Below are 72,089 nucleotides of genomic sequence, written 5' to 3' on the forward strand. Positions count from 1 at the left end.
ACTGTAGGGATCCTTTTTGTTCTATTGACGGTGTCTTTTGCTGTACAGAAGCTTTTCAGCTTAATATAGTCCCACTTACTCATTTTTGCTGTTGTTTTCCTTGCCCGGGGAGATATGTTCAAGAAGAGGTCACTCATGTTTATGTCTAAGAGGTTTTTGCGTATGTTTTCTTCCAAGAGTTTAATGGTTTCGTGACTTACATTCAGGTCTTTGATCCATTTTGAGTTTACTTTTGTATATGGGGTTAGACAATGGTCCAGTTTCATTCTCCTACATGTAGCTGTCCAGTTTTGCCAGCACCACCTATTGAAGAGACTGTCATTTCCCCATTGTATGTCCATGGCTCCTTTATCAAATATTAATTGACCATATATGTCTGGGTTAATGTCTGGATTCTCTAGTCTGTTCCATTGATCTGTGGCTCTGCTCTTGTGCCAGTACCAAATTGTCTTGATTACTATGGCTTTATAGTAGAGCTTGAAGTTGGAGAGTGAGATCTCCCCTACTTTATTCTTCTTTCTCAGGATTGCTTTGGCTATTCGGTGTCTTTGGTGTTTCCATATGAATTTTTGATTTATTTGTTGCAGTTCATTGAAGAATGTTGCTGGTAGTTTCATAGGGATTGCATCAAATCTGTATATTGCTTTGGGCAGGATAGCCATTTAGACGATATTAATTCTTCCTAGCCACCAGCACGGGATTAGTTTCCATCTGTTATTGTCCCCTTTAATTTCTCTTAAGAGTGACTTGTAGTTTTCAGAGTATAATCTTTCACTTCTTTGGTTAGTTTTATACCTAGGTATTTTATTTTTTTTATGCAATTATGAATGGAGTTGTTTTCCTGATTTCTCTTTCTGTTGGTTCATTGTTAGTATATAGGAAAGCCACAGATTTCTGTGTGTTGATTTTGTATCCTGCAACTTTGCTGTATTCCGATATCAGTTCTAGTAGTTTTGGGGTGGAGTCTTTAGGGTTTTTTATGTACAGTATCATGTCATCTGCAAATAGTGACAGTTTAACTTCTTCTTTACCAATCTGGAATCCTTGTATTTCTTTCTTTTGTCTGATTGCCGTGGCTAAGACCTCCAGTACTATGTTAAATAACAGTGGAGAGAGTGGGCATCCCTGTCTAGTTCCCGATCTCAGAGGAAATGCTTTTAGCTTCTCGCTGTTCAATATAATGTTGGCTGTGGGTTTAACATAGATGGCCTTTATTATATTGAGGTACTTGCCCTCTATTCCCATTTTGCTGAGAGTTTTTATCATGAATGGATGTTGAACTTTGTCAAATGCTTTTTCAGCAACTATGGAGATGATCATGTGGTTTTTGTCTTTCTTTTTTTTGATGTGGCCGATGATGTTGATGGACTTTCAAATGTTGTACCATCCTTGCATCCCTGGGATGAATCCCACTTGGTCATGGTGTATGATCCTTTTGATGTATTTTTGAATTCGATTTGCTAATATTTTGTTGAGTATTTTTGCATCTACGTTCATCAGGGATATTGGTCTGTAGTTTTCCTTTTTGGTGGGGTCTTTGCCTGGTTTTGGTATTAGGGTGATGTTAGCTTCATAGAATGAGTTTGGGAGTATCCCCTCCTCCTCTATTTTTTGGAAAACTTTAAGGAGAATGGGTATTATGTCTTCCCTGTATGTCTGATAAAATTCCGAGGTAAATCCATCAGGCCCGGGGGTTTTGTTCTTTGGTAGTTTTTTGATTACCACTTCAATTTCGTTGCTGGTAATTGGTCTGTTTAGATTTTCTGTTTCTTCCTGGGTCAAACTTGGAAGGTTCTATTTTTCTAGGAATTTGTCCATTTCTCCTAGGTTTTCCAGCTTATTAGCATATAGGTTTTCATAGTATTCTCTAATAATTCTTTGTATTTCTGTGGGGTCCGTCGTGATTTTTCCTTTCTCGTTTCTGATACTGTTGATTTATGTTGACTCTCTTTTCTTCTTAATAAGTCTGGCTAGAGGCTTATCTATTTTGTTTATTTTCTCGAAGAACCAGCTCTTGGTTTCATTGATTTTTGCTATTGTTTTATTCTTCTCAATTTTATTTATTTTTTCTCTGATCTTTATTATGTCCCTCCTTCTGCTGACCTTAGGCCTCATCTGTTCTTCTTTTTCCAATTTCGGTAATTGTGACATTAGACCATTCATTTGGGATTGCTCTTCCTTCTTCAAATATGTTTGGATTGCTATATACTTTCCTCTTAAGACTGCTTTGCTGTGTCCCACAGAAGTTGGGGCTTAGTGTTGTTGTTGTCATTTGTTTCCATATATTGCTGGAACTCCATTTTGATTTGGTCATTGATCCATTGATTATTTAGGAGCGTGTTGTTAATCCTCCATGTGTTTGTGCACCTCTTTGCTTTCTTTGTACAGTTTTTTTCTGGTTTTATGCCTTTGTGGTCTGAAAAGTTGGTTGGCAGGATTTCAATCTTTTGGAATTTTCTGAGGCTCTTTTTGTGGCATAGTATGTGGTCTATTCCGGAGAATGTTCCATGTGCACTTGAGAAGAATGTATATCCTGTTGCTTTTGGATGTAGAGTTCTATAGATGTCTATTATGTCCATCTGCTCTACTGTTTTGTTCAGTGCTTCCATGTCCTTACTTATTTTCTGCCCGGTGGATCTATCCTTTGGGGTGAGTGGTGTGTTGCAGTCTCCTAGAATGAATGCATTGCAGTCTATATCCCCCTTTAGTTCTGTTAGTATTTGTTTCACATATGCTGGTGCTCCTGTGTTGGGTGCATATATTTTTAGAATGGTTATATCCTCTTGTTTGACTTAGCCCTTTATCATTATGTAGTGTCCTTCTTTATGTCGTTACTTTTTTGTTTTGAAGTCTATTTTGTCTGATATTAGTACTGCAGCCCCTGCTTTCTTCTCACTGTTGTTTGATTGAAATATGTTTTTCCTTCCCTTGACTTTTAGTCTGTACATGTCTTTGGGTTTGAGGTGAGTTTCCTGTAAGCAGCATATAGATGGGTCTTGCTTTTTTATCCATTCTGTTACTCTGTGTCTTTTGATTGGTGCATTCAACCCATTAACATTTAGGGTGACTATTGAAAGATAGGTACTTATTGCCATTGCAGGCTTTAAATTCGTGTTTACCAAAGGTTCAAGGTTTGCCTCTTTAGTATCTTACTGCCTAACTTAGCTCGCTTATTGAGCTGTTATATACACTGTCTGGAGATTCTTTTCTTCTCTCCCTTCTTGTTCCTCCTCCTCGATTCTTCATATGTTGGGTGTTTTGTAATGTGCTCTTCCTAGGAGTGCTCCCATCTAGAGCAGTCCCTTTAAGATGTTCTGTAAAGGTGATTTGTGGAAAGCAAATTCCCTCAGCTTTTGTTTGTCTGGGAATTGTTTAATCCCACCGTCATATTTGAATGATAGTCATTCTGGATACAGTATCCTTGGTTCAAGGCCCTTCTGTTTCATTGTATTAAATATATCATGCCATTCTCTTCTGGCCTGTAGGGTTTCTGTTGAGAAATCTGATGTTAGCCTGATGGGTTTCCCTTTATAGGTGACCTTTTTCTCTCTAGCTGCCTTTAACACTCTTTCCTTGTCCTTGATCTTTGCCATTTTAATTATTATGTGTCTTGGTGTTGTCCTTCTTGGATCCTTTCTGTTGGGGGTTCTGTGTATTTCCGTGGTCTGTTCGATAATTTCCTCCCCCAGTTTGGGGAAGTTTTCAGCAATTATTTCTTCTAAGATACTTTCCATCTCTTTTCCTCTCTCTTCTTCTTCTGGGACCCCTATAATACGGATATTGTTCCTTTTGGATTGGTCACACAGTTCTCTTAATATTGTTTCATTCCTGGAGATCCTTTTTTCTTTCTCTATGTCAGCTTCTATGCGTTCCTGTTCTCTGATTTCAATTCCATCAATGGCCTCTTGCATTCTATCCATTCTGCTTATAAACCCTTCCAGAGTTTGTTTCATTTCTGCGATCTCCTTTCTGGCATCTGTGATCTCCCTCCGGACTTCATCCCATTTCTCTTGCGTATTTCTCTGCATCTCTGTCAGCATGTTTATGATTCTTATTTTGAATTCTTTTTCAGGAAGACTGGTTGAGTCTGTCTCCTTCTCTGGTGTTGTCTCTGTGATCTTTGTCTGCCTGTAGCTTTGCCTTTTCATGGTGATAGGAATAGTTTGCAGAGCTGGGACGAGTGGCGGCTGGAAGGACTTCCTTTCTTGTTGGTTTGTGGCCCTCCTCTCCTGGGAGAACAGCGACCTCTAGTGGCTTGTGCTGTGCAGCTGCACGCAGACAGGGTTTGTGCTTCCTGCCCAGCTGCTATGGATTTAATCTCCGCTGTTGCTGTGGGCGTGGCCTGGCTCGGGCAGCTACTCCAAAGTGGTGGAGTCGCCTTGGAGCAGGAGCGGCTGGGAGGGTATTTATCTCCGTAAGGGTTCTCCCTGCTCCCTGCAGCCTAGGGGTTAGGGTGCCCCGAGATCCCCGTATTCCCTACCTCTTGATTAAGTGTCCCGCCCTGCCCCTTTAAGACTTCCAAAAATCACCCGCCAAAACAAAACAATGACCACCAAAAATAAAAAAGAAAAAAATTTTTAAATAAAAAAAAAAAATTTTTTTAATTTAAAAAAAAAGGTGGTCGCTCGTTTTTCTTTATTCTCCGGTGCCAGCCTCAGGCCTCTGCTCACTGGTCTTGCTACCCTGTTTTCCTAGTATTGTGCTCCCTATCCCTTTAAGACTTCCAAAAAGCGCTCGCCAAAACAAAACAGCAGAAATGCAAAAAAAAAAAAAAAGAAAAAAATGATCGCGCTCTTTTCTTATGTCCTCCAACACCCAGCCTCCAGTGCCCGCTCACTGTTCTTGCTGCCCTGTTTTCCTAGTATCGAGGGCCCTGCACTCTGGCCCGGGTGGCTGGGGCTGGTTGTTCGGCAGCCCTGTGCTCCATCTCCCTTCCGCTCTGCCTATTCTTCTCCAGCCGGGAGTTGGGATGAGGGGCGCTCGGCTCCCGCCGGGCCGGGGCTTGTATCTTACCCCCTTCGCGAGTTGCTGGGTTCTCTCAGGTGCGGATGTGGTCTGGATATTGTCCTGTGTCCTCTGGTCTTTATTCTAGGAAGGGTTGTCTTTGTTAAATTTTTATAGATATATGTTGTTTTGGGAGGAGATTACCGCTGCTCTACTCACGCTGCCATCTTCTGCCCCTCCCCCCCTGTAGGATCTCTTTTCCTCAAGATAGTGGAAAGTGTTATTGAGGAGAGACAGAGGGTTATCAAGGAGAGATAGAGGGTTATCAAGGAGAGATAGAGGGTTATCGAGGAGAGACAGAGTCTTTGACAGGACAGAGACACACTTCGGCATTGCTTGGTGGAAATGGGCGATGACCTATGAGATTCCGTTAATAAAGAGAGATAGTTATTGAGAAGATGGGTCATGCTCCTGGAAGATACGTTAGAAGCCATGGAGGAGGCAGCCGGAGAATCGTCATTGCAGGATGCTGTGGGGGTGGAAGAGGAAAGAGCAGTGCCTTCAGTCCTGGAGATGGTAGAGGAGAGTTTGGGAGTGGTGCCGAGGGCTGATCTGTTGCCAAGGCCACCACCCAATGCACCAGTCTCTTCTGCATTAAAGGTCCACCCAGTTGTAATCAAGAAAATAAAAATGCAAAAGCCAGATGCTATTAAGGGGGAGGAGCTTCCCCCTCCACAGGCTCTGGAGAACTCCATGCTCTGGCATTATACCCAGGATGAGCTGTTGGACACTACCATCCAGTATAAGAGGAAGCCATCAGAACCTCTGCCTACATGGCTGCTTTTGCCTACAGGTGTCTCCGGGATATAGGGGTGGACAACATTGCTATGTCGGGTTCTGAAATGGCTAGAGTGGCTTCCTGAGGACTCACCATTCCCTCTGGCAGTGGTTGCAAAGTGCCCATCACACCTCAGGGAATCAGGTGCTTCTGGATTGACTAACAGCAGCCATCAGGGCAGTGTGGCCTAATCAGGGAAAGTTATTACATTTACCCACTAGCTGGAAAATGGATGCAGAGCTCCAGCAGGTACGATGGGAGCTGGGAAGAAAAATATAATCTATAATATGGACCCTCAGGGCCCCAGTGAGGAGTAGCTCACCACAAGAATGACAAATCTGGTGCTGCATACAGCTTCCCCATCTCTCTTTGGGTCTCTAGTGACTATTCTTGCTCCCAACATAGGGCAACCTCTAAGTGAGGCTACTCGTACTTTAGCATATCTGGGGGAGGTTGAAACAATAAGAGCACAGAAGGAAGTATGGGCTATGACTGAAAGGAGAGGTGAAAAAGGCCCGGTGAAGGTCTCAAGGACCCAGATGTGGGTTGATTTGATAAAGGCCAGGGAACTGAAAGAAAAACTTGATGGGCAGCCTAATAGGATCTTCTTAGAACTGTGGCATCAATTAAAGCCAGAGTGGCAGTTCCAGTCACTAAGGTCTAGGACACAGAAGCTGGAGTCAAGGACCCATGTCTGGCCCACGTCCCTGCAAGACTTCCTGGGGGACAGTGCTCAGGCTCTGCATGGGGCCTCACCCCACAGGATGATGATTGGGCATCACGGTTCAACTGGGAGGGTTAAAGTCCCCACCTTGGGGAACATGGTAGTGACCGGAGGCCAAATGTAGAATTAGCAATTCACTGGTAATAAATGTACAACATGTCCTGGCACTGGTGGTCACAGGATCTGAATGTTCTCTGATTTATGGTCGCCCTGAGCATTTTCCTGGGCCCCCTGATGTGAAAGATAGCTATGGGTGTAAGGCAATTAGAGAGAAGAAAGCCAAAATTCCACTAGGGATAGGGCATTTTCCCCCAAAGGAGGATACTGTGTACATTTCTCCCATCCCTGTATTTATTCTAGGATTAGATATCCTGCAGGTCCTCTTTTTACAGACCACTGAAGGTGAGTACAGACTGAGGGTACATGTGGTAAAGGCAGTTTTGATGGGACATGCTAAGCACCCACCTGTAGCTCTGCCTGCACCTCAGTGAGTGACAAATACCAAGCACTATAAATTGCCTGAGGGGCAGAAGGAAAATGGAGAAACTCTACAGGAGTTGGAGAAGATGGGCATCATAAAGCCCTCTCATAGTCCTTTTAATTCCCCAGTGTGACCAGTTAAAAGCCAGATGGCTCCTGGTGTATGACTGAAGACTACAGGGAATTAAATAAAGTCACATCCCCTTTGCATGCTGCTGTCCCCTCCATAGAAGCCACTCTGGACACACTCAGCCATGAGCTGGGAATGTACCATTATATTGTAGACATTTCTAATGCTTTCTTCTCTATTTACATAGCACAGGAAATTCCAGAACAGTTTGCCTTCCAGGGGGAAGGCCAGAAGTGGACATTTCCTGTCCTTCCAGAGAGATACCTCCACAGTCCCACCATTTGTCACAGACTTATGGCTCAGGACTTGGAAACATGGAAGACACACAAATGGTGCAGCTGTATCACTACATTAAAGGTATCATACTTACATCTGATTCTCTTACAGATTTAGAAGGGACAGTTCATAGACTGCTGCAATGTCTGCAGGAGAAAGGATGGGCTGTGAACAGCACCAAGGTTCAGGGACCTGGTTTCTCAGTGATTTCCTTGGGGGTTGTCTGGTCAGGTAAAACTAAAGTTATCCCAGAAACAGTCATAGACAAGGTCCAGGCTTTCCCTACCCCTCCTGCTGTGGCAGTCTTAGAAGAGTTTTTTGATCTTTTGGGCTACTGAAGAGTGTTTATCCCACACTTGGCACAAAATCTGAAGCCCTTATACCTGCTGGAATAAAATGGCATCAGGTGGGACTGGGTAGGGACATGTGCAGCTGCTTTTACTGCCACTAGGCAAGCAGTCAAGATCATACAGGTCTTGAGTGTAATGGACTTATCAAGGCCCTTTGAGCTAGATGTTCATGTAACCAAAGATGTCTACGGATGGGGCCTTTGGCTGCTGCTTGAATGGACATGCCAACCTTTTGGATTCTGGTCATACTACAGAAAGGAGCAGAGGTATGGTACACCTCAACAGAGAAGCAACTGGCTACTGTGTACCATACCTTGCTGGCTATGGAACCCATCACCAGAACAGATCTGAACAAGGTAATAACTACCTATCCCATTGCAGGGTGGATGCGAGATTGGGCCCAAAGGCCACATAGTGGTGTGACACACATACGTACACTGGCCAAATGGGCTGCATATTTACAGCAGCATAGCACTCTACTAGTCCCTTAAGCAGAGAATTCCAGTGCTTAATGGAGCCAGTGCTGTATACCAGTGGAAAGCAGTAAGAACTGGCTTTTGAGCCATTAGTAGCTGAGAGTCCTTATCAGGAAGGAAAAGCCCCTATACCTGAAGTTGTTTGGTATACAGATGGCTCTAGTTGTGGGCAGCCACCAAAGTAGAGAGCTGTGGCTTTCCACCCTAAGACTGAGACAATATGGGTGGAGGATGGAGAGCGGAAGAGTAGCAAATGGGCTGAGTTGTGGGCAGTATGTTCTGTGATAAACCAGAAGCCCTCCCCTGTAATTTTCTGCACTGACAGTTGGGCCATCTACTGGGACTTGACCCTGTGGCTATGACATGGTACCATGCCAACTGGATGGTTGGTCACTGGCCTCTTTGGGGCAAGAGTTGTGGCAAGATCTATGGACCTCTGGTCAGACTAAGACCATTACCGTATATCATGTGATTAGCCATTTGCCTTTGGCATCCCCAGGGAATGATGAAGCAGACACTTTGTCCGATGTGTGTTGGCTAGAAGAAAAGCCTGCCTCTGATGTAGTCCAATGGTTATGTCAGCATTTGTTGCACATGGGGCAAAAGACAATGTGGGTTGTATCCGTCAGTAGGGATTGCCTTTGACCTTTGAAGAAGTCATTAAAGCCCGGAAGGTGTGGCTTTTGTGCTCTAAAAGGGACTTACACTGAGTACTGCAGCAACATAAGACAATAGTAAGGGGGCCAATAACCCTTGTCAGGTGGCAAATAAACTATATTAGGTCTCTGCACATATAAGGATATCAGTATGCCATGACTTGTGTGGACACAGCTATTGGCTTGTTGGTTGCTTTTCCTGCATGTCATGTAGATCAGCAAATCACCAAAAGGGGTCTAGAGTGTCTCTTTGCAGCCTATGCCCAGCCACAGTGATTGAGAGCAATCAAGGCACCCACCTTACGGGACATGCATTTCAAGAATGGGTGTACCAATTAGTAATAAAGTGGAAGTTTCATGTTCCATATCACCCTACCAGGACAGGTATGATAGAGAGGTACAATGGTTTGTTGAAATCTGGTCTGAAGTCAGACACCAATATTCTACCGGGATCATTAGTTCTTTTGTGGACAGTGTTACGGCGTTTGAATGAGGTGCCCTGAAAAGGAGCCTTGAGCCCTGTGGACATGCTAACACACATTGCTGCCTCTCCTGTACAACTGTATGTGCAAACCACTGAGGAGTTATTGAAACCAGAATATGACCATCAAAGCAACATCCTGCTGCCAGCCCCTACTGCATTAAACCCTGGAGACTCTGTTGAGTGGATGTGGCCCTGGACATTTTGACACATGCACCAGTGATGGCTGTCCCTTCTGGCACCTTGGGGAAAAGGTCTGGAAACTGGCCTCCTGTGTATTCCTGGAGTAACACCAGAGTGGCCTCCCAAAGATCACAGTAGTGTACCCAAAACATCCAGGATGTAAGAGGATCTTATGGGGAAGTTTTGTTTTATCTTTATGGCCAGTTCACATACCTTCCATAGCCCTATATATTGACCGATATTTAACTCCCACAGGGAGAAGGATAAAAGTCTGGTGTACTAGACCAGGATGAGATCCCATTCCTGCCCCTGTCCTATCATCACAGGACCACTCTCTTGCATGCATTCTACCAATGGACAAGACTTGCCTATGCTGGTGTCATTAAAATGTGTATCTTATTGTCCTTAAGGTTATTTTCTTCTATACTTCCTGAGGCCTGGACATGCCCTCTGGCTGCAACTAGCTGGGTCATGATTGCTCTGAACTCCCTACCTGTTCAGTTACTTCCTGCCTGTGGAATGGGCGAGCTGTGGACTTATTCTACATAGGACCTTAAACCTAGCTGAATCCTCCCACTGGAAGATTCTGGTTAGAGTGCTCCAGTTTTCTCACAGAAGGGCCATTGTGGAACATGGGGAACAAATAGATTGTAAGGTGAGATTTTTGGAGGGGTGAGCTGTGGGTAAAACTGCAATAATTCCAGCATCTCTTTCCTGGCTTTAGTGCCTCCCTACACAATAGGTGTTTCCAAAGGGTGGAGAGAAGTAATACATCTCCATATCAATAGGTAATTATACGAGGTAGCAAGGGCTTATCTGGACTGGAAAGGTTGGGTGGGGGCCTCTTTTTCTGCAACCAGGTCATGAGAGACACCGGGGAACAGAAGTGGATGACTGCTTGAAAGTAATAAATGGGTTTCTCCCACTTTATTTCTCCTCTTGACTGATTTCGGTTTCAGAGCAATTTGGCCTTGGGTTTTCCCCCCAAGGATTACACTCTGCCATGAGCAATACTTATGCAAACATAAAATGATAAACTTAGTATGTTATTACAATTTTTTCTATGTCTAAATTTAGAGGATGAGACAGAAAATTACATAGTATTTTAAAATACAACAATCCTAACACTAAAAGAAGACAACTGATAGTGGATAAAATTAATATATTAAGAAAAAGCTATGTCAATATGATATTCTAAAATATGTTTTTCAACATATACATATACTAATGAAAGAATCTACGTAATTTTTTTATTGAGGGATGATTTAGCAGAGAATTGCTCTCTCCCTCTCTTTGACTTTTTCAACACAGTATCAGTTTCTTTTAATATTTCTTGAAGTAACTGTGTGGTCATATGCAGTTATAAGACATTGCTTATAGAAGTCAGGTGTGGCTTTTACCCTGCTGTAAAATTTACTCCCAATGGTAAATTCTTTCAAAACTGAAATACAATATAACATCGTTATTGATATTGATACAGTCCAAATACAAAACATATCACCACAAAGATTCCTCTTGTTACCCTTATATTGCCACCATCATCTTTCTTTCCCCTAAATTTATCCCTAACCCCCGGCAATTACTTATTTGTTCTCCCAACTAATCTTTTCCTTTAGATAAGATCTAAACTCTTATCCTTTCAAGAATATTATTCAAACAGAACCATGTGGTGTGCAACCTCTATGGATTAATTTTCTCCACACAGTATAATTCCCAGGAAATTCATTCAACTTGTGTGTATCAGTGGTTAAATATATATTAAAAGTCTTTATTTTTCTTTTTGCTAAGTAGTATTACCTCATTTACATGTAGCAGAGTTTATTTAATCATTCACCCATTGGGCTGCTTCCAAGTTTTGGCTATTGTGAAGCTGCTAGGAACACAAGTGTTAATATAGGTTTCCATTTCTCTGGAATAAATACCAAGGAGTGTAATTGCTGGGTCATGTGGCAATTACATACTTAATTTTACAAGAAACTGCAACATTTTATTTTTTAATTACATATATTACTTTAGAATAAAAACCTTTAAAAGTGTAGAAGCTCTCAACAATTGTTTTTTAACTGGCAAAATTCCATGTTTCCAGAGCTCTGAGGCAATGCCACTCTTATATTCTCTTGAAGATTTTTGCAAAAGAGAAAGCAGAATAAAGTAGAAGATACAGTGAAATTGAAATGTGGTTTTGACATTTACTCCATTTTAACCTCCAGCAATTAACCCATTTCTCTGCCTTGCCCTTTCATAACATAGTTCTTCAAAAATATCTATACTTTATGTCTTCATATTTTCCAAATATATTTTGAATCCAATCCATTTATGGTTTCATCATAACCATACTCCATTACCTTTGTTCTTTTCAAGATCATGACCTCTGCATTGCTAAATCCATTGGTCAGTCATCACTCTTTCATCTATATATATATCAATTTACTGAAAATAAAAAGGGGGATGAGTTTGAGATTTAGCATTCTTGCTTTCAGTTTATTTCTTCACCATGGACTTTTAGAAGCAATGTTCACACAGTAAATAACTGATTATGAGTGCTTTTTATATGAGGAACTGACAACCACCGATTTAAAAACAATTTGTCTTGAAATGCAGTCAAACACTAGGAAAATGTGTGTGTAGATGTGAAAAAATACAGCTTGCATACCTTGGTGCCAATCTATCTCTAAGCCTTGGGAGACTACAGACTGGTATATATTTTGGTGCAGATTCAAATATACTGTTGTGTATTTTGTTCCTGGAGTTGGGATTTATTATTTACATGGCCTGATGATCTTCCTTTTATTAGTTGAGGACTTTTTTTTTTCTGTTGTATTTTTCTTGACTTAAAAAAATTGAGTTAAAGAGTGCCACAAGCCGGATTTTCACAGTGCCCTTCTAAAACTGAATGGGGTTACCTGAGATTTTTATTAAATTCATGCTGTGTTCCTTCTTCCCCCCCCTACACCTTCTATATAAGTGTCAGTACCTTTTAGAATTCAGTCAGTTTGGTGAATTGCCTGATGTGAGAAAGCTGAGGATTATTTACCCCATGAGCACACATTCAATACATGGAAAATGGAAAGTGTTGTCAGGACAAATTGATACCTTTGTGGAGTAAACTTAACATCTATAAGCAGCAAATAGGCAATTTTCTAAAGGCTGTGAACCAAGTAAACTTCATTGAAATACAGCTTAATAAATGCTTCAAGATGCTACAAAAACTGCAAGAAAAATTATGTATCAAAATTGTAATGAGTAAAATGAACCAAAGTGATCACTTGTACTTACCATTTGCTCATTAGAAACAAAAGGACTATTGAAATTATGAGCACAATGAGCAATCTAACTTTGTTTTGAAATTCTTATAAAAACTGCACATTTTAAACATAAATCTCAATTATTGCTATTGTCATTATGACATAATAACCACTTTAAAATAGTGAAGATTTTCCTGGGTACTATAACATGGCAAATATAAATTCAAAGAAATGTTTATGTGCTTGGTTTTATATCATGATTTATTTTGTTTTACTATCTCTGTATATAATATAGGCAACTTTCAACTACTCCATGGTAATGGAGGACCAGGTTAATGGGAATTCTAAAAACAATCCTAAATCCTAAAAATACCCTTTATTATATGTTATTAATGAAGAATATCATTTTTCCCCCTTACCAAACTTTTTAAAGTAAAAGTATTAATTTTAATCTCTTCCATGTTTATAGACAAACAGCACTTTGGACAGATACTATGCATGAGGCAGGAGAAGCAACATTTTAGGGTTTATCCTTTTTTTTTCTGTTTAATTAAAAAATAATTGACATACATCACTGTATAAGTTTAAGGTATACAGCATTATGCTTTGATTTACAGATATTGTGAAATATTACTGTGGGTAAAATTATAACATTTCCAGAATATCTCACCTGGCCTTAGTATATCTGCATATCAGTAGGTGCTCAAGGGTGGAGAGAAGTATGGCTTTAGTGCATTTGCATCATTCCTCAGAGGTGGAGAGAAGTTAATCTCCATATCAGTTGGTAATTACCTGGGCAATGGAGGGCATATCTGTACCTGAGAGGTGAGAGGGAGGGCTGATTTTCTCTGTTTGATCAATTTTGATTTTTAGAGGTATTTTGTCCTGGTATTTCCTCTCCCCAGACTTACAATTACCACAGTAGGTTCAGCTAACATCTATATTCTCATACACACACAATAAAATAGAACAAAAGGGAAAAACATTCTCCTTGTGATGAGAACTGTTAGAATTCATTCTCTTAACAACTTTCCTATATACATACAACAGGGTTAGCTGTAGTCATTACATTGTACATTACATGCCTACTACTCATTTACCTTATAACTGCAAGTTTGCACCTTTTATCAGAATTGTGGTTTGTTAGTTTATTGTAAAAAGGGACTTTAGATACCATTTATTGATGCTGTACTTTCATGGGTGAAAGAAGTGAGTCTTAACAGCTTAAATGGATTAAAAATCACACATCTTAGTAATTGCAGACACAGTATTAAGGACTCAGGTCTTCTAACTCCTAGTTGAATATTTTGTTTTGAAAGGGCAAGCTCCCAGATTCTATTTTAGCCAATTGAGACCCGGATCCTACCTCAGCCAATTGGGACCCGGATCCTATTTCACCCAATCGGAGCTTGGTCTCTCTCCCCTCCAGTCAGCAAGAAGTACACCCACCACCCCTAGACCCTGCCAATTGACCAAAGCCACGACTCATCACCCCCCAGGCCCAGCCAATCAGCCAGAGCCATGGCCATCACCCCCCCCAAACTGCCCTGGAAACCCATAAAACCTTTGTTCTGTGGAAAACGCGCTCTTTCTCTGGCATCTTGCCACTGCATTGGTGTAGATGAGAGATTGAACTTGAGCTAGCTTGAATAAAGGCTCTTTGCTTTTGCATCGGTGTTGGCTCCTTGGTGGTCTTCTGGGATTTGCGACTTTGGGCACAACAGTTTGTTTCTACCTTACGGCTTCTAAAAGGATCTTGAACATTTTCTGGACAGAAGTTCTGGTGATCTGAATATGTTATCCAAAATCAATTTAAAAAACAGTACTTTTTAAAGCAATTTTAGGTTCACAGAAAACTGAATGGAAAGTAGAGGTACCCCATACACTCCTTGCTCCAGCATATGTATAGATTCCCATAATACTACACCCTACACAAGACTACATTTGTTACAATCAATGAATGTACATTGACACATCATTATCATCCAAGGTTCTAAAGTTATCATTAATATCATCACCCAAAGATTACATTAGGGTTCATTCTTGCTTGTGTACATTCTATGGATTTTCACAAGTATCCAATAGCATAGTATCACACAGAATAGTTTTGAGACAGGGATAGTGGATGTAGTCAAGAGTAGGGTGAGGGCCTCCGGAGCGGGCAGGGTGGGATATTTGCAGTCAGAGCAATGCAACTGCATGCAAGGTAACCCCCCTGCTAAAACTCTATGTTAAACATTAAGCTCTAGAATCATTCTTAAGTAAAATTAGTTAATGTGTCCCAGATAAAGAAGAGTAGCACATGTTTTATTATGCTAACCATTTATAATCATGTGTAAGGTTCTCTTTAGCATACTAAAAGGCCCAGGCCTATGTGCTGTCTTTCTCCTTCAGATCTGATGAAGTGATTTTGCAAACTGGGCAACTAATTTAGCAAGTAAGCCCAGGCATAAACAACACAGTAAAAGGCAGGAAGGATTCCACCTTAAAGATAAGATTGCATTTTAATAGCCAAGAAGTTAAGTTAGAAATTCTTAACTTTCTCTAGCAAACAATACCTCAGCCCACCCTGGGGGCTGAGCAGGTGGCCTTGTTTCATATATCCCCAGACCAAGATGCTGGTATCTCAAGGAGAAATCATTAGAGGAAGTTGCTTGTGTTAAGTTAATTCTAAATATTCAGAGACCACTTAAGTCCACACCCCTAAGATTTTTTTCATGTTCTCGAAGAATCCTCAGCTGCCTATAAAACCCCCTAGACAACGCACCACTACGGACTCTCTTGTCCCCTCCTGGCATGACCCGGGAGCTCTGTCCTTTCACTTTATCTCTAAATAAAAGCCTATACCTTGCTCTCCTACCTTGACTGTTTGTGAAGCTCATTCTTCGGCTCTGCAAACAAGAACCGTGGCGTCATCTTCACTGCCCTAAAAACCCTCTGTGCTATACCTATTTATCTTTCTGTCTTCTCTAACCACTGGTCCACTGAAACTTTTTCTGTTTCCACAGTTTTGCCTTTTCTACAATGTGATATAGATAGAATCATACAGTATGTAATGTTCTAAGATTGGCTTTCATCACTTAGTAACATGCATTTAAGTTTCCTCCATGTCTTTTCTTAGATTGATAGATAATTTTTTATTCATACTGAATAATGTACCATTGTATGGATATACCTGAAGTTTATTTGTCCATATATCAACTGAAGAAAATCTAAGTAGATGCCAAATTTATTAATTCTGAATAAAGCTGTTATAAACATTCATGTGCAAGTTTTTGTGTGTACATAAATTTTCAAATTATTTAGATAAGTAGTAAGAAACATGACTGCTGGTTCATATGTTAAGAGTATATTTAGTTTTCTAAGCAACTGAAAAGCTGTCTTGAAAAGTGGCTGTATCATTTTGCATTCATACAAGCAATGGATAAGAGATCCTGTGGGTAAAATTTCAATATTTTCAGAGTCTTTCACCTGGCCTTAGTGCATTTCCATATCAATAGGTGTTCCCAAGGGGTGGAGAGAAATAGTCCATCTACATATCAATATATGATTACAAGGGAGATGAAGAATGAGCAGACCAGGGAGGTATTTTTGGCTTCTTGGCAGCCAGTTGGTGATAGACACAGGTGATCAGGCGTAGATCACTGTTTGTAGGCAAACAAATGGATTTCTCCCACTTTATTTCTCCCTTTGACTGATTTCCACTTCAAAGGATTATTTGCCCTGGGCCGGAACATATATCCCCACAGAGTTACAACTGGCAGTAGTCAGCAGAACCTCTGAACCTGAAATCTATCTTAATGGGAGTGATTCTTGGTTGAGCTGTCACTAGAGATGGTGGGGAAATACCCATAAACACCCCCGTGGATGGCAGAGAGGCCCTGGTGGCTGCTGCAGTGGAGGGTGATGACACACCTTTCCTCCAGCAGCAGTGGATGATGCAGCTTCACCCAGGAAATGCCTACCCATGGGGCTTCCACTTGGCAAGCCCCTGGTAGGAAATTGATATACAGTAGAGTACCTCCTGGACATGTCCCCAGAACTGGGGAAGGGTGGAGGCACCAGAAGCTGTGGATTTAGCCCTCCATGAGATAGAAGAGTACTTAGAGGTCTTGAGTGGCCTTGAGTGGCTGTGTGTTGGCTAGCATTATGGGATGTTTGTTTCTCCAGATATTGAAAAGTGTTAACAAGGAGAGAGACACTCTTCAGCATTGCTTGGAGGAGCTGGGCAATGACCTATGGGATGCCCTTAAGAAAGAGATGCAGTTATGGAGAAGTAAGGCCTTACTAATAAAAGGTATGTTAGGAGCAAGGGAGGAGGCAGCAGGAGAGTCTGCATTGCAGGAGGCTGTGGAGGAAGGCGAGGAAGGATAGGTTCCTTCAGGCCCAGAGATGGTAGAGTAGATGTCAGGGGAGGATGAGGGGGTGGGGCCAAGGGTGGAACTGTTGCCAAGGACACCACCCAAGGCACCAGCCCCTCCAGTATTAAACAACCACCTGGTTGTAATTAAGAAAACAAAACAAAAAAACAACCATGGGCTCCTCAAAGGAAGGAAGAGCCCCTACCCCAGGTGTGGAGCATTCCATTCTCTGTCCCTATACCAAGAATGAGCTGGTGGATATGAGCATCTGGTGTTGGCAGAAGCCATTTGAACCTCTGCTTACATGGCTTTTGTGTCTTTGCCTTTAGGATATGGGAGTGGAAAACATTGTTATGTCAGGTTCTGAAATGGGTAGACTGACTTCACTGATGATTCACCCTTCCCTCTAACAGCAGTAACAAAGTGCCTGTCACACCTCAAGAAAGGAGGCACATCTAGATTGGCTGAAAACAGCCATCAGGGTGGTTTGGCCTAATTAGGGTAATTCATCATAATTAGCTACTAGCTGAAAAACATATGCAGAGCTCCAGCAGATGTTATAGGAGATGGACATAAAAAGTATCATCTATAATATGGATGTCCAGGGTACTGATGAGGAGTTGTTCACCATAGGAATGAGAAATCTGGTGCTCCATACAGCTCTCCCATCTCTCTTTGGATCCCTAGTGACTATTCTTTCCCCCCACTTAGGGCAACCCATAAATGAAGCTACTTATACTTTAGCATATCTGGGGGCAAACAATAAGAGCATGGAAGTATAGCCTACAACTGAAAGGAGATGTGCAATAGGCCCTGTGAGGGTTTCTAGGACCCAGATGTGGGTTTACATGATAAACGCGGGGGTAGTGAAAGAGAAACTTGATGGGCAGTCCAATAATATCTTGTTAGAACTGTGGCACCAATTAAAGCCAGAACAGCCATTGCAGATGCTGAGTTCCAGGATAGAGAAGCTGGAGGTACAGCCCCATGTCTGGCCTGTGTCCCTACAGGGCTTCCAAGGGGAGACCACTCATTCAGGTTCCACCTGGGCCCCATACCCACAGGAGGACAATTGGCCATTGTGTTTAGACTGAGGTAAGGGTTAAGGCGCCCACCTTGGGGAATGTTATGAGGACTGGAGGCCACATGTAGAGCAATAATTCATTGGTCTTCTGTGAATGTACAACATATCCTAGCACTGGTGGACATAGGTGCTGAATGTTCTCTGATTTATGTCAACCCTGAGTGTTTTCCTGGGCCCCCTCCTATGATAGATGGCTATGGGGGTAAGGCAATTAGAGTGAAGAAAGCCCAAATCTCATAGGGGATGATAGGGCATTTACCCCCAAAGGAGTATACTCTGTACATTTCTCCCATCACATTTCTGCATATATATTTTGGGGGTATATATCCTGCAAAGTCTGTGGTTACAGACCACTTCAGGTGAGTTCAGACCAAGGATACATATAGTAAAGACATTTCTGAGGGGACATGAGTAGCACCAACATGTAGCTCTCCCTATACCTTGGCAGATAACAAATACTAAGCAATAGAAATTGCATGGGGGCCACGGGGAGATTGGAGAAAATCTGCGGGATTTGGAGAAGGTGGGCATCATAAAGCCCACTCATAGTCCTTTTAATTCCCTGGTTTGGCCAGTGAAAAGGCCAGATGGCTTCTGGCATATGACCAAGAATTACAGGGAATTGAATAAAGTTACACCCCCTTTGTTTGCTGCTGTCCCCTGTATAGCAGCCCTTTTGGACACACTCAGTCATAAACTACAGATGTATCATTATGTTGTGGACCTTGTTAGTTTTTATTCTCTATTGTTACGGCACAGGAAATTCAGGAACAGTTTGCCTTCATGTGGGAAGTCCGGCAGTGGACATTTCACTGTCCTTCCACAGGGATACCTCCGTAGACCAATCATTTGTCATAGACTTGTAGCCCAGGACTTGGCCACATGAAAGAAACCACAAATGGTATGGTTGTATCACTACATTGATGATATCATGCTTACGTTTCATTCTCTTGCAGATTTAGAAGGGGCAGTTCCTAGACTGCTACAACATATGCAGGAGAAAGGATGGGCTGTGAACAGCACCAAGGTTCATGGACCAGGTTTGTCAGTAAAGTTCTTGGTGGTAGTCTTGTTGGGTAAAACTAAAGTTATCCCAGAAGCAGTCACAGACAAGGTCCAGGCTTTCCCTACCCTACAACTGTGGCAGTATTACAGTATTTGGGTCTTCTGGGATACTGGAGAGTTTTTAAAGTGCAGTTCCTATGAAGTCTGAAGCCCTTATCCTGGTTTGTACAAAAGGGCATTGGCTGAGACTGGGATAAAACATGTGCAGCTGCTTTTACTGCTCCTAAGCAAGCAGTCAAGACCATACATCCCTTGAGTATAATGGACTTATCAAAGACCTGTGAGCTAGATGTGCATGTAACCAAAGACGGGTTATAGAGGGGTCCCAGGAAAACACTCAGTGTCGGGATAAATTAGAAAACATTCAGCTCTTGTGTCCACCAGCATCAGGACATGCTGTACATTCAAAGGGGAACAATTAATTGTTATTCTACATGGGTGGGCTTTTTGTCACCTTGGGGAAAAGGCCTGGAAAAGGCCTCCTGTGTATTCCTGGAGTAACAGCAGAATGGCCCCCAAAGATCACAGTAGTGTACCCAAAATGGCAGGGAGGTGAGAGCATCTTATAGGGAAGTTTGTTTTATCTTTATGGCCAGTGCATGTACCTCCAGTAGCCCTATATATTGACCCATCTGTAACCCCCACAGGGAGGGGTTGAAGGCCTGGTATTCAGATGAGATTCCCATTTCTGCTGATGAATTCCAGATGTTTGAATGGACATGCCAAGCTATTGGATTTTAGTGACAAATATGGAAAGGAGCAGAATTCCAAAGAACGCTGACAGAGTAGCAACTGGCTGCAGTATTCCATGTCTTGCTGGCTATGAAGCCCATCATTGGAACAGCTCTGATCAAGGTAATAACCACCTATCCCACCATGGGGTACATATGAGACTCAACCCAAATGCCATGGAGTGGCATGGCATGAATGCCTACACTGGTCAAATTGGGTGCATATTTAGAGCAGCATAGCACACTCTTCACTAGCCCGCTAAGTGGACAACTCCAATGCTTATTGGGGACAATGACATATATCAGAGGAAAGCAGGAAGAACTTGCTTTTGAGACTTGGGTATCCAAGAGTCCTTAACAGGAGGGAAAAGCCCCTATACCTGATGATGATTGGTATACAGATGGCTCCAGTTGTGGGCAGCCTCCAATGAGGAGAGCTGTGGTATTCCATCCTAAGTCTGAGATAATATGGATTGAAGACAGATAAGGGAAGAGCAGTCAATAAGCTGAGTTGCAGGTGGCATACTCAGGTGGCAGATAGAGTATATTGGGCCTGTGACCATATCAGAAGTATATCGGTATGCCATGAATTGTGTGGACACAGCTACTGGACTGTTGGTTGCTTTTCCTGCACATCATGGAGATCAGAAAACACCTGGAAGAGGCCTAGAGTGCCTCTTTGCAGCCTATGGCTGGCCACAGGTGATTGAGAGTGGTCAAGGCACCAAATTTACTGGACATGTGTTACAAGAACGGGCACAGGAATTAGGGATAAAGTGAACATTTCAGGTAGCAACTAACCTTACCAGGACAGACATGATAGAGAGATACAATGGTTTGATATAATCTACCTTGAAGTTGGATACAAATAGTCTCCAGGCCTGTCAGTTCACTTACGGTCAGTGCTATGACATTTGAATGGGAAGCCATGAAAAGGAGTCTTGAGCCCTATGAATATGCTAACACACATTGCTGCCTCTTCTATACAACTGTATGTGTAAAGCAAAAAGGAGTTATTGAAGCCAAGATATGGCCAGTAGAGCAACATCCTGCTGCCAGCCCCAACTGAATTAAACCCTGGAGACTCTGTTGAGTGGATGTGTCCCTGGACATTTTGACACATGGACCAATGATGGCTGGCCCTACTGGCATCTTGGGGAAAAGGCCTGGAAGCTGGCCTCCTGTGTGTTCCTGGAGTAACAGCAGAGTGGCCCCAAATATCATGTTATTGTCCCAAAAACATCCAGGAAGTATGAGCATCTTATGGGGAAGTTTTGTTTTATTTTTATGGCCAATGCATTTACTTCCCATAGTCTTTTATATTAACCCATCTGTAACTCCCATATGGAAGGTAGTGAAGGTCTGATATTGTAGACCAAGATGAGATCCCATTCCTGCCACTGTTCTATCACAGGACCACTCTCTTGCATGCCTCCTACCTGTTAGACAGGATTTGCCTATGCTGATGTCATTAAAACATGTATCTTATCACCCTTAATATTATTTTCTTGTACAGTCCCTGTAGCCTGGACCTGCCCCTGGCAGCAGCTGCCATGTGATGAGTGCACTGAATTCCTTACCAGCTCAGCTACTGTCCTCCTGTGGAATAGGTGAGCTATGGACTTAATTTGAAAAGGAATTTGAACCTAACTGGTTCCTTCAGTTTGAGGATTATCATGATTTTACTACTGTTGCTATCATATGTTATTAGTCTGGTTACAGTGCTCCAGTTTTCTCACAAGGGGCCATTTCAGAAGATGGGGAGTGAGTAGATTGTGAGGCAAGATTTCTGGAGGGGTGGGCTGTGGTTAAAATTGCAATATTTCCATAATCTCTTGCCTGGCCTTAGTGCATCTCCATATCAACAGGTGTTTCAAGGTGGGTGGAGAGTGAACTGGCACCTGAACCAGGGAGGTATTTTTGGCTTCCTGGCAGCCTGGTCAGGAGTGGCATGGGCAAGCAGGTATAGATAACTGCTTGTAAGCAATAAGTAGGTTTCCCCCACTTTATTTCTCCCTTTCACTGATTTCTACTTCAAAGGTTTATTTGCCCCAGGCTGGGGACATATTTTCCTCCTAGAGTTACAGTTCCTTTTACTCTTGATGGTTGTGTCAATGTTGTGGATTTTGGCCATTCTACTACTTGTGCAGTAATATCTCGCTGTTGTTTCCATTTGCTTTTAACACATGAGGATGACCATTTTTCATCTGCTTATTTGTCATTTGCATATCTTCCTTTGTGAGGTGTCTGTTCAAGTCTTTTGCCTATTTTGTACTTAGGTTGTTTATTTTCTTATCATTGAGTTTCAAGTGTTCTTTGTATATTTGGATAATAATCCTTTATGAGATATGTCTTTTACAAATATTTTCTCCCAGTCCATGGCTTGTCTTCTTATATTTTTTGTAGTGTCTTTCACAGAGCACAAGTTTTTAATTTTAATGAAGTACAGCTTATCAGTTCATTCATGGACCCTTACTTTGGTATCACATCCAGAATGACATTTCCATTGCCAGGGCCATGTAGATTTTCTCCTGTTATCTTCTAGGAATTTTGTAGTTTTGCATTTGGAATTTAGGTCTGTACTCCATTTTGAGTTAATTTTTGTGGAGAATATAAAGTCTATTTAAATTCTTTTTTTTTCATGTGGATGTCCTGATGTTCCAGTACCATTTGTTGATAAGACTATTTTTATACCATTGTATTGTCTTTGCTCCTCTGACAAAGATCAGCTGCCTACATTTATTTGTGTCTATTTCTGGGCTCTCTATTTTGTTCTAATGATTAATTTTCCTATTCTATCATCAATATGAAAGAATGCTTTAGGTTTATAGTAAGTTTTGAAATTGGGCATTGTCAGAACTCCATCTGAGTCTTTCTCCAATATTTTGTTGACTATTCTTAATAATTTGCTTCCCTGTATAAACTTCAGAGTTTTTCAATATCCACAAAATAATTTCCTGGGATTTTGACTGAAACTGCATTGAAGCCATAGATCAAGTTAGAAATAACTGACATCTTGACAATATTTTCTTCCTATTCATGATCATGGAGTATTTCTCCAGTTATTTAATTTGTATTTGATTTCTTTCATGAAAATTTCATTGCTTTCTTTATATAGATCTGGTACATATTTGTTAGATGTATACATATATTTTTCATTATGGGGGGGTGATTATATAAGTGATATTTTGTTTTTAATTTCAGATTCTACTTATTCATTGCTGGCATACCAGAAAGTGATTTACTTCTGTGTATTAACATAATGTGTAACTACCTTAGTATAATTGCTTATTAGATCCAGTAATTTTTGGTCAATTCTTTTGGATATTCTACATAGATAATTATGTCATTTGCAAAAAAAAAGGTACTTTCTTCCTTTCCTTTCAGTTATATATTTATTTTATTGTCCTGTATTTAGCTGGGACTTCCAGTTTGATGTTGAAAAGCAATGGTCAGAAAGGTCACCCTTGTTTTTTTGTTGATCTTAGTGGGAAAGCTTTGGGTTTCTCATCATTAAGTATGATGTTAGCTGTAGGTATTTTATACATATTTTTTTTTATCAAGATGAGGAAGATCCCCTCAATTACTAGATTACTGAGAATTTTTATCATGAATGGGTGCTACAGTTATTCAAATGTTTTCTGAATGTATTGATATGATCATGTGGTCTTTCTTTTTTAATCTGTTGATGCGATAGATTACATGAATGAGTTTTGAATGTTAAACCAGCCTTGAAAATTGGAACAAATCTTACTTGGTCTTAGGGGATAATTCTTTTTATACATCTTAGAATGAATTTTCTAATGTTTTGTTGATAATTTTTTTATCTCTGTTCTTGAGAAATACCAGTCTATAATTTTCTTTTCTTTTAATGTCTTTGATATTAGGAAATTATGGCTTCATAAAACAAGTATTCCTTGTTTCCAGAAGAGGTTGTAGAGAATTGGAATAATTCCTTCCTTAAATGATTAGTAGAATATACCAGTGAACCCATCTGAGACTGGTACTTGTTTTGTAAGGTTATGAAAGACTGATTCAATTTCTTGAATATATATAGGCCTATTTAGATTGTCTATTTGTGGGTTTGGTCAGATTGTGTCCTTTAAGGATTGGTCCATTTCATATAGGTTATCAAATTTGTTAGCATTGAGTTTATAATATTTCTTTATTATTATTTTAATGTGCAAAGGATCTTAGTGATTTCTCCTCTTTCATTTGTGATATTAGTCTTGTCTCTTCTTCCTTTTGCTCTTAGCCTAGCTAGAAGCTTAGGCTTTTAAAAAAAATCTTTTCAAGGAATTAGTTTTGGTTTTGTTGACTTTTTCTATTAATTTTTTCTTTCCAATTCATTGATGTCTTCTCTAATGTTTATTATTTCTTTACTTCTACTTACCTTGGCATTAATTTATTCATATTTTTCTAGTTTCCTAAGGTATGAGCTTAGATTATTGATTTTAGATACAACATAACATCCAATGTTATAAATTTTCCTCTAAGGACTGCTTTTTCTGCATCCCACAAATTTTGATGAGCTGCACTTTCATTTTCAATTAGTTCAAAATATTTTGTTAATTTCTCTAGAGATTTATTCTTTGACCTCTGTATTTTTTAGTTTCCAAGTAAATGGGGAATTTAACCAATCTTTCTGATATTTGATTTTAGTTCAACTCCACTGTAGTCTGATTGCAGCTATTGCATTATTTCTATTTTTTAAAAATTTGTTAAGGTGTGTTTTATGGCCCAGAATGTCATCTGTCTTGGTGGATGTACCATGTGTATACCTCCTCAAAATCTTCTGAGTTTGAGAAGAATGTGTACCTTGGTACTGGATTAAGTAGTTGAAATGTGTCAGTTCTATCCAAGTTGATTATGAACTCAGTTTTTGACTGTTGGATCTGTCCATTTATGTGAGGGACATTAAAGTCTCCATCTCTAATAATGGATTCATCTAATAACCCTTATGTTTCTCAGGTTTTATTTACTCATATATTTTGACATTCTGCTGTTAGGTACATACATGTTATGGTTTATTATGTCTTTGTGGATAATTGACCCCTTTATTGCTTGTGAAATGCCCCTCTTTTTATCCTGGATAACTTTCCTTACTCTGAATTCTACTCTGAAATTAATCTAGCAAATCTATTATTTTGATTAGTGATAGCATAGTATATTTTCCTCATCCATGTATTTTTAATATATATCTTTGTATTTCCAGTGGGGTTTTGTTCATTAGATATAGTTGGATCTCATTTATTGATCCACTGTGACATCTTTGTTTTTAATTAGTGTATTGAGACCAAGATATGTAAATTAATTATTAAGATATGATTAATATCTAAAATATTTGTTACTATTTTATACTAATTTCATTTGTTTCTTGTTCTTTAATTTTGTCTTCTATTCTTTTTCTGCCTTTTGTGTTTTCAATTGAGCATTTTACATGATTCTACATTTTACTTTCTGAATATATCAGTTATATTTCTTTTTTAACTTTTTTAGTGGTTGCCCTAGAGTTTGGAATATACACTTAGAACTAATCCAAGTCTACTTTCAAATTACACTAGTATATTTCACAAATGGTGCTAGTACTTTATAATAAAAAAAATCAAAATCTCTCCCTCCTGTCTCTTATATCACTGCTGTAATTCACTATATGTGTGTATTTACATAAAACAAATACATATATTTTTTAAGCATATTTTATCTGTTATGAAGAAAAAATAAGTTTTTATTTATTTTCATTTATTCCTTCTCCAATGCCTTTCTTGTATGTAGATCTGAGTTTCTGACCTGTGTGATTTAACGTTTCTGAAGAACTTTTAACATTTCTTGCCAATTAAGTCTACAGGTAACACATACCATCATTTTTGTTTCTCTGAGGTCTTTACTTTACTTTTGAAGGATAATTTTACAGAGTACAGAATTCTAGTGTGTTTTTTTCTCAACATTTTCAATATTTAGTTTGGCCCTCTTATTGTTTGCATTTTTTCTGAGGAGAAATTATGTGCAATTCTTATCTTTGTTCCTCTATAGGCAAGGTATGTTTTCTTCCTGGTTTCATTCCAATTTTTTTCCTCTTATTTTCTGCAGTTTGAATATAATATTTATGCTTATGTATAGTTTTTTGTTTTTGTGGGTTTTTTTTTTTTTTTGGTCTTTGTCCTGCTTGTTTTTCTCTCAGCTTCTTGGTTCTATGGTTTAGTGTCTGACATTAATTTGGGGGAAATCTCAGTCATCATTGCTTAAATATATTCTCTTCATCTCTTACTTTATTCTCTTGGTCTTCCCATTACATGTATGTTTTATCTTTTGGAGTTGTTTCTCATTCCTGGAAAAAAACAATTTTTTGCTTCATTTTTTTTCAGATTATTCTCACTTTGCTTTTCCATTTTAGAAAAAGTTTCAATTGTTAAATCTTTAAGCTCAAAGATTCTTTCTTCAGCAGAATTCAAACCACTGATTAACCTCTCAGAGACAGTCTTCATTTCTGTTGTACTGTTTTTGACTTCTTAGAGTTTCTTTTGTTTTTTCTTAGAATTTCCATTTCTATGTTTAATTGCCCATCTGTTCTTTTATGCTATCCACTCTATCTAGTAGAGACTTCAAAATATTAATCATAGTCATTTTAAATTCATGGCCTGAAAATTCCCAAAGCTTTGCCATATATGAGTCTGCTTCTGATGCTTGCTCTACATTTTCAAATTGCACTTTTGCCTTTTACTGTGCCTTGTAGTTTTTTCTTGAAAGCCATACATTATGTACTGCCTGAAAGGTACTGTGGTGGTGTTAATGTATGAGAGGAGGGGAAACATTGTATAGTTGTATGATAAGGCCTGTTTTACAATAAGCTAATCCTTCTGGACTATAAATTTAACAAGTATTTCCCTGTCTTTCCCCCACCTCATAATGGCTAGCAGGGTTTGGAGTTGGGTATTTCCATTCTATCATATTGAGTTTTTTTCTCTTCATGTATATGGAGGGATAGAAGAGGCTGGAGCCAGGTATTTCCTTTCCAGGACTCCTCAAGTTTGATTCTGAAAAAAAAAAAAAACCTACAAATAGTTTAGTCTCTGGTAAATTAGTTTCTCTTGAGTGCAGACCTTGCTAAGGAGAACAGAATGCTCTGACATATTTTAAAATGGTTACTTTCTCCACTCCCCTTGCTGGAAACAGGAGGAAATTATTTTCTGATATTAACTGTGAGATCCTGGTCAAGCTCCTGGAAGTAATATAGAAATGTGGGGGGCCTTTGTACAACTGTGTCCCCCTGGAGTTTTTAACTTTCAGACTTGTCCAGACTGAGCCACGAGCTATTCATCAATTATGGTTTAGATTTTCCTACCCTCACTGGTTCCCATGGAGGTTTCTGCTCATGAGTTTATGCTCCAGGAAGTTAGTATTTTCTGTATTCACATTTCTGCCTTTATAATTTTGGAAGCAGTGGTTTGTCCTGGGTCCTCTCTTCTCTGATGGATTTAAGAAGACTCATTATTTTTTAACAATTTGCTCAACTTTTTATTTTTTGTTAGGTCAGAGTTACAAATTCTAAATACTTTATATATGTTGGCTCAGAAACCAGAGTCCCTAAAACAATTTTTGATTTGAATCAAAGTCTAAACATATAGAGACTTGTAAGTTTCAAGTGTTTTGTGTCCAACCATTTGTGATTTAGCAATGCTGTGAAATTTAGCATTTTCATATGTAGAAGAACATTAATAAGCAGTATTTGAGGAAATACACAGGATAACATGTTAAGGTATTTTAAAGTTCTCTGAAAATGATAAAATGCATTTCAGATAATACAATATTAGTCTAAAATAAGTAGTGATTTTTAATAGGAAAAGTGTGAAATCACCTAGACAAGTAAACAAAAACACAGACACAGAAGAATGGGAGCAAATGGCTAATTATACTTCAGTGCCAAGCTTGTTGTTAGGCAGCAAAATAACCCTTAGGTAAATTATCTACTGATTTGTGATTGCTTGACCCAGCTGGCATCCACAGACCTTAAATGGAGTTCCAAAAACTTGGTACCAGGTGGATGGTGTTTTGACAAATGTGGGGTTATTATTTAGAGCAATACAAAATCATTTACTGGAAAGGTAAATAGTGTCAACCACTATATCAACAGGGTAGAAGGCTTTGGCTTCTCAGAGTTTGGAGCCTTGAAATTATCTTAATTTCTATTTCACCATTATTTGAAACTAAATATTTACTGCTTAGATAATACCACAAAAATATATCCCTATAGAATTTTATAACAGAATTCCATAATATCTAAATCTCCCTTTTATATGATTATAAAAGAATTACAGATTGTTAAAACATCTGGAAAACATTCTGCTTTACAACTACATTTATACAACCCAAATTTTTTCCTTCTTTTAGACTTGGAAATGCAAAGGTAATCACTTTTCTAATTTGTATGTGTTAGAATAACAATAAATTCAAATTCAAAGGAAGCTAAATAATCAATGAAGTGAAAGGATACAAAATTGCCAACTGGATTGAAATGAAACATTTGCTCTTACCATGTTTGAAGTGCTTTTAAAACCATAATTTGAAAGGAAAGAGTAGTGAGTACTTAGCAAGCTGACATGCTTTAGACAGATACTAAAGTAAAGCAACACATTCATTTCTGATATATGTGATAATTAACCTCAATCAAATAAAAATAAAATAATGTAAAAAAGAATGAGACATAATTTAGGGTGGAGAATTTAGAAAAACCTAAATGGATAAACATGGGAAATCAAAACATCATATGCAAAATAGTATTGATAAAGATATTTTTATATTCCTTTTAGAAATCAAACATAGTTATATAGTAATATGTTATAGTCTTTCCAAACACGAAATTGTATCTTTAGAGATTTGTTTTGCAAATTTAAAATAATTCATTATCTTCCACTTGGTTCAGATTTCCAACTAAAATATTAGTTACTTAATAGTTTAGAAAGTTCAGCTGATTTTACTCATAAAACCCTTTTATCTTCAGAATAATAGTACTAAAAAGTGGAATCAATACAGTTAAATGCTCAAATTACTCACAGACTTACTGTTTCATTGTGTAACAACTTTAAAATATGATATTATAGTATTATAAAATATAATAGAAATTCAATAGGGAATTACTTAAACCTGTATTTAATTGATATGTTCTGCTAAAATTGCAACTTGTCTGAGATTCTGCATGACAGTTTCCTTAGCTGAAATAATTTTCATGATTTTTATGCTGCCAAATCAAAGAATGGAAGAAAAAAGTGAATAAAATAATTGAAGATCAAGAATATGTATTTGCAAGAATTCTAAATGGAAAAGAGACATTTGGATGCTACATAATTAGAAACTTGCATGAAATCTGAACTGCATAAATGCAAATTTACATTTTATTGTCGAAATAAAGATAGTTACAATTCATATTCAGGGTTTTGCATGGCTTTTTTGTGAACACTCTCCTTCTGAAGGCTTAATTATATTTTTGCCTGTTTGTATGTAATGTGCAGGTGTCAACTTTATAAAGGAAATGCATAAAATCAGCAAGAAACAAATTTGCAATAAATATTTGCTGACATAATGGAGAAGTTGCATACATATATTCTTTCTAAATTAATCACTGACAAAGCAAGCACTTTAAAAGTTTATCTCATGAGATATTAATTTTATTTATTTCTATAGACATATTTTTCCTTTAAATAATTTGTGTGAAACTGTTTTAATTATGTAACATTTAGATATTTTTACAAAATATTTTAATTTTTGTTTTCTTAAAATACACAAATTGGTAAAACAATATCAAAATGGTATTTGTATAGTTAAATGCTACATTATTTTGTGTTGAGTATTTTTCTCAACACTACCTAGCAGATTTATTTATTCTTTAATAATAATCAGTAGAAGGCTTTTCTTTCCTGCAAAATGTTGTAACTTCATATATCTGAGGTTTTCACCTTTGGGTGAGCCTCAAACTTGACCAAGTTCATTTTAAAAGTGTTATCCCACAGTAAGAGATTTTTGGCATAACAGGGCAATAACAAAGCTTAATTTAATTGCTTAATGTAGTCAATGATCATTTTCATGCTTGTGAAAGTGCTCACCTCCATAAAAAAAAATTCCCAGGATTTAGAGTCATAAAAAATATTAAAATGGCACACATAGAGTGTAAAAATGATCTAGATATTTTGGAGTTAAAGAATGTAACTGAGAGCTATTTTTTTAAATAAAATTGAAATAAATTTTAAAAGGCACAATAAAAATGAAATAAAACAAATGCATTGCATCAGATTGATGAGAGGAATAGTATTACACATCTGAAGGAAACAATTAACATATATAAGAATGTTATGAACAAAAGTTCTGTCAAAAACTTGAAAAAATATTTTAAATATCATAAAAGTGAATTGTTGAAAGTAATTCAATAAAAATAAGGAAATCATGAGTATACACTAATCATAAAAGAACATAACAAAATGTCAAAAATATTTGCTTGACAGAATACACTAAAGCAAAATAGCTTTATGGGAAAATGGTACTTAAGCCTCAAGCAAAAATTCATGCCACTTTTTCTGTTTCTAGAATATAGAAAAAAAGAACAGGAAAAAAACTAAATACTTCTCCATTCAATTGATATAGCTACAGCTCTAATAATAGTAAAACTTAATCAATAAAACAATTTCATTTCTCAATGCTATGTACAAAATATGAACATAATGTTAAAAATCTATCCAATTAATCTGAACATAATACTATACTACAAATAAAGTTAACATTATTGATAACATTGATATAATTCATTTAACTTATTACATGAGAAATATATCATTTTTAATAGTATAGAAAAGATTTGTAACAATATTAACTATTGATTTAGAGAATGGATTTGTAAACTGGGGCTAGAAAATAGTTTTTTGTATCTGTCTTGATGATCATGATTAAACCATTCTTGTTAATGTCAGGAAAAGGAATAATGACAGCACTTGTATCTACCACTTAAGTATGCTCTGTGGGGGATATCATTTATAATAAGAAAAAATTAAAGGTGAGAATATTAGAAAGGCAGTATCAAAATACCATTATTTTTGCAGATAATATGATTATCTTTATTTTTAACAAGAAACCTTATAGTGCACTTTTCTTAAGACAAACCAAACCCACATCTAAGAATGAATGGCATAGCTATATTCACTTAAGTACACAAAGGTGCAGTAAAGAGTGAACCTTATTGAGGGTGAATAGGGGAACCCAACAGTTAGGCTCATGGAAGAAAGGATCCTCTCTACTGAAAACCAGATAAGTCTGTACAACTGTTTATAATTACATTTTCTACTTGAAATAATTTTCAGGGTCACACCTAAATTCAAGATATTAGGGAAGTGCAACCCTACTGTGTAGCCAGAAGTAGATTACAATCAGATATTCATTAATATAGATAATATAGATCTCACCCTTCCAGAAAGGCATTTCTTCCAAGGTTATCCAGAAATTTACTTGTAGGATTTTGTCAAGTAAATCAAAAGGTGTAAAATGTTTCATTAAAATATTTGTTTAGTCTAACATTTACTTTGCTGTGAATTATGAAATAGGATATTCTTTGTTCTAAAAATAATTTGTTTTGACACCATTTACTGATTATATTTGTTTTCCACACTGATTTGAAAGCTCTTTTTATCAAATAAAATTCCAGTTTCCATTTGTCTATTTTATCACATTGACTATTCATTTCAATAAATTCTAAGTATTTTTGTTGAAGTTTTATAATATGCAAATATATTATAACTTTCAGTAAGATAATTAGTCTTTAAAAAAATTAATATAGAATTACTACACGATCCAGCAACACAACTTCTGGGTATACATCCAAAAGAAGTTAAAGTAAGAATGCAAACAGATATTTGGACACTGACGCTTCCAATGGCATTATTTGATAGGTAAAAGGTGGAAACAGCTCAATGACCATCAAAAAATGGATGGATGAACAAAATGTGGCATATACGTACAAGGAATGTTATTTATCCTTCAAAAGGAAGTAAATTATGACACACACTACAATGTGAACAAACCTCGAATATATGGTGAATGAAATAAGTCACTCCTGAAGGACAGATACTGTATGATTCAAATACTCATAGGTATTTGAGGTACCTAGATGAGTCAAATTCATAAAGACAAGAGGACAATGGCTACCAGGGATGGGGAGAAAGGTGAATGGGAAATTATTGTTTCATGGGTACTGTAAAGTTAGTTGCAGTTTGGGAATATGAAAAAGTTTTGGAAATGGATGATATAGTGCACTTTTCTTAAGACAAATCAAACCCATATCTAAGAATTAGTATTACTTACACAACAATATGAATGTACATAATGCCACTAAAACTGTGCATTTTAGAATGGTTGAAATGATAAATTTTCTATCATATATAATTAGCCACAAACATATGGCAATTCACTCTCCTCACCAATTATTTTATTTTTTACATTCAAATTTTTATAGGGCTTTCTTTCAAACTCACTTTCCCAGAACTTTGCAATAGTTATACATTTCTGAATTCTTAAGTGTTTGACTGGGAGAAGTAAGGAATGGATTCTCCCTGATGACAGCTGAGTTAAGTCCAGTGATACTGATTTTGGACTTCTGGACTGCAGAACTGTAAAAGAACTAATTTCTGTTGTTTTAAGCCTCCAGTTTTGTGATAATATGATATAGCAACCACAGGAAAATAATACAGATGTTGCTACCTTAAATGGGGTGCTTCTTTAAAAAATAACTGAAAATATGGAAGTGTTTCTGGAATTGTATGTTTGGATGAGCCTGAAAGAATTCTGAGGTACATGATATAAAAAGGCTATCATGCCGTAAACAGAATGTTGGTAGAAGTATGTATATTATAATTGTTGATGGTAAGAGCTCAGAAGGAAGGGAAGAACATGGAAAAGTAAACATATATCAGGGACTACATACACCATCATAATACAATGATAATGAAATATGGTTGTTAAAGGCATTACTGATCAGTAATCAGAAGTAAATAAACGTGTTTTAGAAATGAGAAAAAATAGTTTTTCTTATATAGTGGCAGAATGCTTAGCTGAATTGTGTCCTACAACTGTGTGGAAAGCAGAATTTGTAAGTGGAGAACTTGGATATTTAGCTGAAAAGATTTCTAAACAATGTGTTGCAGGAGTGGCCTGATTTCTTCTTACTGCTTATAGTAAAATGTGAGAGGAAAGAAATAAGTTGAGAGGAGAATATTAAATAAATAGGAATTGGGATGTGATGATTTGGGAAAGTCTCATCCTAACCAGACTGGAAAAGATGCTGAAATCATTGTTGGAAAGTGTGCCCTGGATTGAAGGCCAATGGTATGGCATGACAATGTTTAGCTAGTGCTGAAGAGATTAAATATGGAACTCATAGAACCCCTCAAGTATTTCAGCAACAGCTGACAATATATAGGATTATCCAAGAAATATCTGTTTAGAACCCTTTTGTCTAATGGCCTGAATCTCCATGCCATTAGACAAGGGATATACACAGGAAATCCACAAAGTTTTCAATTATGCCCTATCAGCTGAAACACTGTCAATTTAGACTAAAAGGGACAGAGAAAGGTAGAAATGAAGGATGCTGTTAAGACCTCAAAAATTCTATAGGCAGGAAATATGCTGACAAAATCATTCAGCTGCAAAAGTTTGCTAACCTTGAAGAGAAAGGAAGAATAATTCAGAGGTGGAGTTATGAATCCAGAAGGCAGAATTATAGGCACAGTGAGTGGAGACTCAAGCCACAGATTATTCCTAGACCTTGAAATCAAATGTCATCTGCCCTGATATCAAAATTGCTTGGAAAAATTACTCCTTTCTTCTTTCCAGTTTCTCCCTTTTGGATCAAGAACATTTATAACTATTATCATATGCTTATACCATGATTGTATTTTGGAAGCAGATAACTCATTTTCCAGTTTCAAAGGTTCACAGAAGGGAAGAAATTTTGCAGTAGAATTAAGCATATCCAGAAACTTTTAAATCCATTGTTTAGGTGACTAAATGAAATATGTAGGCACCTATGCAAGGACACAAAATTCAGGAAGCATTAGGGAATCATGATATAGCCAAAGAAAGAAAGAGAGTAGAGTAGAGTTTTTGTATAATAAAATTAATTTTTATCAACTTAAAATAGACTGATATATATAATATTTTATGTAAGTCTCAAGTTAACTACAAACAAAATCTACAGACAGTACACAAAAGATAAAGGCAACAGAATGAAAACATACCAGTTTGGGAAATCTTTCATTCACTAAGGAAGATAAAAGAGGATGAAGACAGAAGCCAGGGAATTACACAGTAGCCAGAAAACAACTAATAATATGGTGTTAGTAAGTTATTACCTATCAATGATTATGTTATATGTAAACAGACTAAATTCTTCAATTGAAAAACATAGAATAGCTGAGTGAATTGAAAACAAGACTCAACTATATGTTGCTTACAAAAGACTCACTTCAGCTTTAAGGACACTCATAGGCACAAAATGAAGGATGGAAAAATTATTATTTGCCAATGAAAACTAAAAGAGAGCAGGGACGAGCTAACTTACATCAGGTAAAATAGATCTTAAAACAATAATTTAAACATATAAAAAGGGCTATTATATAACAATAAAGGGATCAATTCATAAAAAGGATATAACAATCAGAAATATATATTCACCCAACATTGGAGCACCTAAATATATTAAGCAGATACTAACAGATCTGAGGGAGAAATAGACAATACAATATCAGGGGACTTCAATGCCCTACTTTCAACAATGGATAGATTGTTCAGGCAGAAAATCAATAAGGAAAGACTGGACTTTGTGTTAAAAAACAAATGGGCCTAACAAATATATATAGAACATTCCATTTGACAGCAATTAAATACATATTTTTTCTCAAGCACACAAAGAACATTCTTCAGAATGGATCCAATAAGTCACAAAGTAAGATTTAGAAAACTTAAAATGAATGAAATTATACCAAGTATCTTATCTCATAAATATCATATGACGTTAGAAATATCAAGTAAAACTGGAAATTTCACAAATATGTGGAATTAAACACCACAAACCTGAACAATTAGTGGCCAAAGAAGAAATTAAAAAATAAAATTTAAAAAATTAAAGTAATCAAAAATGGAAACACAGCATACCAAAATTTAAGGGGTAGAGCAAAATCAATTTTAAGAGGGGAGATTATAGTGATAAATGCTAACATTAAGAAAGAAGAAAGATCTCAAGTAAAAAAACTAACTTTACACCTAAAGGAACTTGAAAACAAAGACTAAACCCAGGCCAAAGTAAATAGGAGGAAGGAGGTAACAAGAGAACACATAAATGAAATAACAAGAGAACATATAATGAAACAAAGAACAGAAAAATAATATGAAAGAAAATAGGAAAAACAAAAGCTGCTTTTTTGAAAAAAAGAAGAAAACTGACAAACTTTAAACTAGATGTATCAAGGAAAAAATTATAGGACTCAAATAAATTTTAAAATAAAAGAGGAGACACTAAAACTGGTAACAAAGAAACACAAAGGGTCATGAGTCTATCATGAACAGCAATACACAAAAAATTGGATAGTCTAAAAGAAAAGGATAAATCCCTAATACATACAACTTACCAAGACTGAATTATGAAGAAATACAAAATCTCAACAGACTAATAATGAGTAAAGATATTCAATCAGTAACCAAAAAAGTCCCAAAACAGAAGAGCATAGAACACTAAGGAGTCATTGGGATTTCAATAAATATTTAAAGAATTAATGCCAATCCTTCTCAAACAATTCCAGAAATCTGAAGAGGAAGAAACACATTTTACAAGGCCTGTATTACCTTGATACTAAAATCAGATAAGGATAATATAAAAAGAGAATATAGATGTAAAATTCTCAACAAATACTAGCAAATTGAATTCAATAACACATTAAGAGAATCACACATACATCATGATCATGTTGGACTTTTCCCTGGGATGCAAGGAGGTTCAACATGTGAAAAACAATATGATACATCACAAATAATAGAATGAAATATAAAAAGGAATACAAAAGTCTTGGTGGAAGATGGAGGCTTCAGTAGGGCAGTGGAAATCTCCTCCTGAAACCATATATATTTTTGAAAATACAACTATTCCTACAAGAGAGACCAGAAGATATAGCACAACAGCCAGGTTGCATCTACATCTGCAAGAAGAACTCAGCATCTCATGAGAAGGTTAAGATACAAAGCTGTGACCCAGCAGGACCCAAGGACCCCCCACACCCCAGATCACTGGCAGGAGGAGAAGAATCAGAGTGGGGAGGGAGTGGAAGCAAAAGACTGCTAAATAACCAGGCCTAGTAATCTACACCAGGAGCAGAGACACACATTGCATGGTGTACTGGATATTAGAGAAACAGAAAAGTAAAATCCGAGATGGAGACGGTGAGTGGGACCCCACAGCCAGCTCCCCTGGGACAAAAGAAAAGCGTGTGCTTTTTAAAAGTCTTAAAGGGACAAGGGCTCAACTGCTGGATGAAATCATCCCAGCACACTCAGCCCAGGAGGCTGGGAATCTTGGGGAACTTCAGGCTCCCTAACCCTCCAGAGGGTAAAGCAGCCCCGAAGCCCCTCACTGTGGTAAGTAGACTGCCATTCATTCCCCCCAGCCAGAGCTGCAAGCAAACTGGCTGACCCACTACAGCTGTGGAGCAGACAGAGAACAGCCCAGCTCACAGCAACCACACAGAGTCTCCTCGTAGCGTGCAGCTAACTGGGACAGACAGAGGAAGACACATCAAGTTATGGAAGGCAAGAAGTGTTGCCATTTTTGCAGGAGAACACACACAGCATGTCTGCCACCCCTGCAGTATGCTAGGCTATCCCGAGGGCTGTCCCCCACACAGCAGCTCAGGAGATTATCCTAGAGAACGTTCCAGGTGTGCGGAAAACCAGCACAGGCAGAGGAAGCTGGAGCAAGGTCCGGAAGGTACAAAGGGGAGATGTTCTCACAGGAGAACACACCCAGCATGGCTGCGACACCCTGCAGTGTGCTAGGCTACCCCAAGGACCGTTCTGCCCATGGCAGCTCAGGTGACTATCCCAGAGACTGCTCCTGGTGTGTGGGTAGATGGCACAGGCAGCAGAAGCTGGAGCAAGGTCTGGAAGGCATGAAGGGGCACCATTTTTCAGGAGAACACACTCAGCACATCTGCGACCCCCAGAGTGCACTGGGCTATCAAGAGGACCATGCCACCCATGGCAGCTCAGGAGAATATCCCAGAGATGGCTTCTGATGTGCGAGTAGACAGCAAATGTAGAGGAATGTACAAGTTCCAGAAGACATGAAGGAGCGCCATTCTTGCAGGAGAACACACCTGGCACATCTGCAAACCTGCACAGTATGCTAGACTATCCCAAGGGGTGCCCCACCTTTGGAAGCTCAGGAGATTTTCCCAGAGACTGCTTCCAGTGTGCGGGTAGATGGCAGAGGCAGGGGAGAAGGGCAAGGTGACCAAAAAGCAGGAAGGGATTTTGTTCTCCCAGCTGACAAACGTTTCATCTGCCTGCAACCACTTCTATTACAATGAAAAGGCAGTAGAATCTGATCCAGTCAAAAAATCACTCAGACAACCATAGAGAGAGTGTCTGGTGAGATCGATAAAACCAATATTTCTGAAAAAGAACTCAAAATAAAAGTCATAACCATGCTGATGGACCTGCAGAGAAATATGCAAGAGCTAAGGGATGAAGTTGGGAGGGAGATAACAGAAATGAAATAATTGATAGAGGGTCTTAAGAGCAGACTGGATGAGGTACAAGAGACTGTTGATGGAATAGAAATCAGAGAACAGGAATACAGAGAATCTGAGGCAGAGACAGATAAAAAAATCTATATGAATGAAAGAATATTAAGAGAACTATGTGACCAACCCAAACGTAATAATATTCACATTACAAGGGTACCAGAAGAAGAAGAAGAGAGAAAAAGGGATAGAAAGTGTCTCTGAAGAAATAATTGCTGAAAATTGGTCCAATCTGGGGAACAAAATAGTCTCTCAGTCATGGAAGCCACAGATCTCACAACACAAGGAACCCAAGGAGGAAAACACCAACACATATATTAATTAAAATGGCAAAGATCAAAGGAAAGCACAGAGTATTAAAAGCAGCCAGAGAGAGAAAAAAGATCACCTACAAAAGAAAACCCATCAGTTTATGATCAGACTTCTCAACAGAAAACTTACAGGCCAGAAGAGAATGGCATGATATATTTAATGCAATGGAACAGAAGGGCCTTGAATCAAGAATACTGTATCTACCACGATTATAATTTAAATTTGAAGGAGGGATTAAACAACTTCCAGACAAGCAAAAGTTGAAGGAATTTTCCTCCCACAAACAAACTCTACAGGATAATTTAAAGGGACTGCTCTATATGGAAGCACTCCTAAGGCTAAATAGATGTCACCAGAGAAAATAAAATCACAGCAAAGAAAGCAGATAACCAAATACTAAAGGCAAAAAACAAAATCAAATATCTGCCAAAGCAGTCAAAGGATACACAAAACAGTACAGAATAAAACACCTAACATAAAGAATGGAGGAGGAAGAATAAGAAGTGAGAGAAATAAAGAATCACCAGACTGTGTTTATAATAGCTTAATAAGAGAGTTAAGTTAGATAGTTAGATAGTAATGATGCTACCCTTGAACCTTTGCTAATCACAAATCCAAAGCCTGCAAATGGCAATAAGTACATATCTATCATTAATCACCCTAAATATAAATGGACTGAAAGCATCAATCAAAAGACACAAGAGTACTGGAATAGATAAAAAAAAAACAAGACCCATCTATATGCTGCTTACAAGAGACTCACCTCAATCCCAAAGATATACACAGACTAAAAGTGAAGGGATGGAAAAAGATATTTCATGCAAACAATACGGAGAAAAAAGCAGGTGTTGCAGTACTTTTATCAGACAAAATAGACTTCAAAACAAAGAAAGTAACAAGATATAAAGAAGGATATTGCATAATAATAAAGGTGTCAATCCAACAAGAGGATATAACCATTATAAATATATATGCACCCACAATAGGAGCACTAACATGTGAAACAAATACTAACAATATTAAAGTAGGAAATCAAATGCAATGTATTCATTTTAGGAGACTTCAACACACCACTCACTCCAAAGGATAGATCAACAAGAAAGAAAATAAGTAAGGACACAGAGGCACTGAACAACACACTACAACAGATGGACCTAACAGACATCTAGAGAACTCTACACCCAGAAGCAGCAATATACACATTCTATTCAAGTGCACATGGAATACTTTCCAGAATACACCATATACTAGGCCACAAAAAGAGCCTCAGTAAATTCAAAAGGACTGAAATTTTACCAACCAACTTCTCAGATCAGAAAGGTATAAAACTACAAATAAATTTTACAAGGAAAACAAAAAGGCTCACAAACACATGGAGGCTTAACAATATGCTCCTAAATAATCAATGGATCAGTGACCAAATTAAAACAGATATCAAGCAGTATATGGTGACAAATGACAGCAACAGCATCAAGCCCCTACTTCTGTGGGACAAAGTGAAGGTAGTTCTAAGAAGAAAGTATACAGCAATCCAGGCATATTTAAAGAAGGAAGAACAACCTGAAATGAGTAGTCTAAATTCACAGTTATTGAAACTGGAAAAAGAAGCACAAATGAGGCCCAAAGTCAGCAGAGAGAGGGACATAATAAAGATCAGAGAAGAAATAAAAAAAAATTGAGAAGAATATAATAGAAAAAAATCAATGAAACCAAGAGCTGGTTCTTTGAGAAAATAAACAAAACAGATAAACCCCTAGCCAGAATTATTAAGAGAAAAAGAGAATCTACACACATAAACAGAATCAGAAATGAGAAAGGAAACATCACAACGGACCCCAGAGAAATTCAAAGAATTATTAGAGAATACTATGAAAATCTATAGGCTACCAAGCTGGAAAACCTAGAATAAATGGACAACTTCTTAAAAAATACAACTTTCCATGATTGACCAAGGAAGAAACAGAAAATCTAAACAGACCAAATACCAGCAACAAAATTGAATCAGTAATCAAAAAACTACCCAGGAAAAAAACCCCTGGCCCAGGTGGATTCACCACTGAATTTTATCAGACATATAGACATTCTTCTTAAAGTTTTCCAAAAAATAGAAGAGGAGGGAATACTTCCAAACTCATTCTATGAAGCCAGCATCATTCTAATACCAAAATCAGGCAAAGACACCACAAAAGATAGAAAATTACAGGCCAATATCCCTGATGAACATAGATGCAATAATAAACAACAAAATATTAGTAAACCAAATTCAAAAATACATCAAGAGGGTCATACTCCATGATCAAGTGGGATTCATCTCAGGGATTCAAGGAGGGTACAACATTCGAAAATCTATCAACATCATCCACCACATAAACAAAAAGAAGGACAAAAGTCACATGATCATTTCTAAAATTCATAAGGAACCACAAAAGACCCCAAATGCCCATAGCAATCCTGAGAAGGAAGAATAACGTAGGGGGGATCTCACCATCTTCAAGCTCTTCCAAAAAGCCACAATAATCAAGACAATTTGTTACTAGCACAAAAACAGACCAATAGACCAGTGGAACAGAATAGAGAGTCCAGATATTAACCAAACATATATGGTGAATTAATATATGAAAAAGGAGCCAATGACATACAATGGGGAAATGACATCCTCTTCAACAGCTGGTGTTGGCAAAACTGGACAGCTACATGTGAGAGAATAAAACTGGATCATTGTCTAACCCCATATGAAAAAGTAAAATCAAAATAGTTCAAAGACCTAAATGAAACCATAAAACTCTTAGGAAAAAACACAGGCAAAAATCTCTTGGACATAAAAACGAGCAACTTCCTCATGAATATATCTCCCCAGGCAAGGGAAAGAAAAGCAAAAAATGAACAAGTGGGAATATATCAAGCTGAAAAGCTTCTGTACAGTAAAGGACACCATCAATAGAACAAAAAGACATCCTACACTATGGGAGAATTTATTCATAAATGACCTATCTGATAAAGGGTTGACATCCAAAATATATAAATAACTCACTCACCTCAACATACAAAAAGCAAATAATCCAATTAGAAAATAGGCAGAGGATATGAACAGATACTACTCCAAAGAAGAAATTCAGATGGCCAACAGGCACATGAAAAGATGCTCCAAATCGCTAATCATCAGAGAGATACAAATTAAAACTACAATAAGGTATCACCTCACACCAGTAAGGATGGCCACCATCCAAAAGACAAACAATAACAAATGTTGGTGAGTACGTGGATACAGGGGAACACTTCTACACTGCTGGTGGGAATGTAAATTAGTTCAACCATTATGGAAAGATGTATGGAGGTTCCTCAAAAAACTAAAAATGGAAATACCATTTGACCCAGGAATTCCACTCCTAGGAATTTACCCAAAGAATACAGGATCCCTGATTCAAAAAGACATATGCACCCCTATGTTTATCGCAGCACTATTTACAATAGCCAAGAAATGGACACAACCTAAGTGTCCATCAGTAGATACGATGGATAAAGAAGATGTTGTGCATATACACAATGGAATATTATTCAGCCATAAGAAGAAAACAAATCCTACCATTTGCAACAACATGGATGGAGTTAGATGGTATTATGTTCAGTTAAATAAACCAGGCGGAAAAAGACAAGTATCAAATGATTTCACTCAGATGAGGAGTATAAGAACAAAGAAAAAAACTGAAGGAACAAAACAGCAGGAGACTCACAGAACCCAAGAATGGACTAATAGTTACCAAAGGGAAAGGGACTGGGCAGGATGGGTGGGAAGGGAAGGACAAGGGGGAAAAGGGGGCATTATGATTAGCAGGAATAATGTAGAAGGGGGCATGTGGAGGGCTGTAGAACACCAAGAAGACAAGTAGTGTTTCTATAGCATTTTAATACGTTGCTCGACAGTGACTGTAATGGGGTATGTGGTGGGGAATTGATGATGGGGGGAGTCTAGTAATCATAATGTTGTTCACGTAATTGTAGATTAATGATACCAAAATAAAAAAATTAAAAAATAAAGTAATGAATTAGCAGCAAAAAAAAATAGATAATACCAACAAATCAAAAATGCAACCCACAGAGTGACAGAGAATTTTTTGCAAAATCATTTATATGATAAAGGATAAATATCCAGGCTATATAGAGAACAAGAAAACCCGATTCCAAAATAGACAAAAGACTTGAATAAACATTTCTCCAAAGAAGATGTACAAATGGACAAGCACATGAAAAGAAGCTCAAACATCATGAACCATTACTGAAATACAAATCAAAACTACAAGGAGATACTATATCATACCTATTTGGATGGCTACTACCAAAAAAGAAAAACAATTGTTAGCGAGGATGTGAAGAAATCTGAACTTTTGTGCACTGTTGGTAATAATGTAAAATGGTATAGCCAATGTGCAGAAAATGGTATGGCAGTTCCTTGAAAATATAGAACTAGAATTACCATATAAATGATAAATCCCACTTCTGGCTATTTACCAAAATAACTGAAAGCAGGGTCTCAAAGAGATTTTTGTATACCCATGTTCACAGCAGTATTATTCATAATAGCTAAAACATGGAAGCAATCTGCGTCCATTGATGGATAAATGGATAAACAAAATATGTGTATCCATATGAATGGGATACTATTCAGCCTTAAATGAAGCAAATTCTGGCATATACTACAACATGGATGAATCTTAAGGATATCATGCTAAATGAAATAAGCTAGTTTTCGAAAGTCAAGATTGTATTATTCCACTTACATGGCATACTTAAAGAAATCAAAGTCATAGAGACAGAGAGTAGAATGGTGATTGCTAGGGGGTGGGGGAGGGGACAAGATGAAAAGTCATGGAGATGGGTGATGGTGATGATTGTGCAACATTATGAATATACTTAATGAAAAGATAAAGCTACCAGGAAGAAAGAGAGACAACCAGAAAAATCTGCACATTGGCTATTTGGTGATATTAAAGCTTAATGTGGATTAATTAAAAGTTTGCTTTTACATGGAAATAAATGATTACAAAAAGGAAATATAAAAATCATATGAACATCTAAATAGATGCATAAAAAGCACTTGACAAAATTCAACATCTTATATCCTAGAAATCTTCAACAAAGTGGGTATAGAAGGAAGAGAAAACATAATAAAGGCCACATATAATAAGCCCATAGTTAACATCATAATCTATGCTGATGTTTAAGAGATTTCCCTCTAATATCAGTAACAAAGCTGTTCACTATCACCATTCCTGTTCAACATAATACTGAAAATTGTAGTCAGAGCAATTAGACAATAAAGAGAAATGAAACGCATTCTAATCAGAAAGGAAGAAGTATAATATTCTCTGCAGATGTCATAATTTTAAATATAAAAAGTACTAAAGATTCCACCAAAGAAAAACCTCTGGCAACTCATTAACAAATTCAGTAAATTTGCAAGATACAAAATCAAGGTACAAAAATCAGTTATGTTTCTATATAATAACACTAAGCTATCTTAAAAATAAATAAAACAGTCCCATTCACAATAGCATCAAAAACAACAAAATACTTGGGAAGAAATTTAACCAATGAAGTTAAATACCTATACACATAAACTACACAACAGTGATAAAAAAAATGAAGATAATATGAATAAATGGAAAGATATTTCAGGTTCATAGATGGAAGAGTTAATGTTTAAATATCCACACTACCCAAAACCTTCTATAGATCCTGGTAATCCATATAAAAAATCCAATGGCATTTTTCACAGAAGTGGAAACAAAAATCCTAAAATATCTATGGAACCACAAAATACCATGGGTAGCCAAAAGAACCCTTAGAAAAGAAAATTTAGCTCAGATATCATGCTTCCTTATTTCAAATTACATTGCAAAGCCATAATAATCAAGAGAATATTGTACTAGCATAAAAACAGACATATAGGACACAAGGAAAAGATGGCGGCATGAGTACTGTGGCAGAAATTTGTTCCCAAAACCATATATATTTTGAAAATACAGCAAATTCATCTATTCATCAAAGAGTGACCAGAAGTAACAGTGCACCAGGCAGTCTACATCTATAAGAACCTAATATCTCACGGAAAAGGGTAAAGTACAAAGCCGCAACCCGGTGGGACCAAGTATTCACCCCAACCCAGCTCACCAGTGGGAGGAAAAGAATCAGAGCAGGGAGGGAGTGGAAGCACAGAACTCTAAATAACCAGCCCTAGTAACCCACCCCAGGAGCACAGACATTGAATGGTGCTCTGGAGATTAGAGGAGCAGAAAAGAAAAATCAAAGACTAAGACTGCGAAAAGGTTCCCACAACAAGCTGCCCTGAGACAAAAGAAAAGCAGTGCTTTAAAAGTCTTAAAGGGACAAGGGTTTAACACATGGACAAATGATCTTGGCACACCTAGCCCACCAGGCTGGGAACTTTAAGGAACTTCAGGTGCCCTATCACTATGGTTGGCAACACAGTTGCAAGGCCCCTCACCATGATAAACAGCCTGCTGTTCCTTACTCTGCACCGGCACCAGTGTGCAAACCGGCTCTTCGTGCCATTGGTACAGACTGGAGGGAGGGCAGGCCCACCTACAGCAACCACACAGCTTAAAGTAGAGGCTTCTCCCTGTGCATGGCTAACCGAACCAGGCCCAGAGGCTGCTACCTCCTCACAGCTGACCAGCACAAAGAGTGGAAACGGGCACAGAGACCAGGAGACATGGAGGGTATTTGTCTTTGTGGCAGAACACACGCCACTGGTCTGTGATCCACTCCAGTGTCATAGGCCATACCAAAGTCTACCCTGTCCATGGAAGCTTAGGGGATTAATCCAGAGGCTGCTCCCTATATGTGGTTGACCAACAGAGACAATGGTGACAGACATGGAAACTGGCAGGCATGAAGGGGATCTGTTCTCATGGCAGAACATGCGCTGGTGGCCTGTTAACCCCACCAGTGCCCTAGGCCATCACAAGGGCCGCCCTACCCATGGCAGCTTTGGGGATCAACCCAGAAGCTGCTCCCTGTGTGAAGTTAATCAGCACAGACAGCGGAGACAGGCACTAAGACCATGAGCCATGAATACACTTTGTTCTTGCAACAGAAACACATGCTAATTGCCTCCAACCCTCACCAGTGCACAAGGTCATCCTGAGAGCTGCCCGGCCCATGGAAGCTTAGGGGATTAACCCAGAGACCACTCTCTGTGCACAGTTAAACAGCACAGGCAGCGGAGACAGGCAAAGTGACCAGCAAGCAGGAAGAGACTTTGTTCTCCTACGTGACACACGTGCTGCTCACTGGCAACACATGCGCCACTCACCGGCAACCACTCCCTGGTCCATAAAAAATCAGAAGAACCTTGTTCAATCCAAAATCCATCAAACACCAGAAAAAGGGCTTGGTGCGACTGAAATCATCAATATTCCTGAAAAATAATTCAAAATAAAAGTAGTAAGTATGTTGATGGAGTTACAGAGAAATATTCAAAGCTAAGGGATGAATTCAGGAGGGAGATAACATAAATGAAATAACCAATGCAGAGATTTAAAAACAGATTAGATATGGTGGAGGAGACTATTAAGAGACTAGAAATCAGAGAACAGAAGTACAGAGAAACTGAGGCAGAGAGAGAAAAAAGGATCTCTAGGAATGAAAGAATATTAAGAGAACTGTGACCAATCTGAATGGAACAATATTCACATTATAGTGGTACCAGAAGAAGAAGAAGAAGAGAGAAAAAGGGCTAGAAAGAGTTTTTGTAGAAATAATTGCTGAAAACTTCCCCAGTCTGGGGAAAATAATTGTCTCCCAGCCATAGAAGTGCACAAATCTACCAATACAAGGGAACCAAGGAGGACAACACCAAGACATATAATAGTCAAAATGGCAAAGATCAAAGACAAGCACAGAGTTTTAAAAGCAGCCAGAGAGAGAAAAAAAGGTCACCTACAAAGGAAAACCCATCGTGCTATCATCAGAGTTCTGAGCAGAATCCTTACAGGCCAGAAAGGAATGGCATAATATATGCAGCACAATGAAACAGAAGGGCCTTGATCCAAGAATATGCTATCCAGCAAGATTATCATTTAAATTTGAAGGAAGGATTAAACAATTCCAAGAGAGGCAAAAGTTGAGGGAAATTATCTCCCACAAACCACTTCTACAGTGTATTTTAAAGGGTCTGCTCTAGATGGTAGTATGCTTAAGGCTAAATAGCTGTCACCAGAGAAAATAAAATCACAGAAAAAAAGTAGACCAACTAAATATGAACTAAATGCAAAATTAAAATAGCTATCCACAATGTTAGTCAAGGGATACACAAAGAATACAGAATATGACACCTACTATATAAAGAATGGAGGAGGAAAAAAAGAAGGGAGAGAAAAAAAGAATCATAAGACTGTATTTATAGTAGTATAATAAGTAAGTTAAGTTAGACTATTAGATAGTAAACAAGCTGCTCTTGAAACTTTGCTAACAAAGAAACCAAAGCCTGCAATGGCAATAAGTACATATCTATCAATAATTACCCTAAATGTTAATGGACTGAAAGCACCAAAAGATACAGAGTTACAGAAAGGTTAAAAAATTCAGACACATCTATATGTTGCCTACAAGATACTTCAAGCACAAGACATACACAGACTAATAGTGAATGGATGAAGGAAGATAATTCATGCAAACAATAGGGAGAAAAAAGCAGGTGTTGCAGTACTTGTATCAGACAAAATAGACTTCAAAACAAAGAAAGTCACAAGATATAAAGAAGGATGTTACATAATGATAAAGGGGTCAATCCAACAAGAGAACATAACTATTTTAAATATCTGTGCACCGAACACAGGAGCACCAGCATATGTGAAACCAATACAAACAGAATTAAAGGGGGAAATAGATTTAATGCATTCATTTTAGGATACTTCAACACACCACTCACTCCAAAGGACAGATAAACAAAACAGAAAGTAAGTAAGGACACAGAGACACTGAACAATATATTAGAAAAGACGGACCTAACAGATATCTATAGAACATTCTACCCAAAAGCAGCAGGATACACATTCTTCTAAAGTGCACATGGAACATTTTGGGAAATAGACCACATACTTACCACAAAAAGAGCCTCAGCAAATTCAAAAAGACTGAAATTGCACCAACCAACTACTTAGATCACGAAAGGTATAAAACTTGAAATAAATTGTATAAAGAAAACAAAAAGGCTTACAAACACTTGGAGCTTAACAACATGCTCCTAAATAATCAATGGATCAAAGACCAAATTAATACAGACATCATGCAATATATGGAGACAAATGAAAACAACAGCACAATGCACCAACTTCCGTGGGATGCAGTGAAGGCAGTTTTAAGAGGAAAGTATATAGCAATCCAGGTCTATTTAAAGAAGGAAGAACAATCCCAAATGATTGTCTAAATTCACAATTATTGAAACTGGATAAAGAAGAAAAAATGAGGCCCAAAGTCAGCAGAAGGAGGGACATAAAAAGATCAGAGAAGAAAAAAATAAAATTGAGAAGAATAAAACAATAGAAAAAATCAATGAAACCAGGAGTTGGTTTTATAAGAAAATAAACCAATTAGATAAATCCCTAGCCAGACTTATTAACAGAAAAAGAGAATTTACGTATAAACAGAATCAGAAATGAGAAAGGAAAAATCAAGATGGACAACACAGAAATACAAAGAATTATTAGACAACACTATGAAAAACTATACGCTAACAAACTATATGAAAAACTATATAGCATAACCTAGAAGAAATGGACAACATGCTAGAAAAATACAACCTTCCAAGACTGACCAAGGAAGAAACAGAAAATCTAAACAGATCAATTACCAGCAATTAAATTGAATTGGTAATCAAAAACTGCTAAAGAATTAAATCCCCAGACCAAATGGATTCACCACTGAATATTATCAGACATTTGGAGAAGACATACCCATTATCCTTAACGATTTCCAAAAAACAGAAGAGGAGGGAATACTTTCTAACTCATTCTATGAAGCCAGCATCACTCTAATACCAAACCAGGCAAAAACAACACACAAAAAGAAAACTATACCAACATCACTGATGAATATAGATGCAAAAATACTCAACAAAAAACAAACAAACCAAATTCAAAAATACATCTAGAGGATCATACAACATGACCAAGTGGGATTTATCCCAGGATGCAAGTATGGTACAACATTTGAAAATCCATCATCATCCGCTATATCAATAAAAAGGACAAAAATCCCATGATCAACTGCATAGATGCTGAAAAAGCAATTGACAAAATTCAACACCCATTCATAATAAAAACTCTCAATGAAATGGGTATAGAGGGCAAGTACCTCAACATAATGAAGGCCATATATGACAAGCCCACAGCAAACATCATACTTAACTGTGAAAAGCAGGAAGTTTATCCTCTAAGATCAGGACCAAGACAAGGATACCCACTCTCCCCATATTTATCCAACATAGTTCTGGTGGTCCTAGCCATGGCAATCAGACAGCACAAAGAAATAAAAGGCATCCATCATTTGTTGTTGTTTGTCTTTTGGATGGTAGCGAGGTTGTGGAGAAAGGGAAACCTTCCTACACAGCTGGTGGGAATGTAAATTAGTTCAACCACTGTGGAGGTTCCTCAAAAGCTCAAAATAGAAATACCACTTGACCTAGGAATCCCACTTCTAGGAATTTACCCTAAGAATGCAGGAGCCCAGTTTGAAAAAGACAGATGCACCCCTATGTTTATCATAGTACTACTTACAATAGCCAAGAAATGGAAGCAATCTAAGTTCCCATCAGTAGATGAATGGATAAATAAGAGGTGGTACATATACACAATGGACTACTATTCAGTGCTAAGAAAGAAAACAAGTCCTACCATTTGCAACAACATGGATGGAGCTGGAGGATATTATGCTCAGTGAAATAAGCCAGGTGGAGAAAGACAAGTACCAACTGATTTCACTCTTATGTGGAATACTAGAACAAAGGAAAAACTGAAGGAACAAAACAGCAGCAGAAACACAGAACCCAAGAAAGGACTAACAGTTACCAAAGGGAAAGAGACTGGGGAAGATGGGTGGGAAGGGAGGGAGAAGCAGGGGAAAAAGAAAAGGGGCCTTATGATTAGCAATGTATAATGTGGGGTAGGGAATGGGGAGTGCTGTACAACACAGAGAAGACAAGTAGTGATTCTACAGCATCTTACTATGCTGATGGACAGGGTATTTGGGGTGGGACTTCATCATGGGGGGAGTCTAGTAAACATAATGATCCTCATGTAATAGTGATACAAATAAAAGGCATCCAGAAATGTAGGGAAGAAGTCAAACTGTCACTGTTTGCAGATGACATGATATTGTACATAAAACATCCTTAAAAATCCACTCCAAGACTATGAGATTTAATATCTGAATTCAGCAAAGTTGCAGGATACAAAATTAATATGCAGAAATCTGTTGCATTCTTATACACTAATGATGAATTAGCAGAAAGAGAAATTAGGAAGACAATTCCATTCACAATTGGATCAAAAAGAATAAAATACCTAGGAATAAACCTAACCAAGGAAGTGAAAGATCTGTATCCTGAAAACTACAAGAAAATTTGAGAGAAATTAAAGAGGACACTAATAAATGGAAATTCTTCCTAAGCTCTTGGGTGGGAAGAATTAATATTGTCAAAATGGCCATCCTGCCTAAAGCAATCTACAGATTCGATGCAATCCCTATCAAATTACCAACAGCACTCTTCAACCAACTGGAACAAATAGTTTTAAAATTCATATGGAACCACCAAACACCCCGAATAGCCAAAGCAATATTGAGAAGGAAGAATAAAGCAGGGGCAGTCTCGCTTTCCAACTTCAAATCTCTACTACAAAGCCACAGTAATCAAGAAAATTTGGTACTTGCACAAGAACAGAGCCACAGACCAGTGGAACAGAATAGAGACTCCAGACATTAACCCAAACATATATGGTTAATTAATATATGATAAAGGATCCACGGACATACAATGGGGAAATGACAGTCTCGTCAACAGATTGTGCAGGCAAAACTGGACAGCTACATGTAAGAGAATGAAACGGGATCACTGTCTAACCCCATACACAAAAGCAAATTTGAAATGGATCAAAGACATGAATGTAAGTCATGAAACCATAAAACTCTTATAAAAATCATAGGCAAAAATCTCTTAGACATAAACATGAGTGACTTCTTCAAGACCATATCTCCCCGGGCTAGGGAAACAAAAGCAAAAATGAACACGTGGGACTATATCAAGCTGAAATGCTTCTGTGTACCAAAGGAAACCATCAATAGAACAAAAAGGTATCCTACAGTATGGGAGAATATATTCATTAATGACAGATCTGATAAAAGGCTTACATCCAAATATATAAAGAGCTCATGCACCTCAACAAACAAAAAACAAATAATCCAATTAAAAAATGGGCAGAGGAGCTAAATAGACAGTTCTCTAAAGAAAAAATTCAGATGGCCAACAAACACATGAAAAGATGCTCCACATGGCTAATCATCAAAGAAATGCAAATTAAAACCACAATGAGATATCATCTCACCCCAGTAAGGATTGCCACCATCCAAAAGACAAACAACAACTGTTGGTGAGGTTGCGGAGAAAGGGGAACCATCCTACACTGCTGGTGGGAACGTAAATTGTTCAACCATTGTGGAAAGCAGTATGGAGGTTCCTCAAAATGATCAAAATAGTAATACCATTTGATCCAGTAATCCCACTTCTAGGAATTTACCCTAAAAATGCAGCAGCCCAGTTTGAAAAAGACAGATGCACCCCTGTTTATTGCAACCCTATTTACAATAGTGAAGAAATGGAAGCAACCTAAGTGTCCACTGGTAGATGAATGGATAAAGATGTGGTTCATATACACAGTAGAATATTATTCAGCTATAAGGAGAAGACAAATCCTACCATTTGCAACAACATGGATTGAGCTGGAGGGTATTATGCTCAGTGAAATAAGCCAGGCAGAGAGAGACAAGTACCAGATGATTTCACTCATATGTGGAGTATAAGAACAAAGAAAAACTGAAGGAACAAAACAGCAGCACAATCACAGAACCCAAGAATGGACTAACAGTTACCAAAGGGAAAGTGTCTGAGGAGGATGGGTGGGAAGTGAAGGATAAGGGCGGGGGAAAAAGAAAGGGGGCATTATGATTAGTATGTGTAGTGGAGGGGGCACGGGGAGGGCTGTGCAACACAGAGAAGAGGAGTAGTGATTCTGCATCATCTTACTATGCTGATGGACAGTGACTGTGATGGGTTTGTGGGGGAGACTTGGTGAAGGGGGAGCCTAGTAAACATAATGTTCTTCATGTAATTGTAGATTAAAGAGACCAAAATAAAAAAAATCAAAAAATAAAAAAAAACAACAGCAGACTCACAGAACCCAAGAATGGACTAACAATTACCTGGGATAAAGGGACTGGGGAGGGTGGGTGAGAAAGGAGGGATAAGGAGAATAATGGGCATTATGATTATCACACATAATGTAGGGGGAGGCATGGGGAAGGCAGTATAGCACAGGGAAGACAAGTAGTGACTCTATAACACTTTACTATGCTGATGGACAGTGTCTGTATTTGGGTATGTGGTGGTGTCTTGATAATGTGGGGAATCTAGTAACCACCATGTTGCTCATGTGATTTTATATTAATGATGCCCAAAAAAAAGAAACCTGCCACACAGGTCAATGGAAGATAAATGACAGCTTAGAAATAAGTGTACACATACAGAAGCAATTAATATTCACAAGGAAGCCAAGCATACCCATTGGTAAAGAATTATCTTTTGTATAAATGTGCTGGGAAAAATAGAAAATTTTGTGCAGAGGAATGAAATTGAGTTTTCATGTTACATCACTTACAAAAGTTAACTCAAAATGGATTAAGGAATTAAACATAAGACCTGAAAGCCATAAAATCTTAGAAGAAAACAGGAGAAGAAATCCTTGGCATTGTTCTTGGCAATGAGTTTTTGGACACAGAAGCACAAGCAAAAAAGCAAAAATCAATGAGTAGCACTGCATTAAAATGAAAAATTTCTGCACAGCAAAAGAAAAAAATCAACAAAATGGAAAGAAAACCTACAGAATGGGAGAACATGTTTAAAAACTATATATCTGATAAGAGATTAAAATCCAAAATATATAAGGCATTTAAACAATCCAATAGCAATAATAATAATAATAATAATAATAATAATAATAATAATAATAATCTATCAAGACATGGAAAAAACAAAAATACAAATAATCCATTTAAAAAATGGACAAAGGACCTGAGTAGACATTTTTTCCAAGGAAAATATCAAATGGCCAGCAAATATGTGAAAAGATGTCCAACGTCCCTAATAATCAGGGAAATAAAAATCAAAAGCCACAATATCACCTCATATCTGGTAGAATGGCTAATATCACAAAGACAGTTAAATGCCAGAGAGGATGTGTTAAATGGGAACCCCTGTGTACTGTTGGAATATAAATTGTTATGGCCACTATGTAAAACAGTATGAGGGTTTCTCAAAAAAGTAAAATTACAACTACCATTCATTTGGCAATCCCACTCCTGAGTATTTACTTGAATCAGATGATATAACCATCTTATAGAGATATCGGCACCCCTATTGTAATTGCAGCATTAGTTATGGTGTCCAAAACATGGGAAAAACCTCAGTATCCATTGATGGATCAATGAATAAATAAAATGTGAATATGTATATAAGTGTGTTTTTGTTTGTTTGTGTGTGTATATATATGTCAATTATACATTTATGTATTTCAGACCAAACATAATTTTCAGCTGAATTATTTAGGCGTAAAAAACAAGGAAATCCTGACAGCTGCAAAATAAGTAATGAAACTTCAGGCATTATGCTGACTGAAGTATGTTAGAGAAAGACAAATACTGTGTGATTTCACTTATATGATGAATTAAAAAAGCCAAATTCATAGAAGTAGAGTATATTGTTTGTTGCCTGGGTCTGGAGGTTGGGAGAAATGAAGAAATGTTGGTCAAAGGGTACAAACTTCCATATATAAGATGAATAAGTTTGGGGATCTAATGTACAGCATGGTGACTACAGTTAAGAACACTGTATTGTATATTTGAAAGTTGCTGAGGGTAGATGTTAAATGTTCTCACCATAGCAACAACAAAATGCTAATTATGGGAGATGCAGAATGTGTTAACTAACCTTATTGTGATAATCATTTTACAGTATATACATGTATCAAATCATCACCCCCTACACCTTAAATTTATCTTAAATTTACACATTGTTGTATGTCAATTATGTCTCAAGCTGGGAAAAATAATTCCAAATCAATTAAGTCACCTGCAAAAAACATTACAGTGTCAAGTTTCCTTTCTGCCTTGTTGTGTCTCAAATAAGCTGGAAAAAAAGAATTCCAAATCAAATCACCTGCAAAAAAAAGTACAGTGTAAGATTTACTTTCCACCTTGTTCCACATCACTGTTCCCCTTCTTAGAGGTAATCACAAGTACCTGTGTCCATATATTTTTCTAGATATATAATAGGTTTAAGGTAATCATATGAGGTATGTATACCACACATATTCTAAAAGAAATACATACAGTATTTTAACATACAAACTTTTCTACACTTTACAATTTTTACTTAAAATATATGAGAGATAATTCCTTATCAGTTTTCATAGGTTTGACTATTTTTATTGGCTACATAGTTTTCCACTGTTTTTATGTACCATATTTATTAAGCCAATTCCATAGTCATAGAAATTCAGGTTTTTTCTAATCTTTGTTACTGTAAATAAAGCTGCAATTAATATATTTTTATACACATACTTTCACAAATATATGGATGTATTTATAAGATTAATTTCTAAAGGTAGTCTTGGCTGTGCAAAGAGTGTATCTTTAACTTTGATAGTCATTACAAAGTAACTATCTATGAAAGTTACACCAATTTATTTTTCCTGACTGCACTGTAATACAGTGCTTTTTCATCTACAACCTCATCACGTAAGTTTTATCATGTTTTCAATTTTCCCAATCCAATAGGAGCAAAAGTGGGGTCACATTAGTTTTAATTTGTGTTTGTCTTACTATGATAAAAGAACTTTTTTCAAATACTTAAGAGTAATCTTTATTTCCTTTCCTGTGGCTGCCCATTTAAATAGCCTATGCTTTCATTTTTTTTTTCCTTTAAGTATTTTTAAATATAATATTAGCCATCTGATTTTGCAATATGTGGCCATTAAAAATTGTTTTGACTTACTGTTTTCTGCTACATATTGTTAAAAATGTGATTAAATATTTAAAAAATTAAAAAAACAAATGAGGAGGAAGATATAAATCTCCCATGCACAAAAATTCTAAACAATTTATGTATATACCTCACCCTCAAGGAGGTGGAGAATCACTGCTCACTCCTTGTGTGGGGGCTATTGTGACTTCCTTAAAGAGAATACAGAATAGAAATGAAGGAAAAGAGTAACTTTATTATGGTAACACAAGATAAACATTATTAACCCAACCATATGATCAAGGATAATATCAAAGGTGATAAGTCATATTTGTAGTTTTCACTCTTGATATGATGCAACGAGAATGGTACCCTTTGTGTTTCTACCTTTCCTTCCCAAAACACATTAGGAGAAAATTGTCAGACAAATCCCTACAAAGGGATACTCTACATAAAGTAACTGACAAATACTCCCCAGAACCATCAAGGTTATCAAATACAAGAAATGTCTGAGAAGTTATCAAAACCAAGAGTGCCTAAGGAGACTTGATGACAAAATGGTATTTCATTTTCTGGACAGGATCCTGGAACATAAAAAGTACATCAGGTAGAAAACAAAGAAATCTAGATAAAGAATGGACTTTATTAATAGTACATCAATATTGGCTCATTTTTGTGACAAATATGTCAACTGATGTGGGACATGATAATAGGAAAAAAATGAGTGTGGGTTATAAGGGACTATCTTTACTATTGTCATAATCTTTTACAAATATAAAACTACTCTACAATTAAAACTGTATTTAATGAAAAGAACCATGGCTAATTCAGTCTTGTTTTTGTGTGTTTGGGAATATTTAAGTGTTTCTCTTTTATTTTAATGGCCATTTGCATGTACGTATAAAATTTTGGCCATGTGTGTTCATTCTCTGGTAAATCAGAGTCATTGCTCCATTGTGCACAGGGCATATTGACGCTAGCATTTTTGTTCATGAAGCCGAAGAATGAGCTACACAAACATTCAAGGTAGGAGAGCAAGTTACAGACTTTTATTTAGAGATAAAGTGAAAGGACAGAGCTCCTGGCTCATGCCAGGAGGGGACAAAAGAGTCCATAGTGGTGCGTTGTCTTGGGGTTTTATAGGCAGTTGAGGATTTTTGAAAACACAAAAAAGGCTTAGGGGTGTGGACTTATTAAGAGGTCTCGGAATATTTAGAATTAACTTAACACAAGCAACTTCCTGCTTTGATCATTTCTCCCTGAGATACCAGCATCTTGGTCTGGGAGCATACAAAACAAGGCCACCTGCCCAACCCACAAGGTTAGTATTGTTTGCTAAACAGTAAGTTAAGAATTTCTAATGTCTTAAATTCTTGGGTATTAAAATGCAATCTTATCTTTAAGGTGCAATCCTTTTAGCCTTTTCCTGTGTTGTTGATACCTGGGCTTACTTGCTAAATTAGTTGTCCAGTTTGCAAAATCACTATCAGATCTGAAGAAGGAAAGTCAGCACATAGGCCCGGGCCTTTTAGCATTCTAAGGTGAATCTTACACATGATTATAAATGATTAGCATAATAAAACATGTGCTACTCTTCTTTATCTGGGGAATATTAACTGATCTCACTGAAGAATGACTCTAGAGCTGAATGTTTAACACAGAGATTTAGTAGGGGGTTTCCTTGCATGTAGTTACATTGCTCTGACTGCAAATATCCTGCCTTGCTTTTTCCAGAGGCCCTCACCCTACTCTGACTACCCCCACAGTTCTTGTTTCAATATCACTGTGGCCGAACTATTTTGGTTATATAAATATTTTACACGTTGAAATTTACATATTTCTGTCTGACTGCCATCAACTAATTTGTGCAAAGATAGTTTCCCCATCACATAAACATGTGGTATTCTTAATTTCTAATAATTAATCAAAGAAAGTTTTTGCAACAGCAAGATATATATAATTAGAAGGGTGCTCAAGATGGTGGTGTGAGTAGGGCAGCAGAAATCTCCTCCCAAAACTATATATGTTTTTAAAAATACAGCAAATACAACTATTCTTAAACAGAGACCAAAAGATACAATACAACACCCAGGCTACATCTACATCTGTGAGAACTCAGCATCTCACAAAAAGGGTATGAAGCACAGGACTGTAAAATAATCAGCCCCAGTAAACAGCACTGGGAACAAGGACACACATCACATGATGCACTAGATATTAGAGAAATGGAAAAGTAAAATCTGAAATGGAGAATGCGAGTAGGTCCCCACAGCTAGCTCCCCTGGGAAAAAAGAAAAGCTGGTGCTTAAAAAGTTTTAAAAGGACAAGGCTTTAACAGGTGGACAAAATCATCCTGGCACACTCAGCCCAGCAGGCTGGGAATCTTAAGGAACTTTAGGCACCCTAACCATCTGGGTGGCAATGCAGCTCAGAACCCACTCACGGCAACAAGCAACCTGTTGTTCATTCACCCCTGCCAGCGCTGCAAGCAAACCAGCTGACCAGCCACCTCTGTGAACAAGCTGAGAAGCAGCCCCACCCACAGCAACAACACAGAGTCTCTTCCCAGCATGCAGCTGACTGAGCCAGACCCAGAGGCTGACCACATGTGAAGCTGCCCGGCACAGGCAAAGGAAGCAGGGGCAAGGTCCAAAGGCACAAAGGGGTGCCATCCTCACAGGAGAATACATTAGGCATGTCTGCAACACCCTGCAGTGCCCTAGGCTATCCTGAGGGCCACCCCACTAACAGCAGCTCAGAATATTATCCCAGAGACTGCTCCCTGTGTGCAGGTAAATGGCACAGGCAGTGGAGAAGGGCAAGGTGACCAGCAGGCAGGAAGGGACTTTGTTCTCCCAGCTGACACATGCATCATCTGCTGGCAATCACTTCTATCACCATGAAAAGGCAGAAGAATCTGGTTCAGTCAAAAATAACTCTAACAAACCCAAAGAGAGGTCCTGGTGAGATAGATATAACCAATATTCCTGAAAAAGATTTAAAAATGAAAGTCAAAACTATGCTGATGGAACTGCAGAGAAATATGCAAGAGCTAAGGGATGAAGTCTGGAGGGAGATAACAGAAATGAAACAATCAATAGAGGGCCTTAAGAGCAGACTGGAAAAGGTGGAAGAGACTGTTAATGGAATAGAAATCAGAGAACAGGAATATAGAGAAGCTGAGGCAGAGAGAGATAAAATGATCTCTAGAAATGAAAGAACATTAAGAGAACTGTGTGACAAATCCAAGCAGAATAATATTCACATATTAGGGGTACCAGAAGAAGAAGAGAGAGGAAATGGGATAGAAAGCATCTTTGAAATAATGATTGCTGAAAACGTCCCCAATATTGGGAACGAAATAGTCTCTCTGACCATGGGAGCCCACAGATCTCCCAACACAAGGTATCCAAGGAGGACAACACCATGATATATAATAATTAAAATAGCAAAGATCAAAGACCGACAAGATATTAAAGGCAGCCAGGGAGAGAGAAAAGATCATCTAAAAAGGAAAACCCATCAGGCTATCATTAGACTTCTCAGCAGAAATATTACAGGCCAGAAGGGACTGGTGTGATTTATTTAATGCAATGAAACAGAAGGGCCTAGAACCAAGAATACTGTATCTAGCAAAATTATCATTTATATTTGAAGAAGGGTTTAAACAATTTCTAGATAAGCAAAAGATGAGGGAATTTGCCTCCAAGAAACCACCTTTATTGGGTATTTTAAAGGGACTGCTCTAGATGGAAGTACTCCTAAGGCTAAATATATGTCACCAGAGAAAATAAAATAACAGCAAAGAAAGTAGGCCAACCAAATTCTAACTATGGGCAAAAAATAAAATGAACTATCCACAAAAGCAATCAAAGGAAAGACAAAAGAGAACAGAATAAAACACTTAATATAGAAACAGGGGATGAGGAAGAATAAGAAAGAAGAGAAATAAAGAACCATCCAACTGTCTTTATAATAGCTTAATAAGTGAGTTAAAGTTACACAGTTAGGTAGTAAAGAAGCTACCCTTGAACCTTTGATAACCACGAATACAAAGACTGCAATGACAAAAAGTACATATATATCGATAATCACCCTAAATGTAAGTGGAATGAATCCATCAATCAAAAGACACAGAGTAAAAGAATGGATAAAAAAGCAATGCCTATCTATATGCTGCTTACAAAAGACTCACCTCAAAACTAAAGACATACAGTCTAAAAGTGAAGGGGTGGGAAAAGATATTTCATGCAAACAATAGGGAGAAAAAAGCAGGTGTTGCAGTACTTGTATCAGACAAAATAGACTTCAAAACAACAAAAGTAACAAGAGACAAAGAAGGACTTTACATACTGATAAAGAGGTCAGTCCAACAAGAAGATATAACCATTATAAATATATATGCACCCAAAACAGGAGTACCAACATATGTGAAACAGATACTAAAAATCAAAGGAGGAAATAGAATGCAATCCAATCATTTTAGGAGACTTAAGCACACCATTCACTCCAAAGGACAGATCAACAGGACAGAAAATAAAAAAGGAAACAGAGGCACTGAACAGCACACTAGAACAGATGTACCTAACAGATATCTACAGAAGTCTACAACCAAAAGCAGCAGGTTATACATTTTTCTCAAGTGCACATAGAACATTTTCCAGAATAGACCACATACTAGGCCACAAAAAGAGCCTCAGTAAATTCAAAAAGATTCAAATTGTACCAAACAACTTCTCAGATCACAAAGGTATAAAACTGGAATAAATTGTACAAAGAAAACAAAAATGCTCACAAACACATGGACCCTTAACAATATGATCCTAAATAATCAATGGATCAATGACCAAATTAAAATAGAGATCAGAGGGGCGGAGCCAACATGGCGGCATGAGTAGGACAGTGGGAATCTCCTACCAAAAACATATATACTTTTGAAAATACAACAAACACAACTAGCCCTAAAAGAGAGACCAGAAGACACAGGACAGTGGCTAGACTGCAGCTACACCAGCGAGAACCCAGCGACTGGTGAAAGGGGTAAGATACAAGCCCCGGCCCGGCGGGACCCAAGCTCCCCTCCCCTCAGCTCCCGGCGGGAGAAGAATAGGCAGAGCGGGAGGGAGACGGAGCACAGGACTGCCGAACACCCAGCCCCATCCATCCGGGCCAGAGTGCAGACACAGTACGTGCCCAGGGGGCCCTGGATACTGGGGGAACAGGGAGTAAGACCTCTGAGCGGGTGCCGAAGCTGATGCCCCTGTGACAAAGAAAAGCGGGGGCTTTTTGAAAGTCTTAAAGGGACAGGGACTTAACAGCTTGATGGAAACAACCCAGGTCACAGTACAGCAGCTGGAAATTACAGGGAAAACCGGGTGCATTAAACCCCTGGGCAACAGCTCTGAGAACCCTCACGGAGGCAAACAGTCAAGCAGCCCCCCCTTCCATTACCCCACCGGGCGCTGCGAAAGCAGAGAAGCAGCCTGAGACAAATTCCGCCCACAGAAAGGGAAATTTCTCCCTTCCGGCCAGGCAAGACACAAAGACCCACTCTACACGCAATTACCCAACACAAGCCACTAGGGGTCGCAGTTGTCCCAGTAAAGAAAGGCCAGTAGCAAGTGAAAATTTTGGCCCTCCAAGCTGACAGTCAATAGCACCTGTCAACATGAAAAGGCAAAAAAATATGATCCAGACAAGACTAACCAAGACAGCTTCGGCATCTGCTACATCTTCCCCTGAGAAGGAATCTGGGGAGATAGATTTAGCCAGTCTTACTGAAAAAGAAATCAAAACAAAAGTCATAACCATGCTGATGGACTTGCAGAGAAATATGCAAGAGCTAAGGAAGGAGAATTCAGAAATAAAACAAGCTCTGGAAGGACTTCAAAACAGAATGGACGAGATGCAAGAGACCATTAATGGACTAGAAAACAGAGAACAGGAACGCAGAGAAGCTGATGCAGAGAGAGATAAAAGGATCTCCAGGAATGAAAGAATTTTAAGAGAGCTGAGTGACCAAATGAAAAGGAACGATATAAGAATCACAGGTATCTAAGAAGAAGTAGAGAGAGAAAAGGGGATAGAAAATGTCTTTGAAGAAATAATTGCTGAAAATTTCCCCAAACTAGGGGAAGAAATGGAATGTCAGACCACAGAGGTACACAGAACTCCCATGACAAGGGATCCAAGGAGGGCAACACCAAGACACATAATAATTAAAATGGCAAAGATCAAAGACAAGGACAAAGTATTACAGGCAGACAGAGAGAAAAAAAAGGTTACCTACAAAGGAAAACCCATCAGGCTATCATCAGACTTCTCAACAGAAACCCTACAGGCCAGAAGAGAATGGCATGATATACTTAATGCAATGAAACAGAAGGGCCTCGAACCAAGACTACTGTATTCAGCACGAATATCATTTAAATATGAAGGAGGGATTCAACAATTCCCAGACAAGCAAAAGTTGAGGGAATTTGCCTCCCACAAACCACCTCTACAGGGCATCCTACAGGGATTGCTCTAGATGGGAGAACCCCTAAAAAGAGCACACAACAAAACACCCAACATATGAAGAAGGGAGAGAAATAAAGAATCATCAGACTGTGTTTATAATAGCTCAGCAAGCGAGTTAAGTTAGACAGTAAGATAGTAAAGAAGCTAACCCTAAACCTTTGGTAACCACAAACTTAAAGCCTGCAATGGCAATAAATTCATACCTTTCAATAATCACCCTAAATGTTAATGGACTGAATGCACCAATCAAAAGACACAGAGTAATAGAATGGATAAAAAAGCAAGATCCATCCATATGCTGCTTACAAGAGACTCACCTCAAACCCAAAGATGCGCACAGACTTAAAGTCAAGGGATGGAAAAAGATATTTCAAGCTAACAACAGAGAGAAGAAAGCAGGTGTTGCAATTCTGGTATCAGACAAAACAGACTTCAAAATAAAGAAAGTAACAAAAAACAAAGAAGGACATTACATAATGATAAAGGGCTCAGTCAAACAAGAGGATATAACCATTATAAATATATATGCACCCAATACAGGAGCACCAACATAACTGAAACAAATATTAATAGAACTAAAGGAGGAAATAGAATGCAATGCATTCATTCTAGGAGACTTCAAAACACCACTCACTCCAAAGGACAGATCCACCAGACAGAAAATAAGTAAGGACACAGAGGCACTGAACAACACATTAGAACAGATGGACCTAATAGACATCTACAGAACTCTACATCCAAAAGCAACAGGATACACATTCTTCTCAAGTGCACATGGAACATTCTCCAGAATAGACCACATACTAGGCCACAAAAAGAGCCTCAGAAAATTCCAAAAGTTTGAAATCCTACCAACCAACTTTTCAGACCACAAAGGCATTAAACTAGAAATAAACTGTTCAAAGAAAGCAAAAAGGCGCACAAACACATGGAGGCTAAACAACACGCTCCTAAATAATCAATGGATCAATGACCAAATCAAAATGGAGATCCAGTAATATATGGAAACAAATGACAACAACAACACTAAGCCCCAACTTCTGTGGGACACAGCAAAAGCAGTCTTAAGAGGAAAGTATATAGCAATCCAAGCATATTTAAAAAAGGAAGAGCGATCCCAAATGAACGGTCTAATGTCACAACTATCGAAATTGGAAAAAGAAGAACAAATGAGGCCTAAGGTCAGCAGAAGGAGGGACATAATAAAGATCAGAGAAGAAATAAATAAAATTGAGAAGAATAAAACAATAGCAAAAATCAATGAAACCAAGAGCTGGTTCTTCGAGAAAATAAACAAAATAGATAAGCCTCTAGCCAGACTTATTAAGAGGAAAAGAGAGTCAACACAAATCAACAGTACCAGAAATGAGAAAGGAAAAATCACGACGGACCCTGCAGAAATACAAAGAATTATTAGAGACTACTATGAAAACCTATATGCTAACAAGCTGGGAAACCTAGGAGAAATGGACAACTTCCTAGAAAAATAAAAAATTCCAAGACTGACCCATAAAGAAACAGAAAACCTAAACAGACCAATTACAAGCAACGAAATTGAAGCGGTAATCAAAAAACTACCAAAGAACAAAACCCCCGGGCAAGATGGATTTACTTCGGAATTTTATCAGAAATACAGGGAAGACATAATACCCATTTCTCCTTAAAGTTTTCCAAGAAATAGAAGAGGAGGGGATACTCCCAAACTCATTCTATGAAGCTAACATCACCCGAATACCAAAACCAGGCAAAGACCCCACCAAAAAAGAAAACTACAGACCAATATCCCTGATGAACGTAGACGCAAAAATACTCAACAAAATTTTAGCAAACCGAATTCAAAAATACATCAAAACCATCGTACACCATGACCAAGTGGGATTCATCCCAGGAATGCAAGGATGGCACAACATTCGAAAGTCCATCAATATCATCCACCACATCAACAAAAAGAAAGACAAAAACCACATGATCATCTCCATAGATGCTGAAAAAGCATTTGACAAAGTTCAACATCCATTCATGATAAAAACTCTCAGCAAAATGGGAATAGAGGGCAAGTACCTCAACATAATAAAGGCCATCTATGAAAAACCCACAGCCAACATTATATTGAATAGCGAGAAGCTGAAAGCATTTCTGCTGAGATCGGGAGTTAGACAGGGATGCCCACTCTCCCCACCGTTATTTAACATAGTACTGGAGGTCCTAGCCACGGCAATCAGACAAAACAAAAAAATACAAGGAATCCAGATTGGCATAGAAGAAGTCAAACTGTCACTATTTGCAGATGACATGATACTGTACATAAAAAACCCTAAAGACTCCACCCCAGAACAACTAGAACTGACATCGGAATACAGCAAAGTTGCAGGATACAAAATCAACACACAGAAATCTGTGGCTTTCCTATATACCAACAATGAACCAACAGAAAGAGAAATCAGGAAAACAACTCCATTCACAATTGCATCAAAAAAAATAAAATACCTAGGAATAAACCTAACCAAAGAAGTGGAAGACTTATATTCTGAAAACTATAAGTCACTCTTAAAAGAAATTAAAGGGGACACTAACAGATGGAAACGCATCCCATGCTCATGGCTAGGAAGAATTAATATCGTCAAAATGGCCATCCTGCCCAAAGCAATATACAGATTTGATGCAATCCCTATGAAACTACCGGCAACATTCTTCAATGAACTGGAACAAATAATTCAAAAATTCATATGGAACCACCAAAGACCCCGAATAGCCAAAGCAATCCTGAGAAAGAAGAATAAAGTAGGGGGGATCTCACTCCCCAACTTCAAGCTCTATTATAAAGCCATAGTAATCAAGACAATTTGTTACTGGCACAAGAACAGAGCCACAGACCAATGGAACAGACTAGACAATCCAGACATTAACCCAGACATATATGGTCAATTAATATTTGATAAAGGAGCCATGGACATACAATGGCGAAATGACAGTCTCTTCAACAGATGGTGCTGGCAAAACTGGACAGCTACATGTAGGAGAATGAAACTGGACCATTGTCTAACCCCATATACAAAAGTAAACTCAAAATGGATCAAAGACCTGAATGTAAGTCACGAAACCATTAAACTCTTGGAAGAAAACATAGGCAAAAACCTCTTAGACATAAACATGAGTGACCTCTTCTTGAACATATCTCCCCGGGTAAGGAAAACAACAGCAAAAATGAATAAGTGGGACTATATTAAGCTGAAAAGCTTCTGTACAGCAAAAGACACAATCAATAGAACAAAAAGGAACCCTACAGTATGGGAGAATATCTTCGAAAATGACACATCTGATAAAGGCTTGACGTCCAGAATATATAAAGAGCTCACACGCCTCAACAAACAAAAAACAAATAACCCAATTAAAAAATGGGCAAAGGAACTGAACAGACGGTTCTCCAAAAAAGAAATACAGATGGCCAACAGACACATGAAAAGATGCTCCACATCGCTAATTATCAGAGAAATGCAAATTAAAACTACAATGAGGTATCACCTCACACCAGTAAGGATGGCTGCCATCCAAAAGACAAACAACAACAAATGTTAGCGAGGCTGTGGAGAAAGGGGAACCCTCCTACACTGCTGGTGGGAATGTAAACTTGTTCAACCATTGTGGAAAGCAATATGGAGGTACATCAAAATGCTCAAAACAGACATACCATTTGACCCAGGAATTGCACTCCTAGGAATTTACTCTAAGAATGCAGCAATCAAGTATGAGAAAGACCAATGTAACCCTATGTTTATTGCAGCAGTATTTACAATAGCCAAGAATTGGAAGCAACCTAAATGTCCATCGATAGATGAATGGATAAAGAAGATGTGGTACATATACACAACGGAATACTACTCAGCCATAAGAAAAGGGCAAATCCAACCATTTGCAGCAACATCAATGGAGCTGGAGGGTATTATGCTCAGTGAAACAAGCCAAGCAGAGAAAGAGAAATACCAAATGATTTCACTCATCTGTGGAATATAAAAGCAAAGGAAAAACTGAAGGAACAAAACAGCAACAGAATCACAGAACTCAAGAATGGACTAACAGGAACTAAAGGGAAAGGGACAGGGGAGGATGGGTGGGTAGGGAGGGATAAGGGGGGGTAGAAAAAGAGGGGTATTAAGATTAGCATCCATAGCGGGGTGTGAGAAAGGGGAGGGCTGTACAACACAGAGAAGACAAGTAGTGATTCTAAAACAGCTTGCTACGCTGATGGACAGTGACTGTAAAGGAGTATATAGGGGGGACCTGGTATAGGGGAGAGCCTAGTAAACAAGGTATTCATCATGTAAGTGTAGATTAATGATTAAAAAAAAAAAAAGCAGTTCCTATGTGGTGACCTCTAATGAGTTCTACACAATGATATAAAGGGCATATAAAAGTGTAGGCAAAGGGTCTGTTAGTGTTTATACAGAGGATCAAAGCCTAATTTGGCTACCCCGAAAATGAACTAAGATACGATATGAAAAAGAACTTCCAACATCAGCACTCTCTGGAAGACTCATGACAGAAGATGATCAGCAAAAAAAAAAAAAAAACTCTAACAAAGATCCACACACTGTCACAGGTGTAGATGCACTCAACCCACCAGTTCCTGGACTTGCCATGGGAATGATGAAGGAGATATCTACGCTGGCCTGTGCATACAGTAAAACAAAAATTGGACTGGATCTATACTGTTGGAATTCAACCAAGGATTAGGAGAAGTGCAAATTGTAGCAGTCCAAAATCTTACAACCACAGACTATTTATCGTTAAAAGAACATATGGGATATGAACAGTCCCAAGGAATGGGTTGTTCTAGTTTATCTGAATTCTCTCAGACTGTTTAAGTTCAGTCGGACAATATCCACCATATCATAGATAAGTTTTCACAAATGCCTAAGGTGCCTAACTGGTTTTCTTGGTTTCACTGGAGATGGCTGGTAATTACAGGTATGCTTTGGTTTGGTAACTATATTCCTATTATGTTAATGTGTGTGCACAATTTAAATAGTAGTTTAAAACCTATCCATGCTGAAGTTACTCTACAAGAAGATATGTCAAAGAAATAATCAATCTTCCCAGGTTTTCTTCTGCCTGCTACTTCTATAGCTTTTCTTCTTCCTAACTAATCACAACCTTTAAATAGAACTCGTGCCACATGTCGAATTTACCGAATATCATAATTCTTCCAACTGGTAAAGACACCTCAAGACAAATGCTGGGCATAGAAGCCACAGGGCATAAATATGCAAAGAAGTAAAAAGCTAACCTTTTCAAACAATAAGGCTTCTCTCTCACCAACTTAACATTTCCCTGTATGGCCCCGGAAGATGACTGGTTAGCCAGAGACTGGTAAGATTCCTCAAGGGAGGAACAACCTAAGACAGGCACAGTCGCAGGGGGGCCATCAGGTGAGAAATTGGGGATCAACAGAGGTGAGGCTTAGAACCTCACCCCCCCTGTTCTGAGAGAAATCTTCTGCATACGTGTATGTTTTATTGACCTTGTCTAGCTTGGATTAACACATAGTCTACAGGCACACACCTGATCATCTACATTTGCTCTCTTACAACACTAAACTCTGTTTTCTACCTTTATCTCGTATCTATCTACCACTTCTGCATTTTATTAAAAATAATAATAATAGAGAAATGTGGTATCCACATATAAATCAAGTTTAAAAATCAAATGAATATTCATATTTGAACTGACTGTGTATAGTTCATAATGCATGAACAAAACCGAAAGCCTCTGTGATGACTGCCCTTGCACTGTTCACCATGTAACTTATTCACTTTGTAAGAATTTGTACTCCATGTAAGAATTTGTTCGTTATGCATCAGAAGATTGGAGACTGACGAAAATTAAGCTTGGGGTGGATTAATGATTGTGCATTGAGTATTGACCCCCCTATACAGAAATTTATTGTGGTTAACAACTATTTGATCAATAAATATGAGAGATGCCCTCACAAAATATATATATATAAACACACTTCCAATTGTAAAATAAATAAGTAACCGGGATGTAATGTATAGCATAAGGAATATAGTCAAAATATTGTAACAACTTGGTATGGTGATACCTGGTACCTAGAATTATAATGTATATAAATGTTGAATCACTGTGTTGTATACCTGAAACTAATGTAATGCAATACTGTTGTCAACTACCCTTCAATAAAAAAAAAAAAAAAGTAAAAAAAAAAAATAGTGATCCAACAATATATGGAGACCAATGACAACAACAGCACAAAGCCCCAAATTCTGTGGGATGCAGTGAAGGCAGTTCTGAGAGGAAAGTATATAGCATCCCAGGCCTATTTAAAGAAGGAAGAACAATCCCAAATGAATAGTCTAAAGTCACAATTATTGAGATTGGAAAAAGAAGAACAAATGAAGCCCAAAGTCTGTAGGACGGACATAATAAAAATCATAGAAGAAATAAATAAAATTCAGAAGAATAAAGCAATAGAAAAATCAATGAAACCAAGAGCTGGTTCTTTGAAAAAATACACAAAATTGATAAGCCCCTAGCCAGACTTATTAAGAGAAAAAGAGAATCTACACACATCAACAGAGTCAGAAATGAGAAATGTAACATCACAAGGACCCCACAGAAATACAAAGAATTATTGGACAATACTATGAGAATCCATATGCTAAAAAACTTGATAACCTCGAAGACATGGACAACTTCCAAGAAAAATATAACCTTCCAAGACTGACCAAGGAAGAAACAGAAAATCTAAACAGACCAATTACCAGCAGTGAAATTGAATCAGTAATCAAAAAACTACTAAGGAAAAAAAACCCCGGACCAGGTGGATTCACCCCTGAATTTTATCAGACATATAGAGAAGAAATAATACCCATTATCCTTAAAGTTTCCCAAATAATAGGAGGGAATACTTCCAAAGTCATTCTATGAAGCCAGCATCACTCTAATACCAAAACCAGGCAAAGACACCACACAAAAAAAGGAAATTACAGACCAATATCCCTGATGAAAATAGATGCAAAAGTACTCAACAAAATATTAGGAACCAAATTCAAAAACACATCAAGGGTGTCATACACCATGATAAAGTGTGATTCATCTCAGGGATCCAAGGATGGTACAACATTTGAAAATCCATCAACATCATTCATCACATCAACAAAAAGAAGGACAAAAACCACATGATCATCTCCATAGATGCTGAAAAAGCATTCGACAAAATTCAACATCCATTCATGATAATAACTCTCGGCAAAATGAGTATAGAGGGCAAGTACCTCAACATAATAAAGGCCATATATGACAAACCCACAGTCAACATCATACTTAACAGTGAGAAGCTGAAAGCTTTTCATGTAAGATTGGGAACAAGGCAGGGATACCCACTCTCCCCACTTTTATTTAACATAGTAATGGAGGTCTTAGCCATGGTAATTAGACAAAACAAAGGAATAAAAGGCATCCAGATTGGTAAAGAAGAAATCAAACTGTCACTATTTGAAGATGACACAATATTGTACATAAAAACCCTAAAGACTTCACTCCAAAACTACTAGAACTAATATCTAAATTCAGCAAAGTTGCAGAATACAAAATTAATACACAGGAATCTGTTGCTTTCTTATACACTAAGGATGAACTAGCAGAAAGAGAAAAGAGGACAATTCCACTCACAATTGCATCAAAAAGAATAAAATCCCTAAGAATAAACCTAACCAATTAAGTGAAAGACCTATACCCTGAAAACTACAAGACACTCTTAAGAGAAATTAAAGAGGACACTAAGAAATGGAAATTAATCCAATGCTCTTGGCTAGGAAGAATTAATATAGTCAAAATGGCCATTCTGCCTAAAGCAATCTACAGATTCAATGTAATCCCCATCAAAGTACCAATAGCATTCTTCAGTGCACTCGAACAAATAGTTTTAAAATTCATATGGAACCACAAAAGATCCCAAATAGCCAAAGCAATCCTGAGAAGGAAGAATAAAGCATGGGGGAGCTTGCTTCCCAGCTTCAAGCTCTACTACAAAGCCACAGTAATCAAGCCAATTTGGTACTGGCACAAGAACAGACCCACAGACCAGTGGAACAGAATAGAGAGTTCAGATATTAACCTAAACATATGTGGTCTTTAATATATGATAAAGGATCCATGGATATACAGTGGGGAAATGACAGACTCTTCAACAGCTGGTGTTGGCAAAACTAGACAGCTACATGTAAGAGAATGAAACTGGATTATTGTCTAACCCCATACAGCAAAGGAAACTTGGAATGTATTAAAGACCTGAATGTAAGTCATGAAACCAGAAAGCTCTTAGAAAAAACATAGGCAAAAATCTCTTGGACATAAACATGAGCAACTTTTTCATGAACATATCTCCACAGGCAAGGGTAACAATAGAAAAAATGACCAAGTGAGACTGTATCAAGATGAAATACTTCTATACAGCAAAGGACACCATCAATAGAACAAAAAGGCATCCTAATTTTGGAGAATATATTCATAAATGACATATCTCATAAGGGACTGACATCCAAAATATACAAAGAGCTCACATGGCTCAACAAACAAAAAGCAAAGAATGCAATTAAAATATGGGCAGAGGATCTGAACAGACAGTTCTCCAAAGAAAAATTCAAATGGCCAACAGGCCCATGAAAAGATACTCCACGTCACTAATCAGCAGAGAAATGCAAGTTAAAACCACAATGAGATATCACCTCACACTAATTAGGATGGCCACCATCCAAAAGAGAAACAACAAAAAATGTTGGCATGGATGTGGAGAACAGGGAACCCTCCTACCCTGCTGGTGGGAATATAAAATAGTTCAACCATTGTGGAAAGCATTGTGGAGGTTCCTCAAAAAGTAAAACAGAAATACCATTTGACCCAGGAATTCCACCCCTAGAAATTTACCCTAAGAATGCAGTTCATGTTTGAAAAAGACATATGCAGACCTATGTTTATCACAGCACTATTTACAATAGCCAAGAATTGGAAGCAACCTAAGTGTCCATCAATAGATGAATGGATAAAGGAGATGTGGTACATATACACAATGGAATATTATTCAGTCACAAGAAGAAAACAAATCCTACCATTTGCAACAACATGGACGGAGCTAGAGGGTATTATGCTCAGTGAAATAAGCCAGGTGGAGAAAGACAAGTATCAAGTGATTTCACTCATCTGTTTAGTAAAAGAACAAAGAAAAAACTGAAGGAACAAACAGAGGCAGACTCACAGAACCAAAGAATGGATTAACAGTTACCAAAGAGAAAGGAACTTGAGAGGATGGGTAGGAAGGGATGGGAAGGGGTAAAAAAGGGGTATTACTATTAGCACAAATAATGTAGGTGGGTGGGGAATGGGGGAGGCAGTATCTCACAGAGAAGACAAGTAGTAACTCTGTAGCATCTTACTACGCTGGACAGTGACTGTAATGGGGTATGTGGTGGGGACTTGATAATGGGGGGATTCTAGTAACCATAATGTCGCTCATGTAATTGTAGATTATTGATACCAAAATTTTTTTAAAAGGCCAAAAAAAATAGATATATATCTTTATTCAAGTGTCCCACTTTCTAAATTTCTTGAAGAATTGTTTTGGGGACTTTTTTTAACTGATTCAGAGAAATATATGTGAGAAAATAAATAATGCAGTAATGTTAAGGCATTAGTTCCTACTTCCCTTTAACTTCAAGAATGAGGGAAAATTAAAATTGTAGTTCTCTGGAAGACAAGATTAAATATTGAAGAGGAAATTACCCTATAACCACATTAAATGAATTTTCCATTGTCCCTCAAGGGGGTTATTTTTAAGCTTATGTAAAAAAGAACATTTAATCTTTCTACCATTTCAACAATGTCAGTAACAGGGGCAATATTTTGAGAATCTCAAATAAAATAAGAAGGGACTTGGTATTACATGCAGATATTGGGACCTGTTACTAAAGAATCCCCTCAGGCAGAATTTTAACAAATAAGGGAACCACTTAGATAATAAATAACAATGGAGACACATTGCTTCTTTGCTAATATATAAAATTTCTCTGGGCTGGAATTTTCAATTTTTGTTCCAAAAAGAAATACTTATACCTGTATTTCTCTCATGTGAGATCACTTCCACTATATGTCATTTAAAGCTTGAGACTAATAAATTTCCTCTTCTTTTCTGTTCTTGACTTGTGTGTTGCCAACTTTCAAGGATTCAAATAAACTCATAAAAATATATTCTTATTATTAAGGGGTCCTTTGTTAGAATGATGGAGTAGACATGTTAATGAATGAATGGTTGTAGTAATAGTGGTGATGTTGGTAGCTAGGCTGTGAGGGAATAAGAATAAGGTGGTATAAGAGGGAAAGACAATGCCAATAAGAACCTTACTGTACACAAAGTTTATTTCAGACCTTCTACAGATTATCCTATTTTTTTTAATTCAGCTACTTCTTCAAAGGATAATTTCCATGTACTATTTGAACTCTGAGAGATGACTACTCTGTACAAATAATTTAAACTCAATTTTCTTGATGGTAAGTTTTAAATATGGTATTAGTCTAAGATAGCAATTTATTGGGGGTTTCCAATTCCATCCTTCCCTACTTAGTGGTTTTGTTTCAAGTTTTCATACTGGAAGATCTGTTTCTTTTAATTATTAAAATTATTTACTCCATAAGTCTGGAGATGGTTGCAGACATTCATGTATTCCTTGACCCCCTTCATCTCTATTGTCTAATCAGCAGCAGCCAACTTGTTAAAGAATTTTTATTTTAAAGAGTGACTGATTAATCAAGTATAGACTTTATGGGAGTAGTAGCTATCCCCTTTGATTTCTTAAAAAGGCATGGTATAATCTGCACCCAGAAACAACAGTAGGGTTAAGTGGGGATATAAATGACAAATTATTCACTATCTTATATGATGTAACATCTAATTTTTTTAGAAGTGCCAATTCTATGCCATAAAAAAGTAAGGAACTCAAGTCCTCAGAGTAATTGTGAAAAAATATGTAATTTCATACTCTTTCTAGAACTGACACTTATTTAATCATGTTTTTTATTTTAAAATAT

This window comes from Manis pentadactyla, chromosome X (assembly GCF_030020395.1).
Source record: "Manis pentadactyla isolate mManPen7 chromosome X, mManPen7.hap1, whole genome shotgun sequence".
Lineage (NCBI taxonomy): Eukaryota > Metazoa > Chordata > Mammalia > Pholidota > Manidae > Manis > Manis pentadactyla.